Source organism: Thermobia domestica, chromosome 15, assembly GCF_964235325.1.
Source record: "Thermobia domestica chromosome 15, izTheDome1.hap1.1, whole genome shotgun sequence".
NCBI classification, from domain to species: Eukaryota; Metazoa; Arthropoda; class Insecta; order Zygentoma; family Lepismatidae; genus Thermobia; species Thermobia domestica.
Genome location: NC_137468.1, coordinates 155,248,486 through 155,320,574, shown reverse-complemented (window position 1 = coordinate 155,320,574; position 72,089 = coordinate 155,248,486). Strand labels below are relative to the sequence as shown.

Here is a 72,089-nt window from a genome sequence, read left to right as displayed (position 1 = left end):
ATGATGTACTCGACTTTATAATTAATTGATTTACCTCATATTTGACTGACAGGAAATTTGTTGTGAAATATGAAGAGCATATTATTTCTGGAGCGCTTTAGAGCTCCAATTTAGGTCTATGAGAGGGAATAACTGTTCAATATTTGTTGTATGCTGACGACATGCAAGATTTTTTTTCACTCTATTACTTCTAATTATGGTCATCAAACCTTGCAGAATAACATCAATAAAATTGTACATTGGTTTGAGACAACTTTTTACCTTTAAATGTTGGGAAAACAGGGAATAACATTTTCTAGGAAAACTAATCCTTCTTTATTCAACTATGAAATAGGTTCTGAAGAAATTAAATTTATTAATAATATAAATGATTTTGGAATTATTTTTGATAGTAAATTATTTATTTCAGAAACATTTTTAGGTTATATCAGCTAAAGCAAGGAAAAAATTAACATTAATGAAATGGATATACATAAATCTTAAAAATATCAACACCTTCAAAGCTTTATATATATAACGTTTGATCACAATTAAAATACGCCACTATCATTTGCAATTGTGTACCTAGATATCTTATTAATTGTACCGAATCAATTCAAAATAACTTTCTCGCCTAGCTCCGATGGAAATTCAAGAAATATAAGGACGTGAGTTTAGCAGATATATGCTGTGACTTGAATTTGTTACTCTTAAGTTATAGGCGTCAACTCTTTAATCTTAAGTTCTTCCACAAAGCCTTCATTGCGGTTTTTTACCTACATCGATTTATGTTTGTAAGACTATCATATAACCTGATAAGGAATTTCACTCCTTTTTCCTGTTCCATCATTTTTTCAAAATCATCTATTTATTATTGTGTCGCAATGGCAAATAAATTTAATTCTATTCTGGATTTTTCCAAATTAAATTTCATGTTGTTCGTCAACAATTTATCAATCATCTAAGTAGTCACCAATTTTTCTATTCCTCACCATATACTACATGTATTTCTTTTAATTCTTTGGTTACATATTTGTATACTTTGATATAATGGCGTGAGTCAAAGCTTGAACTTTTAACATATTTTATTGTCTGATTTTTATTGATAGGATATTTGATTTTTCGCAAGATCTCATTGTCTACTTTTTTAAAAAAAACAATTATTCTATATTCGTATATTCTACTCAGGGTTCCTACTGGTCAGAGAAGTCAGGGAAAACTCAGGGAGAATGGTGCAGGTCAGGGAAATTAAGGGAAAAAGACTGGAAATCAGGAAATGTCAGGCAAATTTTATAAAATATATTTTCTCTAACATTATTTGTACACCAATTTCAGCTTAGCCAACCATTAATAATCAAGTGTGGAACGTTGCTCAGATTTTTATGGGTGGCAAGTGGAATGTACGTATCAGCAATTGATTACTATATGCCTCTATAGAATAAATGTTCTCACATATATAAATATTCACCTTATTTATTCCCTATTTATATATCAACGTTACCTGACACCTGTCATGAAAGTCAGGGAATTTCCTGCGAAAGGTCAGGGAGAACTCAGGAAAATAGATTTCTCCAGATCAGTAGGAACTCTGTAACTGTACTTGGTTATGTCATCTGTATCATTTCATTAGTATTACTTTTACTATTAATATTGTTACTGTTGTAATAGCTTTTGTATATTGTTTGTACTCCCTTTGTCACACCTGTGGCCACTCACTGTGTGTCCAATAAATCAATAAATTAAAATTAAATTATTATTATTAATATTTTATTATTATTATTATTATTATTATTATTATTATTATTATTATTATTATTATTAACTTTCATTAATTTTATTATTTTCTTACCTTGATCCATAACTTCTGTCCTAGACAATATGAAATGACAGAGCATGTAGTGCGAAATTGTCCAGTTTCTTCCGAGGAGTGTTAACCCACTGAGTTATAGGAGCCACCTGAATTATTGTCACAGGTTTGTAGAGAATTCCAGGACACTGTTCAGCTAATCTCGCGAAGTTTTGCACTGTAATCGTCATCACTGAGAATATAGTTTGGTTACTGGAAATTGGAGACACAGATACTTGTGACTATTTTTCTCTGAGATGTTAATTTATTTACTTTCGAATAAATTAATAACTAAGTAATTTTTACACATTGCGAAGAAACGAACATTATTTTAGGGCTGTTGATCTGATAATTGTTTGGGAGCTAAGCTTTCAAAGCTTTTGTTAATAGCATTTCTTCTTGACTTACATCACATAAGGTTGCTCGGTCGAGTAATTATAATCATATAAACATATGGTAATTTTGTTCCATCTCTTTAAGAATACAACTTTTCAACTCTTAAAGGCATATGAAATAGAAACAACATAAATCCATTTCTCGGTATCTCTTTTTATTCCTCCTCTGTGGAGATAGAACACAGAAACCGGAAGTGGTTCAATCTATGAATTAGGGACGGAATTTGAACCTTATAGATGTCATTGATCTCTATAGCTCTCAAGCAGAAGAACAAGGATGTTCCTGGAGGTATTTCATAACATGTCAAATAATCAGGCGATGACTGGAATAAGTGTAGATATGAGCGAGGAAAAGAAAAAGATGTTGTTTGTACTTCTATGAACAGAAATTCGCTCTGGTTCTAAAAATAACATGAGAAAAATTTTTTTAACGTTTGTTCTTTTTGTTAATGTCACGTGATCAGGTCAAAAGTAACGTTGCGTGCTAAATGGAGTCTGGAGATTCCAAATCCAGATGTGAGATGTTTCAAGCACGTGGGTCGTCCTGGGTAATTCGAAGAAGATGCATATACTTTATCATTAATTATTTATTTTACTCAAACAACTTGAGTTTTTTTTTTTTTTTTGGACAATGTTCTATTCATATTTATCTTGCGTGCTATACATCGTTTTTAGGCTCTTGATTATGTCTTTGCAATAAGCTTTCAATTAGCCATCTCATTATAATTTTTGAGATATATGGACGAATTAATTTTTTCAATGATTTTCCATTGACTTTAATGTTCATGATTCCTGAGTTTTTTATTATGTTCCAACCATTTTAGGACAATATCTTTTTTGATCGTACATAGTCTATTGTATATTTAAGCTGAATTTCTGCCACCTCCCTGTTTTGGTTTTTGAGATAAATGGAGGAATTATTTGATTTTCTATTGACATTAATATTAATGTTTTGTGCTTTTTGAGTATGTTCCATCCATTTTAGAACAATTTGCTTTTGGAATATAGAATCTACCTAGTCTGTCCTACATTTGAACTGACATTCAGCCATCGCCTCCAAAAGCTGTTCACATTATTGCAATCGCATAGGCCCTTTCTTTATCACAGCAAACCCGTTGCACTTCCCAAATCACGTATCTGAGTATGTAAGCAAACAGAGGCAGATCTAAAGGGGACGCTATAAGGGCCACATTTTCTCCTTAAGCTTAAAAGGGTACATTGCATAAAACGACACTGATCTGTGCGAATGCGGACATAGGTATCTCCATCAATATAACATTTTGCGGATGTGCAGTATCTTTATTTTCTTTGGAGATGGAGGATAAGATTGTGGATGTTCTTTTTTGTGAATAATTTTTGTGGTCGTCTTCCGAAGCACAATTTATTAATGACTTCTTGTATTAAACGTGCTCATCAGCTTCCTTTTCCCCTCCCCCCCACACTTTTAAAACTTTTGTTCAAAATATTGTAAGAATCAAATAATAATGTACTAATTATTATGTATGTTTTCTAGCAAGTATCAATATAAAACACGACTCTGAAAACTAGTCAATATTTTGAGATGGTTTTCGTTCTTTCCCACTTCAACATCTAAGCTTATTATTGTTATTAAGTATTCTGCCTTTTGGGAGGTCCTGGGACTAACGAGAGTTTTTTTCCTTGTTATCGCCTAGATTTTTTCACGTTTCTAGATCTTCAGTTTCCTCTTTTAATTCCCAATATTTTCTTCTATTCTTCAAATCATCGATTAATTGTTTTCCTCTTCTTCCTATTCTTCGCTTTCCTTGCATCTTTCCTTCTATGGCGGATAATCTAAACTTATGACGTTCTAATTGATTGGAAGACATTCTTTGGAAATGAGGAGCGTATCAACAATAAAATAGTTTACTAGGTAAAATAGTTCACTATCGCAGAAAAAATATTATTATTATTATTATTATTATTATTATTATTATTATTATTATTATTATTATTATTATTATTATTATTATTATTATTATTATTATTATTATTCGCAATATTTTGAAAAATAAAGTAAATAGAAAGAGGTGGGACTGAAGAATGTTTCCGCTCAAACAAACGTCAGAACAAAATCCTGTTTCGTAGATTTTTTCTTTCTTTTAAAACCTTGCAATATATACGAAATTCTTCCGTGGTTTTATGCGAGTTTATTTAGGGTGACTTGTTCTCTCTCAGATTTTAAAAAAATATATATTTTACTTTTGTGTTCTGAACAGAGACGCTTGTGCCTCATGAGTAATGAGGTTAGTAAAATAAACAGCGATGTACTCTGAAATTATTTGACAGAATCACCAACTTGATAATTTTCTGATCAGAAATGTGATTTAAGTTAACTTTGCGCAAATACTATTTTATTTATTAATTTCGTAATTTATATTACGCGGACTTATTTTTAAAGCGTAGTTTACTTACACTCAGAAGAGTTTGAATTAAACTTTAAGCTTTTATTTGACTGATATATTATTATAGATTCACGAAACTACAAAAGAAATATTTGCTATTATTATGTTAGCAACTAGTTTTCAAATAATTGTTATAAAAGAAATATATTTTATATGTTTGTTATCTCATGTGCGGATGTTGCTAGAAATGTTGCGGAAGAAGCGATGTCATATTTGCGGATAAAAATGCTGCGTATGGATACTTTATATCTACACAGATTACTTGTTATGGCACAGGATCATCTTTTATAATAGACAAAATGATGCATGAAAGTGTATAATCGGCACTTGAGCAAATTTTTGATTTCCAAATAAAAAAAAAAAACTTCTATTTCAGCTGTATGGTATGTTTGAAACATGAAATGAAATCTTTAAAGTTTTACGTCTCATGGCTATGCCGGCTAGGCTAAATAAATGGTAATGATGAGAAATGAATAAAATGGTGGAATGAAGAAGATGGGAGGAAACGGGAGAACTCCGAGAAAACTCATGCACACGGTGTTTATCCACCACAAATCTCACTTGGCGCGAGATGAATCGAACCAAGGACCCGATGCACCCGGGGTGAACGCTCTACCACTGAGCTACCGCGGCCCATGGTGTGTTTGAGATAGTATAGCCGTAGTATTTGAGCAACATGTTGTATTGTATTGTATTTTCGTCCTTTTTAAACATATTTATTACTTACTTCATGTTTAATAATGATGTCATGCAAAATGTAATGCATAATTATTAACCTACTGTGTGTAATGTAAATTATTATTGTTTCTTTTACTTTCGTGTTTATATACAAATGATGTGTCCACTTCAGACTTTAACTTCAGTGTATGTAGAAATCCTTGCATATATATTTAATGCTAAAAACAAGTAATGACACTGATTTACTGTAGGTCATGTAAAATTTTAATTGTAGTTAGCAATTCACGTATTACTCTACCGAGTAAAAGCAATGTTGTAATAACTATTTCTGGAGTTGTTTCTTCGAATTGAGCAATAGAGTCCTGAGCCTTTATATCTTTGGGAAGTTTATTGTAAAAAAATAATACCCGCATATTTATACTTAAAAAAAGTCTAATACAGTTCTATGTTCTACAATAGAAAACTTTTGTTTACTTTTTGTATCATGATTATGCTGTTCTTCTACTCGCTTAAGGACACCTTCTAGGTGTCATTTTACAAATATCAGTAAATTTAAGATACAAACAGGGTACTGGAAGTATACAAAGTTTTTTTTTTTTTTTTTTTTTTTTTAAATATTGGTTTGTAGTGATCTTTTGGCTTAGCAGTTGCTATCATTCTTATTATTCATTTCTGTATTGTAAAAATTATTTTGGTTTTGTATGTATAAACTTATGTCCTTAAATTCAGGATAATAACAAGATCTGTAACTTAACTCTTAAATCGGGAAATAAGACGCTCTGTAGATAGTACAAGAATGACACTATATATAGTGGTGCCCACCCCTCTCATGTCCATGACGCACCCCCCCCCCCTCAATTGTCTATCCGTAGGTGTTCTTCCATGAAAAAAAATCTTTTCGATTAATTTTTACACCCTCTCAAGCATATTTATGTAGATTTTTACCCCCCCCAAATATTTCAATGACGCAGTTTGCGTCATAGCCCCCCTTTGTGGGCACCCCTGCTATATAGACAAGGAACTATGCAGAGCTGTAGTAGGTTGATTGGTTTGTAGTTTAACTTCAGTGCCGTACCTACACCGTTTCAGTACCATAGCTACACGATATGTCGAACTACATTTCAACATGAGAACTGTAACATATGAACTCGCACTGGGAATGGGACAAGCATCTCCCATTCGCAGGAGCGTTTGTTAATATATATATATCCAAGATGGAGTCTCAGAACTGAAGTAATGAATCACACTTGGATTCGCATAACCAAAGATATCTATACCACAACCGAATTTTTTCTTTAGGTTTATGTCAGTAAAGCTTTAATCTGGCTATCGCATACAGACTAGATCTTGGATGGAGTCCCGTCTCATATTCCTTTATGGCCAAGTAACTAACCTGTTTGTTTTCTATACATGTGCTTCCAAATTCGATCTTCAATGCTCTTTCCCTCCTCCAGTAGTGCTCCGGATCCCGCTTTAAATGGTAGCTTTATCTCCTGTAGCCTCGGCAGTGACGACGCCAGAGGGGGGGCAAGGGGGGCGAGCGCCCCCCTGGAGGCTACTCCTGCCCCCCTGCCTGCCATCCAGACTGCCCCCCCAGACTCTTACAATCATAAAACATTCTACATATAGTATTTTATATCAGTATCATAACCAATCTCATTGTCAAATTGTAGTCCACTCTCCATGCATTTACTATGTGGCAGATTAGTCCTCAAGTTTTCTTCTTGGAGCGTCTGGGTATGCACGCATATTTCTGTTTTCTAATTCAGCGCCTTTTCCGGTAAATTTTAGTTACAGTTCTTTCTTATGAATTTTAATTACTGTGCCTAGCGAACAATAGTAGATTTGGTCGACTTGTTTTGTTCTCATTGGATCAACTTCGATTAGAAACAAAAGAAAGGCAAAACCAATTACATAACTTGTTTGTACTTATCCAGTTTTGAAGTTTTCAGTTTCACATTTTGTTTTATTTAAAGGTCTTATATTTCTATTTCCTGAAACATTATTCTCGGCTTTCAATATTCGGAGGATGGGCTTATAACAGCTTAATTTGCGACTACCAGGGATTAATTTTTTGAAGGAAGAAAAGTTGTTTTCCCTTCCTGTAAATGATAATAATAATAAATGTATGGAATTAAATCGATTATTTATTTAGCTCCCAATAAAACTTATTGTCAGAGTGTTGATCTTTAGTTAGTAATTGGTATGCACTAGTGCTGTCTTAATTATTTTGTTTCAAAGTACTGACATGACGTCCACCATATTAACTAGAAATGTACATGGAACTGCTGAAAAATTCGTAGCCCAACCCAGGAATGCACTTTGGAATGGTGAAGTTTTACTTCTTCTATTCCCCCGAGAGTCAATATACTACCTTGTACAGTGCTCCAGTTTTGCAGAAGTTAAAAAAATCTGGAGACTTCCTTGCACCACTGTTTGAAACACTACCCTTATCAGATCTAAAGTTCAATCAGATCTAAGTTTGGGAAATAAATACAGGCAATAGTTAGACGGAGCTAAATCTGGGGAATAAGGATGATGATCTAGACATTGAAATTCTAGATTATGCAATGCTAATTGTGTTCGCAGGGGTTCGATGGACAGGTGTATTCTGTTAAAGGAACACAATTCCTTTCTTTTCATTTTCCGCGGTGTTGAACTTTGAATTTTTCTTTCAGTTTTGTGAATAATGTAGAGATTCTGAATTAAATATTTGACCGTTGCGGAGATAGTCTATGAGTACGACTAGAGATGCGCACGAGACGAGTCGAAACAGGATTTTCCTGACAAAATTCGAGTCGAGACATGGCTCTTCCAATAGAGAAATACACATTTTTCGAGTCGAGACATCACTTTTGCAGCACATTTTCGAGACGAGACCTCCATAAATCTTGTCTCGTGCGCATCCCTAAGTACGACTCCATACTTATCCCAGAAGAATATTGCAAACAGTTTTTCAACCTACTTCTGTGTCCTGAACTTCTTGGGGCGAGGGAGAAATGAGTGCTACTACTCCATTGACTGTTGTTTCTTTTCAGGATCATAGTGGTACAACCATATTTCGTTCATGGTTACTATTCGTGAGCGAAATGATCAGCATTACATTCAAATTGGAAGAAGACTTCTCTTAATGCCATCACTCTTTTATTCTCCTGACAGATTTTTTTGGGGATCCATTGTGTCAAGAACTTGCGCATATCCAAGCCATTCTGAATTATACTACTGACGCGTTCCAAAGCAATGCCCACAATCTCTGACAAGTTTTACTGAGACGGTAAAAACTGGGGAAGGGGGTTACAGCCAGACCTCAGACTATAATAAGTATATCGTGAGTTTACTATACACTTTAAAAAGTGTATAAATAATAGCTTAAATTCTTTTTGTCAATCAAAAACTGGGGTGGCGTAGGAACCCCGGCCCCAGGTTATATCTACCACTGGCTGAAATGCTGCAATTTTCAAGAATAATGTCACAAATTGCATCCATGATTTCGGGAACAGTCACTGGATGTAAAGCCATCCTGGATGTAAAGCATAATTTGTTGAGAAACCGCCACGTTTGAACTAAGCCATCACTTCTTCACCACTGTATATAATGGAGGAGAGTCCCGTAGTGTTTCACTGATTTTCTCATTAATTTACTTTGGTGACTATCCTTGGTGGAACAAAAATGTTATAATAGTTGTGATCTGGATGTTCGTGAAATTGGCTGTTTGGGCACACATAATCACTTCAAAGGCGTGAGAAAGCAATAAAAATTTCATTATTAATATGAAAATTTGTTGAAAACATGTTTTTTAAAACTACAGTTTCATCTTTCTACGTAGTACCTACACTCCTTCTGGGTTGGATTACGAGATTTTCAGCAGCCCCTCGTAAATTTATATATATATATATATATATATATATATATATATATATATATATACGTAGCATATAGTACTAGACGAATTTGTTACTTTAGCAAACGCGAAAGTAATTCAATTTAGGTTTCAAAAGTTGCATTGAAAAATATTTTATGTGCAGACGTTACTTATTTGTTAGTTACAAATTTTAACAAAAGAGACACTGACCAAAGCTTGAAACTTTATTTTAAATTATAATTTGTAACTGTTTCGGATATCTAGCATATCCTTCTTCAGACACGATCGAAATTAATGAAAATACAGACATATATATAAATGTTGTTATAACAGAGTTTAAATTCTTTAACCGTCGTATATATAGCCATTGTTATAAAAAAAATTTAAATTCTTTTAACAGTCATATATAGAGTCATTGTTGTACTTTTTTATTTTTATTTATTTATTTATTTATTTTTCTTATTTACCGAGTCCTTCAGCCAATCCTATAAGTCTTCGTGTTTACTTTCCAATTAATCACTTCCTTCATTTTTGGTTCTTATAAGGGCCTTTTATTTTTATTTTTATTTATTTTTTTATTTTTATTTATTTATTTATTTATTTATTTTCTCTATGTTATTCAAACTTCCTTGCCATGATTCATTAATTGGTAAGCCCCTGTCCAGTTCATCAGTTTATCTCTTCCTACCTTCTTTATCCAATCCGCTTCTTTCCACTTCCTTATTATCATTCTTTTCTCCATCTCCAATACTTCCGTCTTATCCCAATTAATTGCGTGATTCGTCTCCTTAACATGTTTGTATATGGCATTGGTATCTTTTTTCTTCCTAACATCATCTTCATGTTGTTTTATCCTTTCTTTCATTCTCTTTCCTGTCTCTCCTATATATCCTATAATCCTAAGCCATGAATAGTCTTACTATTACAAATTTTACTTGAAATAAGTTTATCATATAGGCCTAATATAAAAACAACAACAAAATACACAATGTAAAGTAAGTCAAACATAATAAATGTCATTTTTGGTGTGGAAAATAGCCGCCCCCCCGAAAATGTATCTGCCCCTGCTTTGCCCCCCTAGGAACTTACAGCTAGCGTCGTCACTGAGCCTCGGTATTGAAAACAGACATGAAATTCAAATCACTCAATCAATCTTGTCCCCTTCCTAGTCACAATTGTCTTTATTATAGTCACAGTTGTTATTCTCAGTTACTTAGCTTATATAGAAGTCTGGCTATGCGTAATCTGCTTTCTCTTTATGATAATGAGTTAGCTATGACTTTGGGATCAAAAACTCTCTCCCACAGGTAGCTCCTCGACGAACATATGTTAGTTCAAACAAACAAATAAACAATAAATAAATAAAATAAAATAAAAAGCTTTCAAATTACTTATTTCAAACCACATTTCGAAGTCACAGCACAAGTTTGATGAAAACAATTTAGAAGTTATTTCTAATTTTTAAACAGTTCTCAAGTAATATTTGTTTATAGCTAAAAGTTTTATTTGCCATAATTGTGTCTTATGTGCAAATGAGAAAATAAACTGAAATGAAATCTTTCAGTTTTTCAAACCCATGATTATGCCAGTTAGGCTGAAGGAGACGGTGACGATGGGAATGAATTAAATGGTGGAATAAAAAAATGACAGGAAACGGGAGAACCGAGAGAAAACTCACGTGCACGGTGTTTGTCCACCACAAAGTTTACTTGGTGCGAGCTGGGATCGAACCAGGGACCCCATGCACCAGAGATGAACGTTTTACCATTGAGCTACCACGCTTCCTAAAAAAAATTGAGATCAGAAATGAGTTATATTAATGAAATAAATACAGTATATAACACCAAGGTCCAGTTGGGTGCATGCTGGTTTAGTGGTAGAGTGCTTACCTCTGGGCCTCTATTTCACTCACGTTCATGTGAGTTTGTTGTGGACAACATAGTATCACTGGCTTTTCTCGGAGTTCTCCCGCTTCCTCCTACATTGGCATTCCGTCAACTATTTTGTAATGATTTTCTTTCCGTAATCGTTCATCTCCTTTTGCTTAAAGGGTATGACGTAGGACGTTAAATTTTTCTTTAATGCTTCAGTTGAGATTCGAACCTGTGCCAAGCGCTTCAGAACATGACTACTTACTATTCCAGTATAGTTTTTCTTTTCTATCCCTTGCTACGCTTTAGCACAATATGAAACTCTCACCTTTAAGGAACGAGTATTTCACTCAGCTGATTATATATTTGATTTCATGGAAATTTTCAGAAGAAAGACAATATTGCAAACTTACATTGGAATGGAAGAAAGAATACCCAGCAACAATGGTAAGACAATGTTGTAACTTGAACTTAATTTAGTCACTGATTAAGATATTTAACTGTATTATGTGTTTTCTGTAAGGATCGGTTTCATTCATAATTTTTATAAATACAGCAAACTTTCGATTGTTCATGCTAATCACTGGACAAAATGGCACGAATAATCCAAAATGTGTGTTGATTTGCTACAATAATCCGAAGTGTGTGTTGATTTAGCCTTAGGAAATCATAAGCATGTAATTTTTTTATACTACAGGTATGTTTCAATTTTTGCTGTTTATGATACACAGTTTGCTAGTTGTTTCAGCTCCAGTGGCGAGGCTTGAGGGAAGATAGGGTAGACAGCGTCTACCCTTTAGAATTTTATATATATTAAGCCATTAAGCCTAAATTACTAACTTCAAATTTTGTAATTTAAAGGTTATGAACTTAAAATTTCCTATCATTTATTCTGAGTTTTTTTTTTAATGATTCCATATAAAAGAGAAAGCAAAGCGTCTCGCGAAACCTTGAACATTATTCCTCTGCTGCATCCATTTAACTTGCATCAACCTGTAGAAGCGTAGGAGAAACAGCTACGTGAGAAGTTAAAGTCCAAAGACTCGCGCTGTGTAGTAGTACCTGTGAAAAGACAGTTGCTGTCCTGTCTACGTGTACAGGGCTACCTATCTTGTTTATTTGAAGCTCGATTTGTAAGTGACAGAAAGAGACCGCTGTTTCTTCTTATTAGTTTTTATTTTAAACTATCTTTCGAGCTCCCTCTATAAAATGTTAATTTGTTATAACGTACCCTTGAAGAACATTAGTATGTATATTTTGTCCCTGTGTCTCCAACATCAGAATAAAAAAATACCTCCTTAACGAAAAGTTGAGATGTATTGGCAATTCTATCACTTTATGTTTTCCACGAGAGTGATAAGTACTTTTACATGACCCGGTAAACACCCCCCCCCTCCCCTGAGACCTCCCGTGGTTCGAATTAAAAAAAAAAAAAGAAAAACGCTTCGTCTTGGTCTGGGGCCTAGACCAAGGTACCCGTGACCAAATTTTGGTGACTCGGCCCACTCGTCTGATCCCTAGGCCGCACAAAGACAGACAAACACACAAGCAAACTCTATTTTATTTATATTAGATTCTTCGCTCAATAATTGTGCAGATGAAAGATTTGAAAAATACAAATAGAAAATCATTTGAAAATTATTGTAGAACTAATAAATTATAGAAAATTTCGTATGCATCAACAAATTCTTCCATACGACAAACTGAATGACTTGTCCTAATACTTTTTGCTCAGATCAGCTTAAGAATGAACTTATCAAGTTATGTTCCGATAGTAACGAACACATTTCTCTTCCTGAATACTTGAAATAAATTCTTAGTAATGAATTTCAAAGCGTATATCAGGAAACAACAAAGCTGCTAAATGAGCATTGGTATTGAGCATTCCATCAGCTTCAGTTTTTTGAAAACATTCAATGAGTGCCATGAAAAGAGTGAAAACTTACTTAACGAATAGCATGACGAATTAGGGACACTTCCTGAATTACGGACACTCTTTTTGAATTACGGGCACTTACAATAGAGAACAAGATGTGGAGGCTTTGTAGGATACCTGAATCCAAAGAAAGAGCTATTAATATTTTCGCCGAAATGAAGAGCAGGGTATGGAGCTCATTTACAAGACTATAAGGTATTAGGTATTAAGTTAGGTGTTGTAAAGTATTCTATATATATATATATATATATATATATATATATATATATATTTACTTTACAACTCATTTCTAAGATATTTAGACATGAATATCCCTCAAGAGGGTATGGGGAAGTAATGCCTCTATTTCTAGCAAATGTGGTACTATTCAGAAATCTATACTTCGGAAAAAAAAAATACTATACACCAAATTTTATTAATTATAAAATTTTATACTTAAAGGAACAGAGTAAACATATATTGCAAAGTATATTGAAAACTCAAACATTAATAATATATTTATGAATTATCAAGGATCATCTTACTTGGAATAGTAATTAGTGTACATCAGCATCCTTTATACAGTACAAAATATCAGAACTAAAAATAGAAGTACAAAACAAATACTCAACATAAATATATATATCCCCAGTTTTTTACAGCACGCTTTGCCACTGTTCAGCTCAGTTAACATGTACTCGAAATTTCTTGTTTGAGTCTTTCGAACATCTTAACCGAAGTAAAAAAGAAAAAAATATCTACTATTACTATAAAAAATAAACACGTTCATTAAGTGAAATCCGTAACAATTGCATGGTTGTGGATAAACGACACTTTCACCTGGGACATAAGTAAAAATCTTTTAGTTTTACGTCCCACGGTTATGCCGGCTATTCTAAAGGAGACGATGATGATGAAAAATGAATGGAATGGTGGAATGAATGAAGTGGGAGGAAACGCGAGAACCCCGAGAAAACCCACGCACACGGTGTCTGTCTACCACAAAGTCCACTTGGCGCGAGCTGGGATTGAACCAGGGACCCACGCACCAGAAGTGCATGCTCTACCACTGAGCCATCGCGGACCCCCGGGGCGATGGCTTCTCCCCAGACATGTAATGTAGGGCAAGCATTAGAAAACTATCCTATTCAATATACAAAATATAATTTCTGTCTTCCTCCGCTTGCTTCCACAAGGTTTGAAAGTATACGAGTCTGAATAGAATAAGCGTCACTGAGATTAGTGAACCCCATGCATTTTGAAGATAGTGAGCCTGAACGCGAGTGAGCCCCAAATTGCGAAATAGCAATCTCTAATGACATGTTGTTCTACACTAATTACAAAAAAAGAAAAAGTTGTAAGTACGTATCAAGGAATCATTTTCTATGATCTTATATGAAATATACGTAGAGACAGATCTATGGCGTCATTCATTGAGGCAATTCACTACAGAGAAATATAATGTTCGAAATAAATGAATTTAAAAAAAAATCATAAGAAGAATGAAGGGAGTGAGAATAAATGTGTCTTATAAGTAGTTAATTGGTGATTCTTATATTCTAACACTCCTGTGTCTTTCGCTAATGCTATTATCAGATAGGATGGAAAAGACAGAAGAAAGGGGAAAATATGTAATATAGAAAAGTAACTGTCAAGTGTCCATTTGAACGCCATATTGGGCTGAATTCCTGTCTAATGACCACCTGAAGTCTACTTACTACTTTCCTGGCCTTTCAATTTTTCATCCTACCTGATGAAACATCTAGCGAAAGTGCTCATAGTGTTGTACAATGTTTTCACTATTTCCTGGTATTTCTTTCTTTATTTCTTTTTTTTTTCGTGTTCAGTTCGGCATTTCTTCGTTCTAGCTATACATTTTTATTATACTTCCAGTATTATCATTTTGTATTGTCGTTTTATAAATTCATTTATATTCATAGTTTCATATATATTTCGCAGTTATATTTATCTAGGTAAATAGCCTAACTTATTTTTTTAGTTACAATAGAAATGATAAATTGATAACATACAGACTTGATATTAAAAAAAATGTGATGCACGCACATCATAGAATACAGATCTTGAGTTATATTATATAATCAATCTATTATGTAGTGGATAGACACGTTTCGTTGCCAGGGTAAAATATATTTTATAATTGTCTTTTCCTCCCATCCAAGCTTACTTCGCAACTGATAAAAAAGACATTTTAAAAAGTTCAAATGAGATTTTCAAATTGCAAAATGTTGATAAGGGAATAAGAACGAATAGTGAGAAAATCTTTTATCTTCAAGCACAGCAATAAAATCAAGGTTACTAACATAGCAGAATATCTCCGTTTTTGTCTTAATTAAGCTAGTTATATCATAATAGTCTTCTCTAGAATTTTATTCTTTTAATTTTTAACGGTCCTGAGTTAGGTTTTTCTTAGATTTCCTCATTCATACTAGTCACATGCCGAGATGATACCTAACATAGATGTCCAGGTTGCTTCCTTCCTCTTCCATTCCTTTCTTTCTTCCCGTTCTCCGAGCAGTGTGATCACCGAGGGAAGTCTTTCCTCATATATGACGGGCTCAAAAAGGCCATATGTACCGAATGTTTGAGAACTACTATCATTCCTAATTCCTACACATTTTTAGTTCGTTTTTTCTACTGCAATAGGAGGATTATTGACGTATGCTTCTGTCTATACACTTCTGAAAACGTAACTAAGTGTTAGTTGAACAGCTTTTCGTCTTCTTGTTCTTGTTCTTTTCTTATTATTATTATTATTATTATTGTATACGAATGCAGTAAACACGTGATGTAGAAACAATTTTCCAAAAATTAATGGTAAGAAAAAATTTATGGCACACACCAGTAAAATTCAATATTATGCAGTAAATATGACGTCAACGGTGTATAAATAGAGGAAGTAAGCATTATTAAAGACCTAGGTATCACATTTGACGGTTAGTTAAAGTTTTCTTACCACATAAATTGTATTGTACAAGTCCCAGAAGGGTAATAGGTTTTATTTTTAAACAGTGGCCTGTATTTCAAAGAGATAAAACATATCTATATGTATATTTATATAAATTGCCTATAAGACCAAAACTAGAATTTGGTTCGATAATTTGAAACAGCATTTCTAAAACTTTGACAAACAAGATAGAATCTGTGCAAAATGTTTTATTCGACTGCTATGTTTTAGGACAAAAATGAACTACTATTCACATAGCTATGAATATTGAAATTATTATTGGGGTTTGGATAGTCTTACGAATAAAAGAAAAAAATTTCGACAGAGTATGCATGTAAAAAAATATTAGATAATGTTTATATCTGTGAACACTGCTTACGAAACATAGGTTTCAAACTATCCAATCACAGCATAAGAAATAGCATGACTTTTACTTCTTCTGAATTGGAAATGTGAAATTTTTAAAAAGATTGACAGACTTTTTAAGCATACTTTAGACTTACTGTATTAAGCAAGTGAAAATTTTATGAGATCTGACTGATAGTTTTTAAGCAATGATGTTTAGAAATATGAAGTTAAAATCTAATTTTAAGACTGCTGTTCTTAGCCTTTCATTGTTTTAGATAGACAGAGAACTTGACGAGTTTTACAACGTTGACAAGGAATTATTTCTGCTTAACTGACTTTTATCTACATTGTGTTTTATATTAGTACTCCTCTTTTTAGTGTTTTCTTATTTATTATTATTACTATTATTATCATTAGTATTATTATTTCATCATAATGTAGTGCTCTGATACCACGTGGTGTATTTTTGCCAAAAAGCTGTTCTCGACTCTGAAATAAAGATTATATTATTATTATTATTATTATTATTATTATTATTATTATTATTATTATTATTATTATTATTATTATTATTATTATTATTATTATTATTATTATTATTATTTTATTATTATTATTATTATTATTAAAAATGAATATGATAATTCGTCGATCTTCTTCGACAATTTAATATTTTCGTTTGTAATCAAGCATTATGTCGGCTTAAGAAACAATAAAAGTGAAAATGACAAGCAAAAGGTTCAAGTCAAAGTCTTGAAAGCCGTGACAAAGCTCTTTGCTCCATGATGTGTTTCACTATTTCTGTCATCTACGTTTTTTACTATATTCTCAGACAGACTTGTTACATGTAATTATATTCGGAAAAAGTTATAACAAAGTTTACTTAAGTGCGAGATTTAAAATAATAATAATAATAATAATAATAATAATAATAATAATAATAATAATAATAATAATAATAATAATAATAATAATAATAATAATAATAATAATTTTATACCTTCTTGGTCGAGAGTAGAAGAGCTTTAAGACACTCAGAAAAATATACTGGCCTAAGACATCTATATAGCAATTCAACGCCTATCTTTCGACATCGTGTTGTAACGAGATGTGTATACAGTATATATTAATTAAATACCAAATCCAGGATCAAATATGAGTGGTATCCTGGATATTTAGCGTTAAAACAATGTTTAAACCTAGCGAACAAGTGAAAAAAAAGTAGTGTTCAACCATTTGTAGTTTTCTTATATGGAATGTTTAAGTATGGATCACAAATACATATCTTACCCGCATTACCAGAATTTTAATTCAGTATCGGTATAAAAGAAATACAGAAATAGACCTTCCATCGAAGCAATACAGTAGGATATTCGAACCGGTTCCTCATAACAAGTTTGTTGAACTTACTGCCAGCAAATGTGCTGGGCAAGGATATGTACATAGTAAGATACAGGCTTCCATTAAACTGAAAAGAAATTTTGAATTCATGTAAGGTGGACAAACAACACAGATTTTAGACGTAATCACCAGTGAATAATTCGGTGGGATATCCGTACCGATTCTTCATATCAAGTGAAGTAATATTAACAAGGTAGCGTTGAATAAATGTATAATTTACAGGAATCTTTTACTGGAGAAACAAATTTAAAGGCTATAATTCAAGATCCACTAGCACTATTTCTGTGATGAAAGAAAATGATTAGAATATGTAATTCTCTGAAGCAGCAATGAATGCACACTAAGGATCTCGACAATTGGTTGTCATTATATCAGTATTTTAATGAATGTATTTTTTTCTTTTTATCTAATTGATATGCATCCTAAGTCATTAAGTACCTGTAAGTTTAAGCTTACTTTTTTTTAAAAAGACTTAAGTCTTGATAAAGTAAGAAAGATATCCTGCACATGTCCAGTGGAATTTTCTAACACTAAATTCATTTTGACGCGTATTGCAACGAGCAAACATTGATGCACTATTGTGTTGGGCTTTGGCTCCAGTTATTCCTTTTTCCTTCAATTCTGACATAGTAGCAACGGTTTATGCCACGAATTTTTCACATTGATAAGCTTTTGAGGTATTGAGAAGTGAGTTATGTTTATACGTTTGCCATACAAAATGAAATGAAATCTTTTAAGTTTTACGTCCTACGGTTATGCCGGCTAGGCTGAATGAGACGGTTATGATGAGAAATGAATGAAATGGTGGAATGAAGTAAATGGGAGGACACGGGAGAACCCCTAGAAAACCCACGCACACGGTGTTTGTCTACCACAAAATTCACTTGGTGCGAGCTGGGATCGGACCAAAGACCCCATGCGGAAGAGGTAAACGCTCTATCATTGTGCCACCAACCCTCGTTTACCATACAGTGTTCTATGAATACTACCACGAAACTACTATAGGCCACGAAACTTTCTATGAATATCATTTCTTTTTCCCACATAAGTCAACACTGTGGAAACCTGCCAGTTAGTAGTTATGTTTGTGGATTCCTCCATTATAATGGCAGTAAGTTCTGCTCTTTAATTTCTGCTTTCTTTTTGGACTGTAATAAATATGAAATACATTGAATCAAATCGTTCTGAATGTTACTGATAAAAGCAACCTCTTTAAAGTTCTGTAGTCACAAGTTTCCTTTCTTTAAATCCTTATGTTTATTTATTTTTTCAACATTTAATTTCGAACCCCGGTATCCTCAGAGTTTCATGTTGGTAGTATATTCGTTCAAATATTTAAATATTTATTTTTCTTTAATTATTAATAATACAATATTTTACTTCTGTAATCAGTAATATTAGATCATGAAACGTTAGACAAGCAAGTAAGTAAGGAAGTATTTTCAATACCTCAACCAGCCCATGTCATTCTCTAAATAATAACGAAATATTACATCAATCTGCATAATGGAATATATAAGCTTCAATAAACGCTTCACATAATTGTGATCATAATTTTTCAAGGGTTAATTATATAAAATTAATCAATATTTAGATTAAGGATGGTTATGGGAACGTAGTTCGAATTCTGATTGTGATTAGCGAGCCTACCCACTGATTTACGAACAATAAAGTGACATGAAAGGTGGAGGAAATACTGACTTTGTATTTGAAAGAATTTTGAAGTAAATGGAAATAACTAACAACAACCTATCTCTATCTAGAATTATTCTTTTCTATTTGGAATTAAAATTAATATAAGAGATACTGTGAACAGATAGCATTAAATTTGAAATACTGGCACAGAAAAGTCCTATTTTGTATTTATAACACTCATCTCTATGTTCCTTGAAGACAAATGTTGTGAATAATCACTCGCAATGTTTCAAAACCTAATCGGACTTCTTCTTCAGGCAATAAATGATTGCGAATTTTATTTTTTTTCCCATATCTTTTGTATTCGTTGAAAATTCTTAGAAATGTATATCTCCTATCAGACTTACAAAGTAAATAAATCTAAAAGGAAAATCAATATGAAAAATCAAGATAGACTTACAGTTTCAGTGTTCCCAGCTAGCTAGTTTATAAATACAAAGTATTATTTTTAGCACTTAAGGATAGCGTAAAGCCATAAAAGGTTTGTTTCTGTGATAAGAGATGGCGTTGCTATCGCCCTATCTTTTCAATGTAAATTAATGTGCACAAAAAATGACTAATAACTTCTACGAATACTTAATTATGTTCTTCGTAGTCAATCTGTTTGAAGATAAGGAATATACGCAGGAATTGTTCCGTGCAGATTTTCGAATTGTTGACTTGTTCATTGTTGACTTCAACTAATTGTTGCGGAGAAATTCAATGCCTATCCCGTTATCATTTGTTTTAGGACTCTGAAATTCTTTCATTTATGGGTTTCAAAGTGACAATTTTTCATTTTCTTCTTTTTATTTTTGCAAGCTTTTAATTGTTGCAGAGAAATCCAATTCCTCTCCGTTATCATTTGTTCTAGGACTTTGAAATTCTGGCATTTAGCAAAGAATGTAGTAATCTACGAATCTCAAGGCGAAAATTTTATTACATTTTTTGTTTACATTATTGTAATCTTTTAATTGTTGTGGAGAAATCTGATGCCTTTCCCGTTATCGTTTGCACAAGGACACTGAAGTTCTGTCATTTAGTACAGAACCAAGTAATCTATGAATCTTTAGATGAAAATGTTACTAAAATTTATTCGTTCCATTCTTGTAAGCTTGTAAACCAACCATTGTTGTAAACCAACTTAATTTATACAAAATCATCATATTCTGCTTTTAGAAGGACAAATCCAGCTTACCGGACCCACAATTCTCCCCCGCTTTCTTTCACATCTGTTTTCTTTCCAAGTCTTCATTTTCACCCCCTTCCCTGCAATTCGTTTCACTTTCCTTAAGGGGAGGGATAACATTCTTCTGAAGAATGGTAGGCACTGGACACGATCGTTCTTTCCTGTCAAAATAACTTCTGAGAGTTTCTCTCTGAACACCAAACACACACACACACACATACACACACATTGCTGTTGTACATCATGTGTGGAAACAAATACCAACAACTAAAAATTTTCTCGGAAACATTTACAAGCAATTTAGAATAATTATGTAACTGAACTGAGATATTAGAAAAGTTTGGTTGCAAATTTGATATATATACAATCAATACACGTTTTTCGAGGGAGCAAATGCAGCTACATACTACTATGGCGACAGTTCACCGCATGTTGTTGATGGGAAACATAATGTTGTCTCAATGTCTTATTATTGCATCCATAAAATTCATGAAAAATGGATTGGATTGGATAGACCGCTGACAACATAAACCTATGAGTTATTTTGTCTTTACATCGCTATACTGATCTTATGAAATTATATAAAAACTAAGCAAAAATCCCTTCAGAAATTTTAGTAGGTCATCTCAGTTCATTGTTTTCTAATTATAGAGGTCTCTCGTGGTTATATTATTAGCATATGTGCCTTAGACGAGATGAATAGGAGTTCAATGGTCAGAATTCATGTTATTTGGATTCCACATTAATGTGTACATCCATGTCTCATATAGCCTCAGTACTGAAAGAGTCAATAAACTATTACACCCAATCTTTTCTAATTATTCATTCACTTACGAAATTGATTACTGTGAACTTCCTCCGTTCAATTCTGCAGACTTCGAATATAAAGTAGTTACTCGATTAGGCACCTTCGTACTTAGTGTTTTACACTTTTTTTCTATTCGCTATCTAGTGTATCTTGTGTTAAGGCTTTTTGATATATGTGTACATTGTTTACACTGTAAGCAAAGATTAAGTCATTTTCTCTCATTACTAATTAACGTGAACCGAACGGTTCGGCACGTATCTCAAGGGTTTCGCGTACCCGAGGTTGAGAACCGCTGTTCTATACTTAAAGTTATATGCATCTTCTCTTCATGGTTTCAAAACAATAATATAAATAATAACTGAGGTTGAACAACGGATGGTTATTTATTATTGATTCTATTCGAAAGTGAGAAGTTACAAATTTTTCGAAGACTAGCGTTTGAAGATATCTTGGGAAAACGGCAGTAATTAATTTTCATTTCCTTTTTTCTTTCCAATAAAGTCCAAATATGCCTAGATAAAAATTAGTTGTGTAGGTTGGAAACCTTCATTCCGAGCATCAGCAGCCATTAATTCCATTGGTTTCTCCACAGTGATCTTCTTATCATCACTCAATTTCCCAAAGCATTTTTTTTTTCAAACTAAAATTGCTTTCCTTATTGCGGATGAATTGTCACATGTGTTTACAATTATTTTAAACAATTTGTTTACAATTATATTTCAAACATACATTACACACAAGTAATATTTCAAAGACAAACAATAGAAGCAACAATGCTTCGCTTCTTTACAATATATTAGGACACTAGTACAATATTACGGAATACAATGTTGTTCCACATGTGATAACTCAAATTCACAAGGAAAGCTTTTTTTTTCTTTTTTCTTTTTTCTTTTTTTTTCAAACAAGCGTTAATCGAGGAAGATTTAAAATTTCATTGGAGAAAGCCGAAGATCCGTCTTCACACTTGACAACTTGTCTATCTCTATTATATTGTTTCTCGTTCATTATTTCGTAGTTTTTAATGTAGTTAGAATTGTGTAAAATTAAATTCAGTTATTTTTCTATCAAAATTATCTTCAGTATATGAGCCAAGGCACTGCATCTACAATTAAAATTTTCTTCCTTTCTTGTTTACTAAATGAGTAGATAGTGGCATATATAGGTATTTTCGATTCAGGGGCTTCAAGTTTAATGTGTCAGCTGGATGTCAGTTGCTGAAGTCTTCCCCTGTTAACTGACCTCTGTAGATGAAATAGAGACTCCAAATATATAAAACCACACTAATTCTTGATTAGAAACAGCCATTGAAGCAGTAGAAAATATAGCTCCACCATGACTTCTTAGTTTCCGACGTGTCTGAATCTGTGTCGAAGATTATTCCGTCTAGTTCTGATTCTGAAATATCATCCAGAAAGCTACCTTCAGTTGTTACAGTTCTGCTATCATCTGAGTCAAGGGTTGTGAGAAAGTTAGAAGTGTGGAGAAAGTATAAGAACGTGTTGTTCGACGGTAATTCATCAATTTCTTCAACTTCTTCACCTGTTTCATCTGTAATTAATGAGTTCGAAGATTCATCGCAGTGTAAAGCGAAACAGTCGTCACTGGCATCCAGTCTATGTATTTGAACAAAAGATCTCAAGTCAGATCGAATACTAACATAGGGAAGTATTCCACTCACAGACATTTCTTGTGGAGAAATCCAGAAGACGGCGTACGCTCGCAGAGTAAATATGAAATATTTTGTGACTATTTCTTCGTCGAACTTGAAGCTCCATATAGTATTACCATTATTGTCCCTACTCTGGTATTCGGTGCACCTTCTATCGCAACTGATGATATCGATAATATCGTCTATGTAAGGAAAATGTGCTTCGTACTTCGCAATGTAAGAACTTTCAAACCAATTCTCCATATTTATTTAAGAGCTATTTTTATATACGTCCTTTCGATAATACCTAAGTCGCACCACTGAATTTTCCTGCTCTTAGCAACGACAACACTAAGCACAAGAATAGAAACTCAATTTTATCAACAATGATTTAGAATATTCTGTAGTAGGCATAAAATTAGAGAATAAAAAATATACATTAAAAAACGAACATTTTTATAGTTTAACGACCCTCGATTGTGCACTGAGGCTAAGGCGATGATAAGATAGATGATTATAGTGGAATGACGAAAGTGAGAGGAAACAGGAGAACCACAATGCTCATTTAACGGAAGCTGAGATCGAACCAGGTACCCCACCAGTGGGGTAAGAGAGTATGGATTTAAATGCAAGTTTGAGGGGTTAATATGAAAAATAATATTTAGGTATATTTAAGAGATACTCTATTTTAAATTCATTTTAATTTTTTCATCAAAATGCGAGTTAAAGAATTGCAGAAAATAACATGTAAGGACGAATACATATCATTTCAGTGAAATTTTACACCCGTGGAACTCCTCAATGACATCATACATAAAATGTAGCAAATGGACTCAAGCCCCGGTCGTGGTTTGGACTTCATAGTTGGCTTCATCCTTTGTAACTTACAAGTTGCATTATTGCATAAGGACGAAAAACACAAAACTTCAAACCCAAACCAATTTTTAAAATTAAATCAGGTCATGGTGCAGTTATTACTAGAATATTACGAAATGTGAACAAAATCATAATAGACGTTTTCGGAAAATTACGCCAGAAAAAAACTCACCCCAAAGCAGCGGCAGCGATTGGACGTTAAAAGCGGGGGGCAGCCATGATCTGAATATTTGTATATCAATGTTAGTTTTCTTGATTGGTTCTAACATTTCGTTTGACGAAAGGTTGTATAACTAATAGGATACTATCTTTTACATTTAAAATGCCGTATATCGTATTTGTACTATATGGATTGTATTTCCATATATATCGTATTTCTACTGTCTATAAAACTATATGGAATGGAAATCAACATCGAAAAGTCGAAAGTCATGAAAATATCCCGAGGAAACGCGCCCTTACGGGTCAGAGTAGAACAAAAGGAACTTGAAGAGGTCAAGAATTTCAAGTATCTGGGAAGTATTTTGACAAGAGACGCTTACTGTACCAAAGAGATCAGGTGAAGAATTGCCATAGGCAAAGGAGCATTCAACAAGAAAAGATCACTCTTAACTAGCAGGCTCAATATTGGACTTAGGAAGAAGTTCGTCAAGTACTATATCTGAAACATTGAACTGTATGGTTCAGAGACTTGGATATTACGGAAGTTACAGAAGAAATATTTAGAGAGCTTCGAAATGCGGTGTTGGAGGAAGATGGAGAAGATAAAACGGACAGAGAGAGCTACAAACAAGATGTTTTAAAACGGATAGGGCAGAAGAGAACACTTCTAACAAGCATCCTTTGTAGGAAGGCCAATTGGATTGGATACATCGTGCGAAGAAATTGTCTTCTTCATACCGCCATAGAAGGAAAGATGGAAGAAAAGCGAGGAATAGGAAGAAGAAGAACACAACTGATCGATGATTTGAGAAACAGAAGAAAATATTGAGAGTTAAAAGAGGAAACTGAAGATCGAAAAATGTGGAAGAAACATTTCCAGGCCTAAATCTAAAATAATAATAATAATAATAATAATAATAATAATAATAATAATAATAATAATAATAATAATAATAATAATAATAATAATAATAATAATAATAATAATAATAATAATAAAAGATCTTTAGCCCTAGGACCTGCAGCAAGGCAGAATACTTAATAATAATATCGTATTTCATATTTTATTAAGTAAATTGACAAGAACAACGCAAGTGGCTACTAGCCCTTTGTACCCTTAAACAACGAAATTGTAACAAGAGATGTGATTTCTTGCTCATGAACATCTTAAAATTCTGTCTGGAAAATTGTGTGATCGTATTATTTAATAACAAATTTGGAAAACAAATAAATAGAAAGCATAATATTAATCATTGTAATGAATAATGAGGCTGTCTACTTGCTAGTAAGACAGTAAATACTACATGCATATGATACGACATTTAAAGAAATGCGCAATTGCATCATTAATTGCTTTGAATTGCAATTAAAACATAGTTAATGTAGCTTAACTCCACGGGAAGACAAATAACTAATTCGTAGTACTCACGCAACGTAAATATTATATGGTACCATTTTTTTTCTATGAACCAGTAATAAATACTAAAACTTTACATTTCCAAATGGAACTATATACATTGAGGGGTTACTTCAAAAAAGTGGGGGGGGGGCAACTGCCCTCTCTTGCCCCGGCTGCCCCAAAGTGTATATTGCTCCTGTCCATGAGAAATAATTTATGAAATACTGTTGGGAATCTAACGTAAAATATTTATTTATGAAGTGATTTGCTATAATTTATACATTGATATTTTGCTATTTTTGCAAATAAGATAGCACTCTGCAATAGACTAACAACTTACTCACTTCTTTCATTAATTTTAAGTATTTGATAATAACTATTGTATCGTCGTAAATACAACACTATTCTCTCTCTCGCTCGCTAATCCTGCTGTTAAAACTATTTTCTTTTCATTCTCTTTCTTCATTATATTTATATTTTCATCATCGTTCTTACTTGTATTTTCATCTTCGCTAAACAGCATTGTGACTCCAGTAAATGAAGTTTTAAAGGAGCAACAAGTTTCGAAAGCCCTATATTAGATAAACAATTGAAAATTTTGTGCACGTACTTTAACCTTTACTATATTGTATGGATCAATGACATACGATATGAAATTGGATGCTTGAACTCCTCTTTATGACATTCTGTATACTCCACTGAAAGTTCTTGTACTCATTTGAGTTGCCGTTTATGACATCTTAGATTAAATCTATGCTGTGCAAATGTGTATTTAATTGAAATCCCAGAATCACATAAAAAAAAAGCAATATACTGCAAATACCGAAAAAAAGTGCTCTCAGTAGGTCTAATCGGCATTTTCACTAATTCAGCATTCTTTACAAGAATAGCAGGATTAGCTTCAAACTTTTCCTTCCGCAAAAGCTGTAGATTACTGGACAATGGTAAGTGGTGTCGGGTTACTTAGAGGGACGGAGATATCGAAAAAGAAAATTCTTTTTTACCAAGGTCGCAGACGAACGACATCCTACACCGTCTGCCCATCCTTCGCGAGGAAAGAAAATAAAGGAGGGAAAATATATTTCTAACTCAAAGATTTTGTCCTATCTTTCAAGCTGCGTACAAGAACACTGCCATCTGTTTTTGTAAGTTTCGTAAAAACTGAAAACTATGCCCTCTATGAGTGAAAAAGTGTATCTCCTTCTGACGCCGCTTTTCCATGGATTTAGATTAACCTTAATTAAAAATTAACTTTCCACACAGCTATGAAATTTATCTTAATTGTTCAGACAATCTGTAACTCGGTAATTAATAGTGAAAAGTTATTTATGCATTTAAAAAAAATAAATTTAGACAAGGGATGGTTGAGTGACGAATGAGATGCGTTAATTAGAAAATTTTCAGAGCAGGGGCATGACAATAAAATAATAACATGACTTGGCAACCTTCCAACAAGGAACAAAAAAGGAGCACAAATTGACTCTGAGATATTTTAGTTTGCATCATCTTCATCCGTTGATCGCTGATGTAGTTGAGAACGTGTTTCCTTATAACACAGTTCTTCCCTTTGTACATCCGTTTCATTTTTATTCCTTGATGTTTCTATTCCTTTTTCTTTCTGTTCCTAACCTTCGTAACCATGACTACATGAGAGTCAAAAGCTTTGAAGCTTAAAGGAAATTCAGGAATTACAGAAATCTGTAAGTGGAATGATAGAATTTCTGAGCATGGTTTTGCATTGTCTAATATTAAGATAACTTGTGATAATTAGAACATTAAGGTCATTATGTATTTAATATGTCATTATGTCATGGGTTATTTTAATATTAACTGAGAAATGTCTTATCTTTAAATATTCATTATAATTTACCTACAACGCCTCACTTCTTAAGACTAAGTAAGAGAAATGAAGCATCTATAGCTTTCCATCAGGCTGCGATAGAACATTCATTCAGATCATCCTATCATTCAAGTTAAATCTTCTTTCGAATATTCCTTTCGTATGGTGAACGTTAACGAAATGGACTAGGATCCATTTCATTCCAAAGTGATTATTAGACAATAGAATAGTGTGGTTACTATTGGCTAAATTTAAACTGTGCTTAAGTGATTAGTGAGAAAAAAATTAATCAAGATTTCAGAAAACAATATTAAGTGTTGCGGTTAGAACTTAGTTAATATATTAAAGACACAAAGGCATCTTACTTTAACATCCTTATATACTGTCTGGGCATTTTTGCAGTTTAGAATTGTTCAGGTCAAATTAAGTATTTATTTTAGCAATAGCAATATTACCAAAGGAAGAAAATACCGTCCAGGAGCAGAAAGAATAACTCATTTCATATCAACTTTATCTGAAAAAAAGTTGATTTACATCGAATCTAATTTCTTCCATTGGCATTGCAGTAACATGGGTTTAACAAAAATATTTTATTAAGTTAATTCAGCTATAGAATAACGTTTCTCAGGCTATCCTCGTACATATCATTTTAAGATGTACAGAAACTGGTACATTCAATTAACTTCAGAAGTCGTACAATTAAAATTATTTTTATTAACATAAAACACTGTTTAAGGAACAGGAGAATATTGGATTTATGAGGTTTTAAAATTTAATATAGACACTTGCATTTTACACATCGTTTCGTAATCTATTAAGCAGAACAACTACTGTCTGCAGCATTCTGTATGTGTAATTATAATACTTCGGTAACATTACTAGTTACTTCTGTATTTCTGATTCTTGAAGAACATGTTTTATAATCTTTTTTTTTTTTTTTTTTCCTACTGAGTGCGTGCAGACCAGTTGTAAGATCCATTCAGGAAAATGCTGGTGATATCATTGTTTGACATCCAGAACATAATGCAGAGGCGTTACATTCCACATAAAATGTAAGGTAGACTTAATATTCCATTATGGAGTCACGGACTGGTTAGCAGATCAATATTTTTCTGCATTAATAGTGATGAAAGAGATCCAGCCATTCTTATGCCTATCGGGTAAATGTAACATACCACTGAGATTTTCAGTATTTCATGTCAGTTATTTGCTGTCTAGTTTTGCAGGCCAAGTGTCTGCAGGTCTGCAAGTCAAGTGTCTGTCTCATGAATACCATTTTCTCCTCTTCAGCACCGCGTGCTACTATATACATCTTATTTAGGAGTAAATTTTACTTTTTGTCTTACACTCAAAACTAGAAACATCTAAAGTTCTTTATCTCAAACTGAAAGTTGGAACGAAATAGAAAACGAAACTTCGCTAATCTTTTGATTGATTTTCGTTTTTTTAAAACAATAGATTAAAGCACAAGTTTGAGCTAGACTTAGGCGGTGTAAAATGTTCGCGCGTCCCATGTCCGAATATAATCTGAGAATACTTTTCTTAATATTTTGAATCGTATGCACACCCCAAACCCAGTCGGGTTTAGGTAAAATGGAAATATTTGCTGTTTCTTTCTCTTTAACTTGAATGATTGATATTCACAGTTAGCTAACAAGGAAGCCATGTTGATCCAGAAAACCTCACCATCTGCTACTCCACAAAATACATTTTAGGATGCGTTTTCTAGATAAAATATGAGAATCTGTAAAATATCAGAATGTTCTGACAAACCAAAGCATCCTGTTGGCAAAGCTTGTCAAAAGGTGGACCGCTTGGATACCAAGTGCCCTAATTACAAAGTTTAAATTTTCCAGGAGTGAAATTTGAAGTTAAAATTCTGATGAACAATTCATATTTCTGTTACCTTGACAACCAAAACAATAACTATGTAGTTTGTATTTTTATAATTTATTGTTTACAAAATCTTTTTAAAATTAAATCTTTCAGTTTAACGTCCCACGATTATACACTTTAGGCTAATGAAGACAAATGATTAAGGCAAATGAAGGCTAAAAAAACTTAAATTAAATAAAAACAGAACATATATTGATGAATAAATAATATGTAACAAGAATTTTGGGAAAACCAAACAAGGATCAAAAGATTGCGATCATTCGGGCCAATTGGATCAGGGATCACAAAATTTTTGAATTGCCCCTAAATCGAGTTTTCGTATTTACTACGGAATAAGCACATCATACTGAGTTGGTATCGAGATCTCGTTGCGTGTATATGAAGTATGGAATTAGGAGGAGAGAAAAGGAAAACGAAACCCTCGACATGTAGTCCTACAGAAGAGATTGGAATCTTGGATTGATGAATATTACATCAAATGAAAGAGTGTTGGAAATGTTAAGTGCAAAAAATGTATACTGAACACTATCTCGAACAGAAAAGGCAGGATGACTGGACACATTTTGAAATGAAAATTAAATGTTTAAGTTTTACGCCCCATGGGTATGTCGGCTAGGCTAAAGGAGACAGTGATGGTGAGAAATGAATGGAATGATGGAATGAAGAAAGTGGGAGGAAACGGGGGAACCCCGAGAAAACCCACGCACACCGTACTTGTCCACCATAAAGCTCACCTGGCGCGAGCTGGTATCGAACCAAGGACCCATGCACCAGAGGTGAACGTTCTATCACTGAGCCACCGAGGTCCCTGGACATACTCAAACTTTTGGTTATGGAGAGAATGACAAAAAATACTCAGAGGAAGGCCACTATTGGTATATACCAACCTTTTCCACACTGCGGCCCCTCTTTGGAGTCGAGAATACATGTGAAGGACCCCTTGCAATATATACGGTTAGTGTTTATATTTCCCCCATGTTAGTATCTATCTATCTATCTATCTATCTATCTATCTATCTATCTATCTATCTATCTATCTATCTATCTATCTATCTATCTATCTATCTATCTATCTATCTATCTATCTCTCTCTCTCTGTGTGTGTGTGTGTGTGTGTGTGTGTGTGTGTGTGTGTGTGTGTGTGTGTGTGTGTGTGTGTGTGTGTGTGTGTGTGTGTTTGTGTAGTGTTTTTGCTTTTCTTTGCAGTAGTATAATCATGTTACAGTAGTATAATGCCTACTCCATAATCGGGTGTTCCTGGGTTTCAAACCTGAGGCCGGACATACTGACTAAAATGTTGCAAATACAGTGAAACCTGCCTTTAGCGGAATCGAGCGGGACTGGCAAAAATTTCTGTTTAAGTCAGGTTTCCGCTTAATGGAGGTAGACATTTCTTTCTTTCTTTTTTTTTTTTTTAAAAAAAAAAGTAGATGCTTATAATGGACATACTGAGAAAATGTTCTACGTGCCTTTTTCAATTACAACATTTCTTTCTTCTACGAATTAATACACAGAAAGTTTAAAATTAATACAAAATATGCTATGCACATGCTTTCTTTATTTTTTCCAGTAGTCAAACAGAGTTTTCTGTATACATTGCTGCTTGGCTGCTCTACTTTCCGCACACACTTTAGCCTGAGAAATTGCAGTAAGTAAATCAGAGTCATTTTTTCGTAAGGCAAATTGTTGTAGTTCCTTTAAACTTCTCAGAGCATCTTGATACGTCTCTATTCTACACTTTTCTTCGAACTCGGTACCGTATTCCTCTTCTTCTTTCACCTCGTCTTCTCCTTTCCGACTTTCCGTATGATTCTTGATTAAGGTGAGGGGATTAAAGAAACATTGTGGGGGTGAATATTAGTAGTGGTTGGGGAAGGTCAACAATGCCCAAAAAGATTTAACAAAAGAACGAAGAATTTATCGCAGACATACAATGTATACATATTTACCCTCTCATAGAATGTCTAAACATTTTCTAAACGCTGTAGTCCGGAACTCAGAATTTTCCGTTAAAGGTTTCTTTTGCTTTCCGTTGTCCGCATAATAAAGTTTCCGCTTAATGAAGGGACTTTTACACGTTTTGTACTCCAAAATTCATGGGACCGTGAAATATTTCCGTTTAAGACAGTTTTCCGTTTAATAAAGGGTCCGTTGAAGGCAGGTTTTACTGTATATAAATAAATCCAGTACGTAAGTAAAATTAAACCACAATTGCCTACCCATCAGGTATAGAAAGAAGTATTTTTCTGGAAAAAACTAAAATGTAACTTCAACAAGTTAACATGATAATAAGTGTATGACTTACCGAGGTACACAGCTTCATTCAATGTGATGGTTGGTATTGTCTTTCATTCGCTAACTTAGATATGTCAGAATCAAACGAAGAAGCTTTTAAGCGAAGATCTGCCTCAGCATCAAGTCTAATCCTGTACTTATTCTTCAGATAAGAAAGAGCAGAAAACGTTGATTCATAAAAGTATGTCCTAGCAAACGGCATTATACATCGTAGTGCTCTTTTCGAGATTTCGGGATACACTGATCGCAAATGCAACCAGAAATCAATCGGTATGGAGGATGAATACTTCATTTTCATAACGGAGTCACACGAAAATTCTAACAACTGATCTTCTTCGTTGTTTGGCAACTTATTTTCCGTCTCTAGGAAAGGATTTTTTGCCCACTCCAGTTTTTCTTTGTTTAATGGGAAATATTCCCTGAATTTTAAGGCCATGGTTTCTAAATGTTGTTTCATGTTCATAGCAGCATCAGAAGGAAGATCTTCAGTTGTTGAAAAAAATCGCTAAGGGAAGAGAAAGAATCTTTTTTTTTTTTTTTTTTTTGCCTAGGCGGCGGGACCAAACATTTAGTTTCTTGATTGTTGCTTCAATCTTGTCTTGAACCATAAATATGGTAACATTTTTGCCTTGAAGGCTTTTATTTAGGAAGTCTGACATGTCTGTCATGTATGCTAGAATTGAGAGCCAAGTGAAATCATTCAGACGGCAACTCAATTCAAATTTGGAGTTTAAAAGAAATAACTTCACTTCATCACGGAGGTCGAAAAGACGGGTCAAGACTCTCCCACGGGATAACCATCGAATTTCGGAATGTAGTAAGAGATGTTGTTGGCCACTCCCCATTCCATTGCACAATGCATTGAATAATCGAGAGTTAAGAGGACGAGACTTGATATAATTCACAATTTTCACTGCATCGTTCAGAACACTTTTCATTTTGTATGGCATATCACGTGAAGCTAATGCTTATCTATGAATACTACAGTGGGTCCATTTCGCTAACGGAGCAACCGATTGGATGCCTACTATCAGTCCTTTATGTTTGCCAGTCATTGATCGACCACCGTCTCTGTTGATGCCAACACAACGTGACAATTCGTTGTGATTCTCCACCATAAAAGAATTAAGAATTTTGAACATAGCTTCTGCTGTTGTGTGAAGCGGAAGCTGTTTACAGAATAAAAGGTGTTCGTGTATGATACTGTCGTGTTCATATCTGACAAAAACTAATAGATTTGGTTTATTAGAAACGTCCGTAGTCAAACGTTTATTAGAAACGTCCGTAGTCAAACGTTTATTAGAAACGTCAGTTGCAAAGTGAAGTATTCACTGTCCATTACTCGTGCTATTAACACGTTCTGTACATTTCCAGCCACTTCTTCGATTCTCCTTTTGATGGTATTGTTAGATAATGAAATTGAAGATAACTAGTTTGATAATTTTTCCCCAAACATCAGGCGTGTCATCACTTTGGCAGCTGGAAGAACTAACCTTCACCAATTGTGCGTACTATTACCAACGAGATTTATTTAGGTCTGTCTCGCCTCGAAAGTATATAAGTTTCTAGTAGAAGAGCTCTATCGTCTCAGCTCATGGAAAACTGACGGACATGTTAGACACTACTTAATTATCTCAGTTGCAAGTTACAAAACAATATTATCATTGACATTATGTCCTCATATGGTTGCTCAAAACAGACAAAGGACTACGAACATCCCATATTTCTACTTAACATTTAATAACGTTCAAGACACTGACTCTATATTTTATATAGCACCCTGCAATCACTGTTAAAATACTTCTCTGACAACTATATTTACAGCACGTTAAAAAAAAAGCACTTTCGGTGTAATGTATTGCTATATTTTTGTAATGTTTGAGATAAGCAAACGGTTCTTTTTTCGCAATTAATAAAACTATTTCATAAGAAGCCAACACTGCCTTTTCGTTATTTTGCCCAGAGGAAATGTCCTTAAGTAAGAAGCACTAAGTTCTGTTAGCTTGTTCCTAAAATACTCAACCGGTTTCTTAACCAGCTCAGAATGTTTACTTTCGACATGTCTTTGCAGTTTCAATGGTTTCATACACTCATTCGATAACACTTCGCCACAAACAACACACTGCGGTTTTTGAACACTGTTTGCCTCAACTACAGGAATTCCCATCTTTAAATATTTACCACAAAATTTGCATAATTTCTTTTGAACTCGCCCAGTTTCCTTGTTCTCTCCTTCTACAGTGTCACTAGTTTCGCTTCTTCCGCGTTTTAGCGAACCTGATTTTAGCCACCGATTCACACACACACACACAAAAACACACACACACACACACACACACACACACATATATATATATATATATATATATATATAAACTCCCGATAAACACGATGCCCTAGTTTCAAAAGTACACTACTGTCCAGTAACACAACTATCAAGTATAACTGTGTTCTGGAATATGATTCAGAGTATTTCTTTCCAACCCCTTCAAGACTTGCATTCGGAACTACATAAAGAAAAGTCAGGTGCAAGCTTCTCCGCCCCGATGCTCAAGAACCACAGCATAAGTTCAATGCACCCAGTTTGTTAACAATATGGGCGGGCTTGTATCAGTCCCATCTCACTTGCCAGATTTTCTCTTACCACCTACCTTATGTGGCAATCCAGTAAAATCTTTTGTAAATAAATAATCTGGAGGAAACAGCACTTTTCGCACTTGTAACAACAAACCCTATGAAAAGGGTGCAGGAGGGAGGGAGGAAGAATGTATGTATCACAGAAAATAACGGGTCAAGGGGTTTTGACAAATGAAAGAATTTCTCATTCCCTCTTTCCTTTTTGAGTCATCTATTGTGTCAAAGAAGATTTTCGTTTGAAGATATTTTACAGCACGTACTGTACATCACTCTCTACACGCTTTTTGGCTCTGTCAGAATAATAATAATAATAATAAAAAAAAAAAAAAAAACGGAGTATAGAGGCAACTTCTTCTAGGTCGAATATCACTTCTCACGCAAATTGACTTATTATTATTAATTCGATAATTTAACTTAAAATGGTGTATTTCTCATCACTGTGTGTAACTTTCTCAGACTGTCTTGCGGAAACTCTGATATAGGCTTGCGGAACTCTAGGGGTCCGCGGACCCGAGGTTGGGAAAGGCTGATATATACGAACCAAAATATTGGGAAGAAAAACTACAAGGAGATGGGTCTGATTCAGGATAGGGAAGGGCAATGCTGTGTTAAACCAACTGAGAGATTGCTGACTAAAGAAAAACTTCTAAATAGTGTGGGACCAATGAGAATTGATAAACACATTTTGCTTCTATAAAAAATGTGTTTCACGTGTCTGCTGCCATTCTGAATTAATTCTCTCGAATATTGCACTATGTTTCTTTAAATTCTCTTCAACATGTGAATCCATAGCAATAATTTTCGCTCTTGCAGTGAATTTCAGATTTTAACAGCGTACATTTTGCACCTTAAAATCTTCCTTGTAAATAAAACTCTGAGATTGAAGTAAGATTTCTGTAGTAGTTTTTTCATAGCTCTTTTTTTTCTTTTTCTTTTTTTCTAAGCAGCGTCAAGAAAACAGAACATTTAATGAGTGACTTAATCATTGCTGCAGGAAATAGCGTTATTGATTCCAGATTTCATGGGCACCATGTATGGTTGGATTTTAAACGAGTAAAGAAAAAAAATACACTGTCATGTCTTTGAGATATATTATTACAAGTCGAAACATTAACACATTCCACCTGTGACTTTAATATAAATCTTTTTAAAAAAAGGAGGGAACCAGCAAAGTCAACAGGAGAAAAGCAAGGTCTTTTTTAAAGTAGTTCTTTTGTGCAGCTATAACAGTTCGTGATACTTTTACTATTTTGAAAGACTTTGTAGAAGACATGTTGATAAAGCGTATGGAACACCCCCTTACGATTTATGATGTATCATCTTCATGTTTTTGAAACTACAATTCCTTAGACTGCGCTTCATGCTTACTAAGAGAGAGCTAAGTCCCAAATATGAGCAAGGGTAACCATACTGTTGTGGTCGAAAAATCAATATGTTTTGAACACTCGGAGAGAGGATGAATTGTCATAATGAAGCATTCAAATATCCACGCAAAGCAGTTAGGATCTTTTGAGCTCAATGTCCTTCCTCAGACACTTCAGACCAGCAAAACTTTGTGCACAAGAAAATTCTTCGATGTGCTTCTGAATTACTTTACCTTCGTTGGTTTTGAAGATATTGATTTTCTAAAAATTAAAATCTTGTTTGGACTGAAGAGTGAAAAACAAAAGGACCTAGAAACCTTTATTATATCTATTTTATTAATTTTTCCAGTGCATCACTGAAACAATAATGCCTAGTAGAATTATATGTAAGGTCTGACAGTAAAATCCAGGATTAATGCTTATTCTACGTAATTGCTAATGACAGGAACTTGTTTGTCATGTGAAATACATGACACAAGTTTTATGTTTTGGACGACAGGTAAATATCTGGTAAAAATACCCCCCTAAATATCGGTCATCGAACATATTCTGTTCCCCATTCTCATGGATTTCTAGAGCATCTGCGTCCTAGTCAACGTGATCCAGCATTGAAGATACATCTCCACTTACTTAACCAACTCTGTGTAGAAAAAGGAATTGAATTTTTCCTGGCGACGTGATTTTAGTAAGTCTTCTCGGGCCATTAGCCAGATGAAAATATTGATATCTGACGTTTAGAATACAGTCATTGATTTACCTTCAAGGATGATGACGACGAATGTAATGTCTGTATTCGAAACGTCGGATGTCAATATCTTCTGGCTAATAGCCCGAGAAGACTTAAAAAAAAAAAAAAAAAAAAAAAAAGAGTACTCGATTCTCTAAGTTTTTTGCTGTTTAGTCAAAGAATGAAGCACAAACCCAGCACACATCTTGGTTTCTTCCAAATTTTCTTTCAGAATCTGTGGTTTCGTTTTACTGTTGATGTGCAGCACATCTTCCATCATGTGGATCATCATGCGATGCTGTGACTAAAGCAGGTCACGAACACATTTCACATTATTCCCTGAAGGACTGGTTGACAAATGTCCATTTCTGAGACCATCAGATACGTCTTCACGTCCATCACGAAATCGGAAGTACCATTTAAACACACTACCACGAGACAGGGCATTCTCGCCGTAAACAGTTCTGATTATCTGGTAAGTCTGCTGCTGATTTCCTTAATTTCAGCAAAACTTACATGTTTGCCCTTTGTTCCATGTACGAAATCCATGGCAATGGAAACTATGGTGCCTTCGATGACCGATGTTTAAAAGGGCACATATGCTTTCTTTACCAAATCTTTAAATGTCCTGCGAAGGAAGAATATTATAGCATTAATCTCATATAATAATAATAATAATAATAATAATAATAATAATAATAATAATAATAATAATAATAATAATAATAATAATAATAATAATAATAATAATATAAAATTGTGTCAGCAATTACAGAGTACCTTTCGCTCAGTCCTGAAATATTGTCAAATCTTCTATAACTTCAGAATGTTATTTCTAAGGATTTCTTGTGTTAATGGTGATATCCCTCAAACGCTGGGAGAAGAGTGCTACTACTGCAATGGATGAAGATTGAAATGAAATGAAAATTGAAATGAAATCTTTGTTTTGCGTCCCACGGTTATGCCGGCTAGGCTAAAGGAGAGGATGATGATGAGAAATGAGTGAAATGGTGGAATGAAGAAATTGGGAAAAAACGGGAGAACCCCGAGGGAACCCACGCACACGGTGTTTGTCCACCACATGGATGAAGATTGAATACAGATAGTTGAGTTAAGTTGATTTTGAGTTTGACGGCCCGTTCAGCAGCGAGGCTATATGAGACATGGGTCTACTGATTAGCGCGGAATCACATGAGCTCCCGCCGGGAATCAAACTCAGATCTCTCACGCCAAAGTCGCGTGTGCTCACCGCTTAGCCACAAAGGAGCTCTTTGAATACAGATAGGTTGAATAGATATATTTGTTCCTTATTTATTGTCAATATTTCTTTCGTGGATTTATTTATTTTCTTTTTCAAATTCGTATTGTAATCACTGAAAAGATGTGACATGAAACACTTTTCTAAATATAATTTCTAAAGGTGAATGTGAGCAATAGAAAGCTTACAACACACATACTTCGAACAATTGAATAGCAATACTCTGTGCATGGTAAAATGTACAAAGCCTGGAGGGCAATAGCATTATTAGTGGTGTAGTTTTGCTGCTCATCATGTGATATGGCACTTCCATGATAACAGTAACTGAAGGAAGAGATAAGGTCACTGTTACCTAGCTGCAATGTGAAGCGGTGGTTGAAAAATACTTTGTTGGCAGATGTGACAGTCATACTAACAGGTTTACGCATTTCGTAGCGGAAGATTTTGACATATCGCTCATGCAGAATATCTTTCCGCGAAATTGGAGTCCCTGTTGAATACAATACAGTTTCAGTGATGTGAATATGAAACTAGTGGTTCAAGGGAGGAGGAACACGCCAACATGAAAGATCCCAACAGTTTTCCCACCGCCGATCGAGGAGACTAGATGTTCTTTGCATGTAGCTATTGCAGAGCATACAAGGAACCATGAACATCGCGCAGTAATTTGGGATTGTTGAACAGACGAATGTCTACGTACGATTCGATGTTGTTTCGTGTGTAGGAGAACTTTCGGGGTCTATTGATCTGCTTCCTTTGACTGCACACTATAGTTTCAGCGGCTGAAACGGTTTCAAGAACGTTGTAGTTGATGATAAATTAAGATGACACCCTCTTCCCCAATTAATATTTATGTTTGTACCCTTATGTGGTGGATTTGAGAAACAGTGGACCACGTATGCATGTATTTAGGATTTAAGCAATTAACATGTAAAATTCCCTTAGTAGAGAAGAAAAGTAGTCAGCTACATCAAAAGACTAAGAATCGAAATAAGACGGCATATACACATTTAGTTCAAAACTTTCATAAATATTACTAATAACTTTCTTACAAGAATGTTTTTATTGTTTATATTTTAAATCGCATGCACTGCTTAAAGCGCTTATATAAACGCATCGCCTCTTCTGTTATGTCATTTCACAGATGATACTATCCCAATTTTTATCTGTATCTCTAAATCCAGATTTAAGGTAGGATCTTCGGTCTTAATATACTGATTTTTTTTCGGTTGATTGATTGAGTAAAGGTTTAATGAGGGAGTCAGCATCGAGGCTATTTGTTCCTGTCCCGATATACAGTGGTGGATCTAGGATATGATCAAGGGAGGGGCTAAACCATAGTTTGCAGCTTTATCTAGTGTAAAGCAGGATTGAAGCCCAATTTATCCAATGTATACCGTCAAGGGGGGAAGGGGGGGCTATAGCCCCTATAGCCCCCTTGGATCCGCCCATATGTATATATAATATGTAAATTACCTTTCGTGACAGAATAAATTATCTTGTGCATTATGCTTCTCAAACTGAAGTATGCAAATCACGTTTTAATAGCTTTTATATATATACAAAATTTCCAGAAGTCAAATACATGAAAATCAACTGCTTGTTTGTTATCTCCCAATGTCTGTACTGCATAGGTGTCCAAACTCGCGAGCCCGACGCTCGTGAGCTCGGCACTCACGCTCAACCGGGCTCGGGCTCAATAATTGAGCGCGAGTCCGAGTGAGCCCGAGCCCCAATGTAATAAGTGAGCGCGAGCCCAGTTGGGAGAAGTGATCGCGAGCGCGAGTGAGTGCGAGCCCAGTCGAGAGACATGAGCGCGAGCCCGAGTGAGTGCGAGCCCAGTCGAGAGAGATGAGCGCGAGCCCGAGTGAGTGCGAGCCCAGATAAGATTAGTGAGTGCGAGCGCGAGTGAGCGCGAGCCCAGTTGGGAGAAGTGATCGCGAGCGCTAGTGATCGCGAGTCCAGTTGAGACTGGTGAGCGCGAGCGCGAGTGAGTGCGAGCTCAGTTGAGTGCGAGCCCGCGCTCACTTCACACTCACGTGGACTAATTTGCTTTATACAACTTATATACAACAGGTTGAATCTGTGAAATGATTGGGGTTGGAGTGATCGTAAATGTTTTCATAGTTATGAGCCTGGATATGCAAACCCGCTTAACGTGGGGATTTACTTCTGTGAAATTTGGTACCGCTGCACACAATTTCAAACCATTTTCTAACTTCAATAACTATACTATATTGGTAATGGTTCGCCTCGTGAGTCTAACCTAGAAGAATTGTGAGGACTGAAACGAACTTTGCAGGATACATAACTTTACGGCCTACTTAAAAAAAATGAACAAATAATATTTTCTGTTTACACATATAGAGAGGCTGATACTATTCGGACAATTTTTGAGGGGCATGAGCGCCAATTATGGGGCCCCTGTCCCTTGAAGTCTCCTTGGGAAGACGTATTTGTATTAAAATTTTCATTGATGTCTTGTTAGATTATATCTGACAAACCTGAACGGTTCCCTCAAAGTAATATGGAAACCAGCGTCAGTTAGCCTCCTCCCACTTTGTATGTGTAGATAGAAAATGTTATTTTTTCAAGTTTTAATTGAAGGCCAAAGAGTTATGGATCCTGCAGGTTTCGTTCCAATCGTCCCAGTCCTAGGCTAGACCTAAGAGCCAAATCTCAACCTACCTACAGAATATATATTACACAAACTCTTAGAATGAAAATTTGTGCATTAATACGAAGGAAAATTCTGTAAGAAATTCTGTTTCTTCAAAGATACCTTCTATTGCCTCGGTAGCGCAGTAGGTAACGCGTGAGTCTCATAATTTCAAGGTCGTGAGTTCGATCCTCACCTGGAGCATTGACTTTTATAAGCTTTAGAACAGTTGCTCATGAAATGTAGAAATGTATAGCTAAGACACAGGCATCTGTTGGGAATTAAAAGTGTGATTGGTCCATCCCAAATAGGGTTGCTCCAAATATGTTATATTAAAATTTTAGTTGATAATTTCTGATGCTACGATGATATTAACTGCAAAATTAAGATTAATTTAGATATTAACTGCAAATTATCTAAATGTAATAAGACTGTTTTAGTACACATACATCATAGCCAAAATATCGTAATCTCAATCTTGTTTATTTTAACAAAATACCAGAAGGCAAACCAACCGCAACCATTTTTGGTCCATACTATTCTTTATTCTTGCAGTATAATAGTATCTTTGTCATACAATAATGTATTAAGTACGGAATACTTCAGCTTTCCTTGTTAAGCTTTTAAAAGCTTAACTTAATATCATTAATTTGAAAACTTCCTGTTCATTAACACACACACACATTATATATATATATATATATATATAATTGTAACCATTAAGTTACCCCTGCATGTTTACAATTACATGATATAAAAGTTTTTTCGCCCGAACAGGGACTCGAACCCTGGACCGTTAGGTTAAAAGCCTAACGCTCTACCGACTGAGCTATCCGGGCGCCACCTTTGGTTATCTCTTGCTTCCAGCGTCAAATGCTCTTAGTCAGCGTTTCTCAACCTTCTTAAACCTGAGGACCTCTAAAATGTCTGAAATATTTATACGTCCCAGTAATTTTACATAACCCAATCTTTTATGCATGCGTATATTCTTAATATTTGAGACATATATTTCCGCAATATATCTAAAACAACACTTAGAATTCCTCCGGGAAAACACTTATTGCAGGGATGCAAATAAACAACAAAATTTTACTACCCCAAGAAAAAAGACACTTGAGTAGCCCACATCCCACAGTAGAAATCATTTATTATCTTCAGTATATTAAATACTCGCCTGCACCGACGAACCACTCGCCCTGGGAGAGTGGGCGAGTAGTTATTTACATCCCTGAGTTATTGGATCGGAAGTAACTATTAAAAGTCCAATTATATTTTGAACAGTTATCTGATATCTAACAAATCAATGATATAATTAAGTTATTCCAGTACTAACGTTGAACGAGATAACTAAGTTTGTCATCTCTTGCAGAGTTTCTGGATATCGGGCTCAACATTAGTAACATTTAGTCTAAAATCGTCTCAAACGTTAAGTTACTTTATTTATTTATTTATTTATTTTAGCTGCGATGAAAATCCTTTTTCACAAAGACAAAGGCATAACGATTTTCAATGTTTCTTCAGATAACTGTGGAAATGCATCTCTTATTGAAGAAGAGATCCAGAATCGAGACAAATCAAGATCATGGAATTGGATTTTAAGCCCACTTCGCTTGAAATCTTCGATAATGGGAGATCATTCTCGTGACTGTAAACCTGAAATGGATCCCTTTCTCTTGCCTGTATATAACTATCGAGAGAGATAAATCTTTCTTCTCCAGTTGTTCAGATTGGTAAAGAAATGCAAAATAGAATATCGTTGTTTATGTCATCATCATGGCATACCTAACGTACCCCATCAATTGCGCACAATTTGTGACATCAGTAATTTCGTCTGTTTGTAACGCATAATGACTCCGTAACTCTTTCGATTAACTGAAATTTACGTTACCCGTTAGTCATTAATTCTACGACCGATTATGTCATTTGTAACAGGAAACAAATCTACAAATATCTTTTTTACCAACTAGTGTTTACCTCAACTTTTATAGGTGTAGGCCAAGTAATGGTGACTGCATTGAAAGAAATGGGGAGGATGAGAATTCAATCTGTCATTTTTGTAGTTTGGTGTGGAGAAAAAACAAACTTGTGAACCAGCGGTTTAAGAACAACTCAAGTTATTAATGTAAACTTTGCCGACTTCATAAAAGAAATACGAAAGACATTTTGAATCGAAGAAATAAAACATACAAGTTTGCAAGCAGAGACAAAGAAACCTAACGTAACCAGACTAAAAACGAATCGTTTACCGCGTAGCGATCGCGGTTCAGTGGTCAAGGTGCTTGTGCGAATGCACGTTGTAATTTTTTTTTTAAATAGGATTTTTGATGGCGATTGATCGACGATAACATACGTTTTATTATATTTAGATATTTGAATACTCGGATGTTTCAATACTTGAACTATCAAATCTTCAGGAATAATAATAGTAATAATAATAAACTAATAATAATTATTATTATCTCGTAGAAGATTAAAAGCTAGGAGCTAATTATCGCTCAGGTCATACCATTACAAGCAGAAACGTGACATTTGGAAAGAATATTTCTGTTTGGTTTAATGTTGCTCACGAGAAGAGAAGTTTCTAATCTCGTTTCTAAAACAAATAAAATAACACGAGAATTAACATTTTACATTCGAGACGGGTCAAGGCTAACTCAAAATTTTCGTCTCTCTTTGGAGATCAGAATCGATACGAGACGAAAAATATCGTATACATTTCCCGTCTTGTCTCGATTCTCGAAATAGTGTATGTCCATTCTTTAAGTAACAATTGCTCTGTAGACTGAATCTCATACGATATTTCGTTACATTGTGCTTCAGAGCTCATTGAATTATGCTCTGTGTAGGTATTTTTGTAGCAAAGCTTTTATATTTACCTCTGCATATCCTAAAAATTAGTTTATTATATGCCTTACTGTTGCCTGATATTCAGTTATATTTATTACAGTTATTTTCCTTAAAACATACAGTAGAATACTTTTTACATGAAACTTCAATAGAACGTTCTAGTTTAAAATGTTTGTAGTTGCAGAGGTGTCTTGAAGGTACGGAACCCTTTCCGCGAAATCTCTACTTTTATGTAAGTTTTGCCAAATTTCAGGGCAAGTTTAAAACTTTTATTATTATTATTATTATTATTATTATTATTATTATTATTATTATTATTATTATTATTATTATTATTATATCAACACCATGTATAATCTTTAAAATGTATACGGTTTGTGTCTGAATAGTAAAATCTAATTGACTGTCGATCTCGGTCGTCGAGAAGTCTTCAGGAGGGAAGGACATCGGTCACGTTCTGGGTTTGAGTTCCGAAGGGGCAAGTATTCGGGCTCAAACCAAAAATTGTTAAAAGTTATAGGCTTTAGCCAAACATGTTCAAAACAGCTGGGACCGGGTTTAGGCTTATCAACGGCTCGAGCGGCTCGGCTTACAGGTCATTCACTATCGAACCGAACCGAGAAGTGAGCCGAGCCAACAGCTCACCCAACCGAGCCGATTTGAGCCATCGACTTAGTTGAGCTGAGTCGAAACGTGCCGATGGACTAGTTTCAACTTAGCTGGCTCGAACCGGTTCACATGAGCCGAGTAGATGACTCATCCTAACCGAGAAAGCTCGAGCCATCGGCTGAATTGAAATGAGTCGATGGCTCGTTCCAACTGAGCCGGCTCGGGTCATCGGCTCATCCCAACCGAGTCGACTCGAGCTGTTCGTTCAGTTGATACGAGCCGAGCCGGTTGATATCACTACTTGAGTTGGTCTTCTGCTTGGGCTCAAGAATTCGACCGTGCAGGTCTCAGCCTTCATTTTAAGAACTACAGTATATACTTATATTGGTGATTACGAAATTTGAGGCTGTCTCATAATAAAAAAACTCTTGTATTCTCGTTATCTAGATGAGACGAGATACACTAAAATTGCCGGACGAGATGCACTAACATTACGAGACGGGACTCACCCCTGTCGTGAGCAACACTAAAAGTATTCCTCATTACTGCTTACATTTCTCATGGCTTTCGCTATCCAGTCTAATCAGGCCATTATTTCAAAACGAGTTAAAACGAGCTGAACGAGCTAGCGAGCCATTATCAAACTCAACTCAACTCGAAACTCGACCTCGAAAACTGCGACTTGGCTCGGAACTCAATTTAAGAAAATTACCTTTGACTCGACTCAAATTGAACTCGAGTCGAGTCGAATTTTGGCTCGACTCGTGCTCATCCCTATTCGTATTTATATGTTATGTTTCCACTTCAACAATTTCTCCTCCTTTTTCTCCGTTTACCTGCTGTTTCTGGATTTCTCTTTCGGTGTCGTCCTTTATTTACACCATGCGCTATTCTTATTCCCAGCTTGTGACCCGCTTCAATGTCTTATTCAGTTTAGGCTTTTCTCCTTACCTTGACTACACATGTGATTGATTTAATTCTCACTTTCCGCGCAGGACCGATGAAAAATTATTATTATTATTATTATTAATATTATTATTATTATTATTATTATTATTATTATTATTATTATTATTATTATTATTATTATTATTATTATTATTATACTATTGAACTTGCACGGCGAAATTACTGCATAATAGGATATCATTTCTGTAATTTTACTCAATTGTATGTTATTTAGTTTATTAATGGGCACTAAATTGTCTTCAGATCAACGAATAAATTAACTACGGCATGCACTTTGGTGGAAATATCATTACAGGAACATTATTGGTTCGTTCCAAACATGTAGTCCATCGGCACGTTTCGACTCAGCTCAACTAAGCCGATGGCTCAAATCGGCTCGGTTGGGTGAATTGTTGGCTCGGCTCACTTCTCGGTTTGGTTCAATAGTGAATGAGCTGTAAGCCGAGCCACTCGAGCCTAAACCCGGTCCCAGCTGTTTTGAACATGTTTGGCTGAAGCCTATAACTTTTAACAATTTTTGGCTCGAGCCCGAATACTTGCCCCTTCGGAACTCAAACCCAGAACGTGATCGATGTCCTTCCCTCCTGAAGACTTCTCGACGACCGAGATCGATAGTCAATTAGATTTTACTATTCAGATACAAACCGTATATATTTTAAAGATTATACACGGTGTTGATATAATAATAATAATAATAATAATAATAATAATAATAATAATAATAATAATAATAATAATAATAATAATAATAATAATAATAATAATAAAAGTTTTAAACTTGCCCTGAAATTTGGCAAAACTTACATAAAAGTAGAGATTTCGGGGAAAGTGTTCCGTACCTTCAAGACACACCTCTGCAACTACCAACATTTTAAACGAGCGTTCCATTGAAGTTTCATGTAGGAAGTATTCTACTGTATGTTTTAAGGAAAATAACTGTAATAAATATAACTGAATATCAGGCAACAGTAAGGCATATAATAAACTAATTTTTAGGATATGCAGAGGTAAATATAAAAGCTTTGCTACAAAAATACCTACACAGAGCATAATTCAATGGGCTCTGAAACACAATGTAACAAAATAGCATATGAGATTCACTCTACAGAGCAATTGTTCCTTATAGAATGGACATACACTATTTTGAGAATCGAGACAAGACGGGAAATGTATACGATATTTTCCGTCTCGTCTCGATTCTTATCTCCAAAGAAAGACGAAAATTTTGAGTTAGCCTTGACCTGTCTCGAATGTAAAATGTTAATTCTCATGTTATTTTGTTTGTTTTAGAAACAAGATGAGAAATACCTCTTCTCGTGAGCAACATTAAACCAAACAGAAATATTCTTTCCAAATGTCACGTTTCTGCTTGTAATGGTATGACCTGAGCGATAATTAGCTCCTAGCTTTTAATCTTCTACGAGATAATGATAATTATTATTAGTCTATTATTATTACTATTATTATTCCTGGAGATTTGATAGTTCAAGTATTGAAACATCCGAGTATTCAAATATCTAAATATAATAAAACGTATGTTATCGTCGATCAATCGCCATCAAAAATCCTAAAGTAAAAATAATAATAATAATTATTATTATTCAACGTGCATTCGCACAAGCACATTGACCACTGATCCGCGATCGCTACGCGGTAAACGATTCGTCTTTAGTCTGGTTACGTTAGGTTTCTTTGTTTCCGCTTGCAAACTTGTATGTTTTATTTCTTCGATTCAAAATGTCTTTCGTATTTCTTTATGATGTCGGCAAAGTTTACATTAACAACTTGAGTTTTTCTTAAACCGCTGGTTCACAAGTTTTTTTTTTCTCCACACCAAACTACAAATATAACAGATTGAATTCCCTCACTCTCTATTCCTTTCAAAGCAGCCGCCATTACCTGGGCAAAGACTTATTTCCGCCACGATTCATATTAACCAAAATAAATTCATTTTTCGGAAGCGGAACTTTCACTTTCCGGATTTCGGAAAATTATGGAACTCAGTTAAACTCCCTAATTCAGAAGAATTCCGGAATTCGGAATTTAGAAAGATTCCGGGTTTCGAAAAAAATTGGATTTTTCCGAATTCCAAAATTTTAACGAAATGAGAAATTTCTAAATTCCGGATTTTTCCGAATTCCGGATTTTTTCCAAAATCGGAATTTTCCGAATTCCGAAATTTGTCCGGTTTTACTTTCGGGAGTCCGGAAAGTAATAATTCCGGAATTGGCTATCCCTAGTTTATACACAACCTTTCAGAACCTAAGCTAGTAGCTGTCTACAAACAAACAAGTAATGCAAAGCATTTTGTATCCTGCAATACGTCATGTATTAAAATCCGACAGCAGTTTCAGTATCTAACCAGAAATTGCATGTATCTAGCTACTGGAAGCTGAGGAATTGTATTGTGTCTTATCTTTTTGTGTCTTATACAACCCTGCAAACCACTGAATATCTAAACGGGTTTCGTTAAATCCAAGTTGTAGTACTCACAGTTACATCCATTTGTGTCTATATGATCGTGTTACTAAAGCTTACTACTGTATATGATAGCATTAGTAAGTCTTTCTCTGCTCTCCCGTAAAGTTGTGATACGATCTACTACAGAATAAAGAACCAATTATCAATTTAACCAAGTTGTTATATTACTACACATCTGCTTCCGCCTCTGTCAACTCTGGTCGATCTCGTTGACGCGACGTATTTGCTTTTTTATACCCCTTTCTTCGTTTACTGAACAGTAACTATTCTGAAATATATTACTGCGCATGCGTCGTAGATAAATATTTCTGATGCCAATAGTTTCCGTTTTGTCCAAGGAATGTTCTTTTTCTTATTACCAGCATGAGCCTTTTATTACATTGTATGAAGAGCATGTAGGTCTAAATACCTCATGTATTACATAGAATGTAGGTTTAACTCTTCCAGCAAAGAAGAAACATGTGATCATAGTTTACAACCCACATAAGTGATAGCTGGCAATACAGTGGTCGTAATTCCTAACGACACAGGTAGTGAGCGGTGTCCTCCCCGCTGGTCTAATGGCTAGCACGTTTGCCTTTGGTGTATGGTGTCCCAGGTTCGATTCCCGGCGGGAGAGCATCTATGATTTTTAACTGTCCTCGATGTTTCTGAGTTCGTGTCCCTGTCGTTTTAAGTTATTAGAAAAAACAAGTTAAACGAGTGAAGCAAGTAAAATTAGCAATAAGTAAGTTACTGAAACACGTTCGGCGAGTCAGTTAAAAAAAAAGTGGACAATGAACTGGCTTTTCGCGCCGTCCATGCGAGTTCGAATCTATCTCGGCTTGATTTTTTATCCATTTGACAGAAAGTATTGTTTATTTTTGCTACAGGTAGTCACTCTTTTCGTATTTTTCGCCGTCGTTCACAGTTAAAGTAAGTTTAGTTGATTTTAGTTTAGCGTCCCTTTCAGTAGCGAGGCTATATGAGACGTGGATCTACTGATTAACGTGGAATCCAAACTACATGAGCTCTCGCCGGGAATCGAACCGGGTCTCCCACGCCAAAGGCGTGTACGCTAACCGCTTAGCCACCGAGGAGCTCCCACAGTTAATGTAACTGGCTATTCTTATTCTTTCTACGAATGATGGATCTTCTCTTTGGTTTCATGTCAAACATGCTCACGTAATGAAAAGACGCTGTCGAAAATAATAATAATAATAATAATAATAATAATAATAATAATAATAATAATAATAATAATAATAATAATAATAATAATAATAATAATAATAATAATAATAATAGTAACAATAATATGAAATATTAGTAGCTAACTCGTGTGTGTATTTCGACAATAGAATTTTATATTATTATGTGGAAATAAGTAAGGCTGGCTGGCGCCCGCCCCCCTAATTTTTTCGATGCGCCTTATGGGTCCACGGTGTCCAACGTTGGTCCCATCCCACTATCACCACCTGTTCTCTCGATATAAGTTATCGACATTTTGCCTAAAGAGGGCTCTGCTGTGGCTCCATGACTACCCATGACAATGACTCTTCGTTCATTTTGCATTGAAATCGCTTATTTTTCTGAGTACTATGAGTGCATAGTGTCCAACGTTGCTCCCATCACTCAACAGTTTCCCGTTCTCTCGATATAAATTGCTAATATTTTGTTTGTAAGGGAGATATGGCGTTACAATCATTACGTTTGAAGAAGAATTGAGGAAGATATTGCCTTGCCACAAACAACACCTATTGTTATTATTATTATTATTATTTATTATTGTTTTACTTACCACTAATGTTGCCTACCTTTATTCTTTCAAATAACACGTTTCAAAAGTTACTTCACTTTCAATGTGTAATTTCATATCATCACTAACAATCATCTTGTTCCGATACGAAAATAACCCCCTCCTGCAAAAAAAAAAAAAAAAAAAAAAAGCCTGACTAGCGAAAGAGCGTGAACCTTTTTAGGCGATTAATCGGGTCCAATATTTGAATAATTCCCTGCACACAAATATTTCAGTAAAAGAGAAAAAGTTATTCAAACTTTCTGAATACCTATTTATGGGCGAAATTTGGTTCCCTTGGAAGTTTTTAAGAGTCTGAAGGGCTGCCACTTTGAACATTTTCATCTGATTATTCTGGTAAACGAACTCATCAAGATATTTCAACAATTAATGTTTGTGCCAAGTTTGGTCTCACTCCGCTGAAAATTAGGGTGGTTATGGCATTCACAAATAGCGTTATATATATATACAGATGGATAGATAAATAGACATACAGAGGGAGAGAGAAAAAGTGTATTGCTCCCTGTGGTGCGTCAGAGCTAAACCGGGCACCTTTGCAAAACGTATTGACCAGCCTAACTCGAACACAAGCCTCTTACTTGCTAACGTAGAAACGTGGTCGGGAGGTGTAAGGCATGTAGAAATTGTATTTTTATAACCACGAGTATGGTCCACTTCCATGTTTTTGTTTTTACTTTTTGCAGCTACATCGGAACGTTCAATTTTTATTCTTCACTAATTGCAAATGGCGTTTACATTCAAAATATGAGGAATTTTGGTGGCATTTGTTCGGATATTCTTCTCTTTTGAAATGAAGAAAATAATAAAAGCAATACACAAAGACAAAAAGTATTATCAGTATTAAACATTACCAATAATAATTGCTACGAAAAACTAAATACGACCTCTTTTACCATCTCTCATGAGCTGTATGTATTAACAAAAAGTTTTAAAAGTGCCTTTGCCGAGGATTCGAACTGGCGACCTTTGTATTTGTAAGTCTGCATCTTAACCACTACACCAAGATCATGGCATGGTGAACGTTTAGTTGTCGGCGTAGTTGTTGTATTTGTGTTTTATGTTCCCACTTCGACAATTTTTACTCTTTTTTCTAAGTTTAACAGCTGTTTCTGGCTTTCTCTTTCGGTGTTGTCCTTTATTTACACTATGCACCATTCGTATTCATAGCTTGTGCCCCTCTGCAGTGTCTTATTCAGATTAAACTTTTCTTTTTGCCCCTCAGTAAACACTTGATTGATTTAATTCTCATACTCTCCACGGATGGAGCGCAGGAATGCCAGACTCGAAAAATAGGTGTACATTTACTTTTCTGACAGATAATACATCCAAAACTACTCCTGTGATTTTGTCCCTTGGATTTTGTCGTCGTCAGAATTTTCCTTGCATTTTGACCGCTTAAATTTAGTTCCCGCCCTCGATACTACTGCCATTTTATACATGAGTTCCGATCTGCATACAAACACGCTAGAAGTCAAGCTTTTCGGTGCTGCATTCCCCAAAAATTTCCTCCTCGCATAGAATTCCGTCTCCAAAGATTAGGCAGAACGGGAGACAAGATCATTTTACAATATTTTCAATAAAGTCCTGGAGGGCTTTAGGCAGAAGGAGAATTAATCTTTTATAATTGTATTAGAAATTAAGGTTGATAAAAGAGTTATATATTTTAAATATTTTTATACAGGTTGAAAAACCAGAAATTGATTTTTTAAAATCTTTATTGAGTTAGAAGAGACCAGAAGTTTCCACCTAACAGTAAAATTTTAAATATGTGACTTTTGTAGGTGAGTGGGTTACAACAAAAATAGGTTAAGAGGAATTTAACCACAGTTATACGATTGATATAAAAGATTGCCGTAAATTTGCTTTGGGGTTTAGTTGGTACAGTGGAGAGATAAGGCAATTGTTTTAAAAAAGTTTCCATTATTTAAAATATAAAAATGGATTTTTTTTTGCCCATTAAAGGTTGGATCTTCTGGTCTCTTCTGTCAAATAGTATTGTAAGTAACTATTTGTTTTACTTATTCCATAATATGAATAAATGTTAAATTGTAATTTTTCAATAAAAAATATTCAAAATTCTTACCGTGTAATACAAAATGCCTCCCATCTAATTCTCACTTTCGTAATATTCAATTAATTAACTTTCACTTTTGTTACCACCATTAATTAGTTATTAATTTTGTAACTTCATTTAATTTGTCTTATCATATTATAATAAATCATTGTAAATATACTAGCAACCCTTTTTACATCATTTAAATATTCACGTTTCCATAATTTAACTAAAGGTGTATCTTATTTAGCAGTGACAGACATTTTGATTAGCCAATGCTCTTGCCAGAATAATTTGTTTACATTTGCTAATAACGTTATGGCTAACAAAATTAAATATTACACCCCCCAAAAAGTACACCACAATAAATTGCACCCCCTGGTTGAGGGAGTGTAAGGAATTTATTTCCGCGGGTTGTCCGAAAATTTTAGGGGGGTGCTGGGAGTGTTAGGGGCTGTAGATAAATCACTGCTATGATTTGTGTATGCGTCAAAAGAGAAGAGAAGGCAGATTAAAAAAACAAAACTCGACTAAAGGACAAAAGTGTAAATATAGCCATTGTATAGACAAGAAGTCATCATGGATAAGAAATTACAACTTAAACATTCCTCCGTAAGTACGCGTAATATATTTACATTATATATATATTATGTACACCTATTCTAAATTTGCACTATTCTGGAATAGACTATGAAGGAAATAAAGAAATTTGAGGTGAAGGAATTTCTAAGAAATTCAGACATACAAACATATAAATATCGGTAACTCGCAACATTCTATTCATAATATCACTTGAAAAAACACCATTACTATTGCAAACAGAAAGCCACGCCATCATCTGTTGATTTAATATTAGATTTCAGGCTAGAAAGCATCAGCCTCGGTAGCGCAGTAGGTAGCGCGTGAGTCTCATAATCTCAAGGTCGTGAGTTCGATCCTCACCCAGGGCACATCTTTTGTTTAAAATTGAATCAAAGAAAAACCAAGTGACTTATAAATACAACGTGACTCCGATTATTATCTGAGGTAATCAATTTTGAACGCATGATGGGGCAATCAACGTTAACTTGCGAATTTTCTAAATTTGCTTTTGTTTAATCAGAAGGTGGGTTTAATATTCACCAGTAGGCTATCTGAAGTCCCCAGTTACAATTTTTAAAATACAAATAAATTATTCTAGTTTTCTTAGAATATGAGAATGAAGAAACACTGTATCTTCGCACTTACTGACGTATATATACGTTATTACCACACGCTAGCTTAATGCATTCGCTATAACCGGAGGAATGAATGACACTGAGTATGTAGTATCATGTAAATTCAACATGGCTGACGTACATGTAAAGTCTCGTATAGAACGTTAACAGATATTAAAACTTGTTTGACGAAGTGGTGATACGCTTGTCATAATCTTAGAAGGAATACTGAGTGTATGACATCATATAACATTTAGTATAGCTAAAGCAAAACAATATGTTGTTAAATTTTTAAAAAATCCGGGTTTGATTCCGGGCAGGAGCTCATGTGGTTCACATTTCACGATAATCAGTAATTCCCGTCTGATATAGCCTCGCTGCGGAAAGGGACGTTAAACTCAAAATCAACTCAACTCAAAGTTTAAAAAAGGATGTCTATGAATTGTTCGTGATCTTCGTTAAACTGAAGATCTCACCGGAAATATTCCAAATAATTTTACATGGTTTTAATGTAGTAGTTTCTTTTAAAACCATATACCAGTTTCTCTTATCCAATCCTCTATTTTCCGTAGTCCCTATTCTACAAGTGTCTACATTCTGCTATTTCGATTAGAATGAATTTTAATATTCATCCATATTACTTCTTAAAGTCGTATTTAAGAAGTATTTACTTCTTAAAGTCGTTTTATTAAAATTTAAATGTAATTTCCACCAATGTAACAGGTTGCAAAACTATACGCCCGGACAGGGACTCGAACCCTGGACCGTTAGGTTAAAAGCCTAACGCTCTACCGACTGAGCTATCCGGGCTCTGATTGTTGGCTAATGGGACGTCCTCTTCCGGGAAGTGAACGGATCAAATGTATCATTTTCTGACAATACCGACTGAGATTTTCGATTGTATTTAATCATTATGCTAGTTAACACTTTGAGTTATCTCCCGAACTCTATAGTCCATTCTTTAAAAATTCTCTCTGGCCCTTGAGGGGACTCATTTCGCTAAAAATCGGCATTTTATCGCTACAGGCTAAGGAATAAGTATATTTTTTATCGCTACAACTTGTGTATAAGAACTGCACTTCAAGTTTCCTTCCCTTATCTTGTAACGATAGAATGTAGCGGTGAAAACGATAGAATTTTGAGAAAATAACAAAGACACAATGCTGTGCTGTGAAAATTATCCATTATTTCAATATTTTTCTTGTGTTACTCGAATATCCGTTTGTAATATTAAAATAATTATTCGAGTAACGAATTTTATTCGAATAACAAATATCAACGGATCAATTATTCAAATTTTAACAGCAGTATTGTACACCACAAACTCAGTTGGAATGGTACTCCTCGCTCCAGAACTGAGCACTCTTCTACTTTTCTCTTTTTCCCTTTTTTAATTCGTCCCAATCGGAATATTTGTCTTCTACTTATTTTGTTTTGCACTTAATCCCATACATAGACACAAACACAGGACTCGAAACCCCAATATTTCAAACCGCTTGACAAACCACTGTGTCACCTTGTCTGCGGCTATAAAATCGTAAATTTCTTCCTTGCTAAGAACAAAATAATTTTAGAACTCTTATCGGATAATTTAAAAATGATCTATTTAGTTCAGTAAAAACAACTCAGAGAACAGTAACTGGCACAATTTCAAAGATGAAAACGACTATGTAGTCTTTCTCGACCCATTTCATATTACGAACGATTTTTTATCATCGTTGTGCCAGCGACCCCCAAAACCAATTTCAATTTTAATATTTATATATAGAAATATAGTTTGATAGAGCTATATACATATGTATAATCTTTATTTCAATATTCAGTTTTCCATATATATGTTTATATTTACGTCTTATACGTTTTCACCTCCGTTCGGAAGTCTTAGATTGAGAAACCTTGGATTAAATAAACGTTCCAGATTATATCAAATGTAAAGATATAACGGAGAGAAAACGTCATCGACGAGGAGCACAGTGGTCAATTCAGCACGACATCAACATATTTGAACATAGATTTGACATTATCGACCACTCTCTCTACAGCCCGGACCTCGCTCCAAGCAGCTTTCACCTGTTCCCACTCCACTCTGTGAAGATCTGGAACCCGATATATGTATAGAGCGTTACACTGCTTGACGATACAAGACTGAATATACAGGTTAAAACATATGCACTATTGAGTTGAGTTGATTTTGATTTTAACGTCCCGTTCAACAGCCAGGCTATATGAGACGTGGACTTACTGATTAACGTGGAATCCGAACCACATGAGCTCCCGCCGGGAATCGAACCCGGATCTCCCGCGCTAAAGGTGCGTACGCTAACCGCTTAGCCACGAAGGAGCTCATATGCACTATTATACCACAATAAATTCAGCTTGCTACTGACGTGTGTAGCTGACATAAAATCTTATTAAATTCACCATAATTACAGGAATGAGTGACACTAGCTGTGTAACATCATCTAAATTGAACATGGCTGACATCGAATGCCACGTCGTTGTCCTGCTAATTCTCACGTAGAAGGTTAACAGACAAAGGCGCCGATCCCGGGGGAGCCGGGGGGCCCGGGCCCCTCAAAGCTCATGTGGACCCCCTATTGTATTTGTGAATATACAATATTTGGCATAATTTGAGTGCAATTTGTCTTAAAATCTTCATATATATATATATGCCTTCTGCACCTGAATGGGTCGCCCCCAAATTTACAAAGAAATCGGCGCCCTTGTTAACTGATAATAAAATTTTATTGGTTGAGTGGCGGTAGGATTGTTATTATAATCTTAGAAGTAACACTGAGTATATGACGTCATGTAAAATTTAGAACAATTAAAGCGGGTTTGGTTCACCTGAATGGGGTACATTTTATCATACATTTCAATCTTCAATAAGAGAGTAAAAAGTCTTCCCTGTGCTCATCCAACCGAGAAATGTCTTTGGAAGAAATCAGATAAGGAATTTTGCAGGTGTCCACTCAGCCGTGGACCCAACACCTCTCGTTATCTTTCGATCAGAGTTTTCCTAAGTGATTCCTTGTCACGCATTAAAAATAACAGGAAATCACTAACTAGTTCGTTTACCGTTCAAGTTAGACTTTTATGTTCTGTTTCTTAGTCCGATTGAAAGTTTAACTTCTCTTTTCAGCACTGACGGTATATGTGAGACGGGACCTTAGTGGGATCCGAACCACTACTCAGGTTTGCATTTTCCTGGTTAACAATTTTAGACATCCAAACTAAATGCCTAAATATCGGAAGTCGTATAGAAAGGTTATGTCCGTCCGTCTGTCTTTTCAACGTTGATCGGCATTGGAACAAAAACGATAATATATATCAGTGGTCGAAACGATAATACGTATATACTAGTAGCTCCCGGGGACATTTTCAGTAGATCGCGTTAACACTCTGGTTGGCTAACCTTGATTTTATTTATTTATTTATTTATTTATTTTTCCTGTTTTCACTTACAATATGGAGAGTATCTCCTATAAGTTCTACATTTGTCATATGTATATAAATGCAAATTGTAATTACAACTTATTACACCATCTGAAGTACTAAATTATAAGAAACATCACATTTTAAATTTGTTACATCATTACATCATATTCATACATCGTTATCATTTGCAAATTCCTGAACTGAATAATATGCTTCCTTCACTGAGCTGACGCAACAAAGGTAATAGGCTTTTTTTTTTGTTCAAAAAAGTCGGTAGTTCTTTTGGTTATAGCTCACAGTAGGATTTAAAAACGGTAGGTCAGAAGCTTCATATCCTTGGCGACCACTGATAGGCCTATATAGCGACAAGCTTTTTTTTTTTTTTTTTTTTTTTTTTTTTTTTTTTAATTTAAAGAATTGATTTAGGTTTTCAAGAAAATATGTCATTTTCGCTTTTAAAATTCCGCTAAAACCAATGGTTTCAATATTGATTTTCATAGAGCAACGACGGTAAGAGATATCAAGAATCGTTTTCCTTAATCGATTAAGCGTACCAGAAATATGTTCCATCTACTCCGTTAACTCTATTCAAATCTGAAGTGGTTAAAATCAACAATGTCTGATTTCGACGTTGATAGCCATAGAATAAAAACCGTAATACATAGGATGTGCGTTTTCGGAAATCGATTCAGTGTTTCAAGGAATCGTACGATTTGTACTTGTAGCAATCTTAAAAACCGGAAGTGGTTATTTTTCCTAGTTCTTCCGGTTTTAATTCCATCACCATAGATTAGAAGCGGTAAAATATCATGAGTAATGCCTCTCTAATACAGGGTCCTGATTTGAAGAGGGCAGAGGAGCAATTGTTTTCCGTTAAGTTTGAGAAACACTTTTTTTTTTTTTTTTGTTTTAGAAAAATAAATTGTATACTAATATATTAACAAAGAAAGCCCAACTTTTGGTGGACATTCTTGCCTTCTTGACAAAATCTGAAATGACTCTATTGTTCTCACATGGCTTCAATGTTCCGAGAATAAGTTTTATCTGTATTGAAACCAGAAGTGGATGAAATCTACTTTTCTGATTTCAGCGCTGATCATCATACTGAAAATCATGGATAGCAAGAAACAGGTTTTCATATATATATGAATTGAGTGCCACCAGAATAGTTTTTATCTTCGACTTTACTTCTACTCGTATATTGCAGGGGGCGCGGTGACTCAGTGGTACAGCGTTCACCTCCGGTGCTTGGGGTTCCTGGTTCGATCCAAGCTCGCGCTGTGCGAACTTTGTGGTGGACAAATACCGTGCTCGTGGGTTTTTCGGGGTTCTCCCGTTTCCTCTCACTTTCTTCATTTCACTCATCTCTCATCATCACCGTCTCCTTTAGCCTAACCGGCATATTCGTGGGTCGTAAAACTTAAAGATTTCATTTCATTTTTTTTTTCGTATATTGCGATCTGATATGTTAGAAATATACTATTGCTTCATGTTGTAATATTGATTGCGATAGAGCGAAAACGTTAATAGAAGGTGACTTACTATTTTTATCTGGATTCAGTATCCTAAGAATAGATTTTATGTCAAATTTATTATTCTACTTAAACCCGAATTAGTAAAAAGTAATAGAATTTTCGGCTTTCAATATTGATTTGTATACGGTAATAATTGTAAGACATAGTAAGAAACTGTTTTATACCTATATTGAGCGTCACATGAACAAGTTTCATATCTCACTATGCCTAAATTGCGGCCGGAAGTTGCACATCTCTTTCAATATTGCATTCTTATAGTTTGGAAGTTTAGTATAGCTTCACAACTATGAAATGAAACTCCTTTATCCAGAATTGTATCCGGTTGAATTGGTAGGTACACTCATGTCCAAAATGATTGTCGCAAATGTATAACTGTCTTCTTGTAAGAATATATTTTGATAATGATTTTGCAGGGTACTTTTAATACTGACACTATGTGTATAATCGGGAAATGTATATTTGTGGTAAATTTCATAGGAAAAGAATTATAAATACGAAAATTAGAATGAGTAAAACAAAATATTGCTAAATGGAGAAGAAAGTTTTATTTTCATATTATTGTTCCTATTTATTGCTCTTTGACATGAAATTTGCCACATACATGTCTTTGCCGTTTATACACATACTAACATTATAAGAAATACCGGGCGAATTCGTTATCAAATTATATTCCTACGAAAACATATCTATAGACATGCGACATCATTTCGGACATGAGTGTACATAGTTCATCATACAATGGGAAATTTCTCGTGACAGGGAACAAGTGCTTCAATTATGATGTGCCCATTAACTCCATCACTAAATTAAAGAATAAATCAAGAATCATATTATAAGTGACAGACCTTTACTCAATACTGTATCTGCGTGCAGGACAAAATCCAAGCAATATGCTTATGAAGTGGACAAAATCGAAGAGACAGAATCCAAGTGGGTTCTATTGATGGAGAATTAAAGTAGAAATAAAACAGAGAATTTAAAAAGGAATGCATTTATCTCTCTCTTCTCAAAACTTTTATGTTAGTTATATTTGTCAATAAGGCAAGGTGGTATAGATCCTATAATAAGCCAAAAGTACTTCAAGTCAAAAATTAATCCACGTCAATTGCATCTCAGGTGCATTTTTACCCTTGGTTTATTGTCAATTAGACTAGTGCATAACGTCTATAACGTCTGAGTTCTTGTTTCAAATCGAGGAATTATTATTATTATATATATATATATATATATATATTTTTACTTTTGTCTGGTCTGTAGCTACGAAACCTTGGTCCTTCTTGATACCTTGGATTGCAATTCAATATGCTTATGTCCAATATGCTGAAAGTCTCTGTTTTGCACTTCACAGAATTTATTCTTATTCGTCGGTAACCTTCGATTCCTCAATTAGTTGCTGAGTTCGACGAAAGATCTTCTCAAATAAGCCAAAATAATCTAGCAAATCTGCAGTTTCCTATTCTCCATTGCATATATATATATATATATATATATATATATATATATATATATATATATATATATATATATATATATATATATATCAGGCCATTTTAAACCTTGTGCATTGCTAGAAATGCTAAACACAAATCACTCCACTACGTGTACCCATTGGTTCATCTTCCCTGTATAAAGTTTCAAAACATAATGCTTGAAATTTTCTCTACACTGACTGCGACAAATTGTAGAAATGTACTACCATGAGCAAAATAAATGACGCGTCTCTTTATTCTGAAGTTTTTTGAAAATATCTCCATTTTCTTTATATGTTCGAAATTTCGGAAGATTTCCCCAGCAGGACAGGTTAATAACAAACCCGTTTTTAATATTTGTGTTAGATATTAGCTTAAAAAAAATAAATTAGAAGCAAAAAACATTAAATCGACAGAAATCTCGAGAATTACCAACTCTGCTAAAGTGGGAAATTTTCAAGAACGCGAGGGAACTCTGCAGTTCAACACGAAGCAGCGACATCTGTCATTAAGAGAGACGTGGATTAGATCTACAAACGAAACTTTTAACGAAACATTTCTAATGTGTCTTATTACATGCATTATCAGCGAACTCCAAATATATGAATTTATGCTAAGTATTAACGTATAGATAGAGCAAATAGTGGAAATTACCTATGGAAAAAGACGAATTCTTAGCACAATCGTAATGAAAAATCGTCTTTACCGTAGAACAGGTTCAGTTCACGTAAGAAAACAAGTAGCTCAGTTAGTTAAAGTAACTAGTCTGTATGCCGAAGGTATTGGGTTCGAACCCCATGGAAGTGCCGTTGTAATTTTTATTACTGTGGTTATTTTATTTATTTTTTATGTGGGAAAAAATCAAATTGTAACATATGTGTAAAACTCATGACGATACCAAAAAAAAAAAAAAAAAAATGCCGTTCTCGCACTTGCATTAGTGTCTCTAATTTTTGTTTGCAAACAGTTTCGTAATAATTTCCCCTGTGCTCACTACTCACTACATGCTCACTGGTGCATAACGAATGTTTTCCAGTAAATGTTAATTCTAATTTGGAGAATTTTATAAAGTTTCACAATGTTTCTCGCTTGATAGTCTTCTATCTACTTTTTTGGACACTTTGATAACAGATTTCCCTATTAAATGTTTAATTTCCCCTATATATATTTAATTACAGAAAAGTTTTACATGTATTTGTCTTAAATTGAAATTGTTTTGAATTTACCACATGAGGTAAGTAGCCCGAAGGAGGAAGAGAACTGAAGTAACTGATATTCTACGTAAACGCAACCTATTGTAGAATTATTATGCTTCTTAACTTCAGCACATAATCTTTACGTTGGTCAGACAGAGAAAAACCCTGTTTTTTCCTCTCCTATGACCACTCATCTTAAAGCCCTACATGTAATGATTCGTGTCACATAATTTCGGCTCTCCAAAGACATTTATTATTATTATTATTATTATTATTATTATTATTATTATTATTATTATTATTATTATTATTATTACTATTATTATTATTATTATTATTCCTGAATATGCCACCCTTACATAATGTAACTTTAGATATCTTGGTTTAAAGTGCTTTCTTTAGTAATAATTTGAGCAACCATGTAACAAAATTTAAAATATATGAGGGGGCACGAAGTTTTATTTACCCCCTCTCTTTTCAGCACCGTCCCAACAGAAAATATATAATTTCTGACAAGCAGAGTAGACAAAATGAATAAGAAATATATTTAAAGTAATCTTTCCTCCTTCATGAATGGAATATCACGTAACATTTTCTATTCTACTAAAGACGACCCTAGGCCGTTATGGTTAGGTAACAAAAGTTGCTGTGACCAACTGAGTTTCGATTTCTTACGCGAAAGAAGCCTGTTATATTACGAGGCATGCTTTTCATTAGCAAAACTGTTCGAAGAAATACAAACATGGCTCAAGAACAGAGACGGAACTGAATTACCACTCGATTGACCTTGAGGACAAATCACCAAAGAGTAGCTATAAACGTAAGTTCAGCATGCATTTCTGTGGAGTTCTGTTCAGTATTCCTATCTGCCAATCACGCTTGTTTGTAAGGGTAATATTTTACAAACCTAACCTTTCGATAGAGCACAATAGCAAAAGAATAAAAAGGGAAGGAATTCTTGCCCTTGTGAACGTTGGATACCACCATGTGCAATAAAACTGTCGCGTCTCCTGGAAGTGATATTTTATCGAAAATAACTCTTTTCCCTTTATATATCCGAAGTTTTTGAGGGTTTCAAAATGAGGAAACGTTACTGACAAACAAGGACGCATTTAGGGGTGGGTACAGGGGGTCCGGACCCCCTCTGAAATCCCAACTTTTCTGTAAATTTAGCCTAATTTTTGGGATTATCTTTTAAAATTTTATTATAATTTATCCTAATATTGAAGTCGGACCCCTTCCGAAATAAATTACTGTATACGTGCCTGCTGACAATTTTCAATATATTCGTTAAATAATAAAGTAAAATAATTAAATTAGGAGGGAAAAGCTTCAACACGGGCTAACTTTTGTTTACTGCCAATATTGTTAAAAGGGATATTAATAGCAAAAACTGCTAGTCAATGCTGAACCTTGAAACTTCACCCCGAACAGCAAGCCTATTATTGAGAACTACATATGAAACATTTTATCAAAACTTATCTAGCTTTTATCTGGCATGAAATTATTATATACACTAAAATGCACTATCATAAAATGTGTATCTAAACATTGCTCTACGTATCTACGAAGCAATGAAATTTTTTTATCGAAATATTTGGGCAAGAAACTCTAACAGCCAGCCATTTAATTTAAATCGTAATAAACCCTGTAACCGTGCGTTAACGTGAAGACAAAGCTTAGTCCATTGGTAATGTGTTGGAAGAATGAAAACTCAATGTTCGTAGGTTCGAATTTATCCACTCACCAGAACATTTTATTCTTATGTGTAAATATGAAATAAGAAAGAAAAAATGTATAACCGTTAAGACAAAACTTCAACCAAGTCTGAAGAGAACAATACTAAAATAGTAACACAATGACGTCAACCAAGAATTATTTCATGTAGCGTTTGGACGAAATTACAACTATCAACAATTGCAGAAGTAAAAACAGGCTGATAGGCGTAATGTAGTCTAGACTTCTGAATGCATTTACTTCCTCAAAACTTCCGTCTCGTCATTGGTATGCCGTTAGTCATGGTAAAACCTTTCAATTGGAAGTGAAATGACAAGCTAAAATAGTTTTAAATCAATAAATGTCTATGTGTAAAAGTAGGTGTCTCTTATCTGTAGTTCTGAGTTCCTTTTACTTTGAAGTGAGAAATGAGAGAAGAAAGTATGGTGATAGAAAAAAAAATCAAATTTGGGATTTCAACGAATTTACACGTATTACCGAAAAAGTTATTTTTTGATACATGTCCATCTGTTCGTCCGTCCGTCCGTACACTTTTCTGTGCACTCGCCTAGAGGCCAACCGTTCAACTTATCTGCACCAAATTTTAGTTTAAGATTTTCATAGTATTTCTTATAGTTTCTTTTATTTCTCTCCTACTCCAAAAACCAGGGTAGTTTCCTGTACGATGAAAATAGAAAAATATATTTTCTAATAACTGGCTCTAACGATCTTTTCTTTCTTTTTTTATAAATCAATATTTAATTAGCAACCTTATTTTGTGGTATAAGGCATTTATCTGAGAAAAATCTACAAGGGGTAATTTATACTTAGGGGTGAGTTTTTTCTCAGTGATTTTCTCAAAATGGACTCAAGTGTTTTCGTTCATATTTCATAAATAAATATTTCATTAATAACTTAACAATATGGCATAAATAACTCGTTTGTCCTAAAAAAAATGCGAGGGGTAGTTTATTCTTGGTGGAGTGTGTTGTCTGGGTGATTTTCTCAAAAATGACTCAAAAGAGTTTATTCGTATTTCAAAAATACATATTTCGTTAATAAGCGAACAATATGGCAAAACTCGTTTGTCCTGAAAAAATATACGAGGGGTAGTTTACTCTTGGGGGTGTTTTTCCTCCACGGTTTTCTCTAAAATGAATCAAGCAATTTTGTTCGTACTCAGAAATAAATATTTCATTAAAAACCTAACAATATGGAATAACTTGCTTGCCCTGAAAGAATCCTCAAGAGATAGTTTATTCGGGGAGTTATTTTCCCTCACGATTTTCTCAAAACTTACGTGGACAATTTTATTGATAATTCATAAATAAATATTTCATTAATAACCCTATATTTTAGTATAAGTCATTTCTATGAAAAACAATTACGACGGATAGATTATTTTGGGGGTCAAGGTTTTTCCCAACAATTTTCTCGAACGACAGGTGATTTTGTTCAAATTTCGCAAATAAATATTTCATTAATAAGCAAAAGTATATCTTAACTCATTGTTCGAAACAATTCACAAGAGGTAGGTTAGTTCTGACGTGTTCTTTTTGAACGACTTTCTCGAAAATGACTCATTTGATTTTTTCATATTTCATAAACAATTATTGCATTAATTGCTCTATTATATGTCTAATGAAAATGTGCTCAAAGTGTGAGTTAGTTTTGTAGTGTGGATTTTCTTCAATCGAAGTTTTTTATTCGATAATCTGACATACGATGCATTTGAATAATATGATTTTTTCCCGTATTATCCAAATACACACTTCAGTAACAACTGCGGCCTAACACAGTTAAGAAATTGAATTGAAAAAGTTTAGTGCGGTGGCCCTGAAATTGAATATTTTTTGGTAAACACCCTAGCTTTTTGTGGTAAACTCAGCCTTTTCTTTTTCGAGCGACAAAAGAGAGAAGAAAATAGGGTGATTGTGAAAATAGTATATCAAATTCAGATTTCAACGGATTTACATACTTCATGGCGTCTACATACCGGAAATGTGATTTTTCGATACCCGTCCTTCCGGTCCGTCCATTCGGTACACTTTTCTGTGTACTCGCCTGGAGGCCATACCGTTCAACGTATCTACACCAAATTTTAAACTTAGGGTTTACATAGTATTCCTACAGGAGATTTTCCCATTTTTTTCCTACCGCCTAAAATAAGTGTGGTTTACTAACAGCCGAAAATCGAAAAAAGCTATTTTCTCCAAAATGGTTTTAACAATTTTGTTTATTTTTCATTAATCAATATTTAATTAACAACCTTATATATTTCTCTTAGAAAAATTTACGAGGGGTAGTTTATTCTTGGAGGTGACTTTTTCTCGACGATGTTCTCAGAAAGGACACTGGCAAATTTTGTACATACTTCATAAACAAATATTTAACCTTGCAGCATGGTATAAGTCAATTGATTTGCAGTAGCTTATTCTTGGAGTTGAATTTATTTCCAGTGAGTTTCTCAAACACGACCAGTTGGCAACCCTGTATCTCGACAACGAAGCTGAACTCGAAATCTGCAAGAGGGCTATTTGTCTCCTTTTGATGTCACGAATCATCTCCCGAAGTTTGTGGACATCTTTCAGGTTCACCCTTAATGAAGCTTCTTTTCGAAAAGTTAACTATTAACTTTAGACATTGCTTATTTTTTTAAAATATCACAAATGTCGTTATTAATTTTAAGGCAGAGAGCTACTTTTGAGAGAATAGATCTTTAAAAATAATTTTAAAACTTAGACTTTTGTTTTCGAGACATTCCAGACAAGACGAGACATTTTAAAAGCTAGCTCGTGTCCAAAACATTTGTTAGGTCTTCTTTTGGATGTCACAAAGCGCGTCTCGTCTCTTTCTCGAGACATGTCTTATCTCGTGCGCATTCGTTAACACTTGGGAAGGATTATCTTTCTACTGAAAGCATTGTTTTTATAATGGTTGCATATTTATGATAATTGCCAGTTCTTTCAGTTGAATTAATTGTTTATTATTATTATTGAAATTAAAATTAAATGGAATATCTAGTTTAACGTTGCACGATTATGCACCTACGCTAAGGGAGAATGATGATGAATGAAATGATGAAATGAAGAAAGTGGGAGGAAAATGGAAAATTCCAAGAAAACCCATACCCATGCACACGGTATTTGTCTACCTCAAATTTCACTTGGAGCAAAGTAGAGTCGAGCCACGGACCCCATGAATGCTCTATAATAATAATAATAATAATAATAATAATAATAATAATAATAATAATAATAATAATAATAATAATAATAATTATTATTATTATTATTATTATTATTATTGAAGTGAGCTTAACGAGTTTCAACCGTCCGACTCAACCAATGTTTGGGTGCCTGTTCGTTCGTCTACTCCATGACAACTTTTCATAAAAGACATTTCCTTTTAATGAAACTCGTAAGTGCCTTTTAGCTTTGAGAAGTAACTATGCTTGGAATTTGAGATCTGCAAAATATAAGAGGTAAAATTAACCAAATGGTGCAAGTTGACACTAATGTATACAAAACAATTTTGCAATATCAATTACGTGAATCTTGTCGCATAAAGAAGCCGAAACCCCTACACCAAAGAGCCCTCCGAGATTTGATAATTGTCCACAAGAACTGAAATTGTCATTTGAAGCCAAGACTTTAATATGAAGCCAATAATTTCTTTAAAATAGACGAAAAATTCGAAAGTTATAAGCATTTTCATATTTTTGCCTTTTCCCATAATGGAGCCGTAGCACACTATACTGATGAGCCCCCTCGACTCCAGGATTTGATCATTCTCCATCGGACTGAAATTGCCATTTGGAACCAACACTTTAATACGAAGCCCAACAATTCTTTAAAATAGACGAAAAATTCGAACGTTAAAAACATTTTAATATTTTTGCCTTTTCTCATAAGGGGCCCGTATTAGCCTACACTGAAGAGCCCCACGAGATTTGATCGTTGACCACTGGGACTGAAATTTTCATTTGAAACCAAAACTTTAATATGAAGCCAAAAATTAAACTTTTACATCAATTTAAACTGACTGGGTTCCAGTTCACCCCACTATTATGTTTAGTTTAGTTAAGTGGTAATTTGTGACAGCTTCACATCATCAAAAGAATCTTTCACTACCCCCCTCCCAGAAGTTTGTGCTGGATCCGCCACTGGATTGAATAGACATTTTTCCTATTTTTATCACCTTGTTGGGGCTCCCTCGTACAAATAAAGAAGCGATAATATTACAATCAAGGGGCGCTATATATTAGGTATTTCTTTAGTTACCTACCCCTAACCGCACAGGGCCATCTTTGGTAGAATAAAAAATGCTACGTGATATTCCAATCATGAAAGGGGAGAGGATGCTGTAAATATATTTCTTATTCATTTTGTCTACCCTGCTTACGAGAAATTACCTTCTGTTGGAAGGGTACTGAAATGAGAGGGGCAAAATAAAACGCCGTACCCCTCCTACATGGTTGTTCAAATAATTACTAAAAAAAGCACTTTAGACTAAGATATCTAAGATTTAAACTAAGAAACTAAGATATCCTTACATTATGTAAGGATGGCATATTCAGGATTATTATTATTATTATTATTATTATTATTATTATTATTATTATTATTATTATTATTATTATTATTATTATTATTATTATATGAATGTTTTTGGAGCACCGAAATTTTGTGAGACGAACAATGGAATGTAGAGGTTTAAGATGGGTGGTCATAGGGAGGAAAAACCAGAATTTTTTTCTGTCTGACTCTCTAACGTGAAGATTATGTGCTGATGGCAAGAAGTATCATCATTCTACAATAGGTAGCTTTTACGTAGAATATCAATTACTTGAGTTTTCCTCCTTCGAGCTACTTATCCCATGTGGTAAATTCAAAACAATTTCAATCTAATACAAATACATTGTAAAACTTTTCCGTAATTAAACATCTAGGGAAAATTAAACATTTAATAGGGAAATCTGTTATCAAAATATCCAAACAAGTAGATAGAAGACTATCTAGTGAGAAATATTGTGAAACTTTATAAAATTCTCCAAATTAGGATTAACATTTACTGGGAAACAACGCGCCAGCGAGCATTACGTATAGTGAGCAGTGAGCACAGGGGAAATAATTACTAAACTTTTTGCAAACAAAATTAGGGATGCTAATGCAAGTGCCACAACGACATTTTTTCTTTTTTTGGTATCGTCATGAATTTTACACATATGTTACAATTTGATTCTTTCCCACATAAAAAAATAAATAAAATAACCATAATAATAAAAATTATAACGTCACTTCCACCTGGATTCGAATCCGCTACCTTCGGCATACAGACTAGTTGTTTTAACTAACTGAGCTACTTGTTTCCTTACGTAAACTGACCCTGTTGTACGGTAAAGACGATGTTTCATTACGGTCGCGCTACCAATTCGTCCTTTTCCATAGACAATTTCCACTTTTTGCTCTATCTTTACGTTAATACTTGGCAGATATTCATATATTTGGAGTTTGCAGATAATGCACGAATTAAGACATATTAGAAATATTTCGTTAAAAGTTTCGTTTGTAGATTTTATCCACATTTTTCTCAGTGACATAGATGTCGCTGCTTCGTGTTGAACTGCAGAATTCCCTCGCGTTCTTGAAAATTTCCCACTTTAGCAGAGTTCGTAATTCTCGAGATTTCTGTCGATTTAATGTTTTTTGCTTTTAATTTATTTATTTTAAGCTAATATCTAACACAAATATTAAAAACGGGTTTGTTATTAACCTGTCCTGCTGGGGAAACCTTCCGAAATTTCGAACATTTAAAGAAAACAGAGATATTTTCAAAAAATTTGAAAATAAAGAGACGCGTCATTTATTTTGCTCATGGTAGTACCTTCACATTTGCACTCAGTCAGAAAATATTTTTTGACAGTGTTCATCATCTCCATCTCGAAGTCCATTACAATAGTCAGAGGACCAAGTGTTATATTTATAAAAACAAACTTTTGATACTGTGTATCACTTACCTCTCTTAATAGTACGAACTTCATTGATATCAGGTATTACTTTTGTTTAAACACCCTATAAATTATATGTAATAACTTCTTGCTATGTCTAGACCCTGTCCGTTCGTAGCGTTCATTTCATTTTCAGTTGTAACTTAAAGACTGTAACTGTTTCTTGTTACTGGAATGATCATGCTCTACAAATTGCTTGAATCTTGATTCTATATTCATCCAAAAATAAAAAATATATCATCCAAAAATTATATAATATCATATGATGAAATACATTTTATCCTCTTCAATTTCTTCTATCTCCCAAGAATTTTGCTAGGTTTTTATCTGTTTAGATTCTGATACTTGCATTTTGCCTCTGTGTCACGGCACCTCGTCTTTTGGAAGTGATTTAGGTGAGCGGTTATGGAGTTTTCGTTTGGAATATATAATTAAAATTTTGTTATTCAAATGGAACTCTACTTAGAACAGATTGAAATACGATATCTATAAAAGTATAGACTCCAAGGATAAGGAAATAACTGCATTATCATATGGAAATAGAAGAGATTCAATAAAAAACTTCACGATTTATAGAATAGGTGCTAGATTATTATCGCAAGGTTTCGATGTGGATCAGGTATCAGAAGTAGACTAAAAAGATACAAACGGATATATCCAACCATCATCTTACAAATGAATCAGTAAATTATATGTTAAAAGCTTTTTTTTTTTTTTTTTTAAAAAAAGATGTAGTTGTACACTCGAGATCGACAGTAATCGCAAATATATTCAGTGATTTATTGAAGGTATTTAGGAAGGGTACAGGAGTTGGAACCTAGGCTCACAGTTTCCTTACCTTTCCTCTATTCTTTCTGCTATATATTATCGTGTTTGTTCCAATACCGATCAACGTTGAAAGGACAGACGGATGGACATAACCTTTCTATACGACTTCCGATATTTAGGCATTTATAGTGCGACACAAATGACGTTATGTCTGAACACCAGTTTCTGCGTGGCGCTAGGGTCAGTTAAGCACTCTGTATACTCCTCACTTTCTCTCTGACAAGGCGGTGTTGCCATGTTCTCACCCTACCCTCCCACTCCAACATTTGCTCTTCCTTTTACCCAAACGCCAAAAATTAGAAGGGCGAAAGATTCTGTTCACTCAGGATCATTTGATATTGTGTTTGTAGTGGATACGAAATTTAATTTCAGTTTGTTTTGTAAAACTGTTTGCAAATTACATGTGTCTGTTAGTATTTAGGATCTGTATGAGTTTTTTGCACGTTAAGTGCACCGGCACATTTAGGTATACATTCTGCTATTCTTTTATTATAATAATGAATTTTAATTCTCGTGCACTTTGATTCCTTAACACAATAATCACTGAAGATAAAATACTACGATAGACTTACTAACGATACAATATACTGGGCTTACTCATCTCATTTTATATCACGACTCCTTTTATCACATCCTCTTGCCTGTAATCCCCATAATTAATTTCCAGTTTTCAATAAGTTTTTCATTATTGCTGCCACTCGCTTACAGTTGTAAGTTGTATTTTTTTGCTTCTGGTGTTTCAATTTGCAGTTTCTCACCAGTTTCTCCTTCTTTTATTCCAAATGTTTTTTTTTAACTAATCTTTATTTGTTTAATGTTCTTTGCTGTATTTGGTAACAAAGTATAGAAATAAAAATATGTCTATCGAAATAAGTTTAAAATATATATTTTTTAAAATACATATTTTTCTGCTACTAGGTCCTAATTACAAGTATCGTTTTCATTTCCCTTCGCGATTCCAAGTTGAGAAACCCCCCAAGGGACAAAGTGGACAATTTATTGCGAACAAAAGGATGAGTTTTTTAGTTTAACGTCCCACACCTATGCCCTTTAGGCTAAAAGAAACAGATGATTGATTAAAATAAATATTTGGCAAATTATTTTTTTGCTGTCCCACCGGAAATGGAACCAGGGGCTACGCGCACCAAAACCATACGCGCTAACCACTAGACCAGCGAGAAAGGCTAATTTATGATATAAAGAAAAATGAATTATGTTTGCAAAATAACTTTCAAAAGGCATAGCCCTATTTGTTTAGTTTATGTAGTGGTGATAAAGAATCGACCTGAGAAAAGAATGGAGAAATTGTTACGTTAGGACAACACAATATGGATGTCGATTTGCTTCATATAATATAATATCATCGCACGCCTTGATTTTTATTAATATTAACGTGTTACAAGAAAAATGCAGTCGACCAATGTTTTTGTAAAAAAAAAAAAAGTTTTGCTTTCAAAAAAGTAGTAGTAGTAGTTACATACGGAAAACAAATGTTATAATATTACTCCCCCACAAAAACAACAAATATTACGAAAACACTTCTAACTCTCCTCTCTAATTTGAAAATGCACTCGTCTCGTGCGCAACACAGGCCCCCAACCAGCCTCAGAGGTTTGGGGGGGGCATGAATATGTCAGGGAGACCAAGTCATTAAAAAATCTCTTACACATAGCTAAATTGTGTTTATTTATTAATAATAGCATTTGATGTTAAGGTCTAGGGGGGCCACGAAAAGTTTGGGGAAGGTTCTTTAGCCCCCCTCTAGTTGTGGGCCTGGCGCAACACTATTTACAGTCCTACTTAAAACTGCCATATCGATGCAATTGATATGATACGGTTACATTTAAAGAGTTATGTAACACGAAAGAACACTAATTTTGCACTAAAGAATGTCGAAAAACTTTGTTATGATGTAATAGACAAAGTTGACAATTTATTCTGGAATAATGTAATGAAACATTAATGGGACTAAATACAAAAGGCTTGGACAACGCAAGGAATTTTTAAAAATCGTCAACAAACATGTCACACTGTTAGGAAACAGTGACAGCAGCAATGATTGATTGATTGATTTTGAGTTTAACGTCCCGTTCAGCAGCGAGGCTATATGAGACGGGCAGCAATGATGATGATGATGATTATATCAATATTAGTTCTCCATGATGGAAAAGACGATGATGATTAATATGTACTGTACAGCAAGTGAGTTTGTCGCCACGGCATTTTATTTTTCATTTCTCAATAATAAAAAAAAATGTTTGTTAAAATTACATAAGACTATGTTCAAATGATGATAGTGAAAAGTTTAAATTAATATTCTTGGCGAAAGCGTGTTTATGATTACGGAGTACTCTTCTCCGACTCTCTGCCCATTTTTTTCTCTCTCTCTTTTCTTTTCATCTGTTGAGAAGAACGCGAGGTAACCCTGCCTTCAGCGCGCGCGAATCTTAAGAAATGAAGCAGAGTGGGATCGGCGGCAGATTTGTAAGTATGGCAACTCAGCTCTGGTGACAGTCGCTCTGGGGGTGTGTAATGTGTTTACAACCCCTATTGGTTGAAACTTTCTTGTCGTCTTGAAGAAGAGCGTTGCAATAACTGAGAACATTTCACTACTCTGATAGTTTACGATGAATTTCATAGTACATTTAAACACTGACCGGTATTTTAACAAAACTTCTTATTTACACATATAATCTTTATGAAATCGAAAAAGGATTATTATTTTCAATATAGACCTATTTTAATTTCAAACAACTTTTGTACTTATAATGTGTTTCGGGTATTAAGGGCAAACAACATTGGGTCTGCTGTTTTATTTACTCAAAATGAAATGAAATAAAATCTTTGAGTGTAACGCCCCTTGATTATGCCTGTTAGGCTAAGGGAGACTATGATTAAAGGAAATGAATAATGGGAGAATTGGTTGAATGAGAAAGTAGGAGGAAACGGGAGTACCCCGAGAAACCCCAAGAGCACGATGTTGTTCACCACAAGCTTACTTGCCCAAGCATCGAACCAGGGACCTCACACACTAAAGGTAAGCGCTCTACCACTGAGCCACCGTGCCCTTCTTATTTACTCAAAGAATTAATAAAAACAGAACTTAAACAATACTATTAGCTATTTGGCGCGGTAGATCAGGATCGATTCCCGTGGAAGGCCATGTAATATTGATCCTATGCTAAATTGTAGGTTCACGTTTCACTTAACTTTGGTGCTGAAAAGGACGCTAAACTCAAATCACCACCAATAATAATCACTAATTGATAGATGAACATTTTGTTGAATATGCTCTTATGAAGACATTTTAAAATGCGCTTTCACCAAAGTAAATTTTTGTTGAGTTGACCATAACACCTCATATCTTTTTGCTTACATTGAGCTTATATCGAACACTAATGTTTATTTATATTACTTAATCAAGTTCCTGATACATTCTGAGACGGTCATTTATACTGGAAAAAAGCAACAATCAACAGCATAAAACGACGTGGAAGAAATTTGGTCACTACTTACTGAAACGTTTCATTCGTCTAATGAAGCTTGATGAAAACATCTTGAAAAACCTCAGACACGATAAACGGACTTGAACATGGGATCATTAGATAAAGAACCAAGAATGCTAATATATATATATATATATATATATATATATATATATATATATATATAGAGAGAGAGAGAGAGAGAGAGAGAGAGAGGAGAGAGAGAGAGAGAGACGAAACGGTGATTTAGGCAAATGAATAACGATAGAAGAATTGGTGGAATGAGAATCTGGGAGGAAACGGAAGTACTCTGACAAAACCACGGACAAGATATTGTCCAC

The 72,089-nt window shown here is 34.4% G+C and overlaps 1 protein-coding gene and 4 non-coding genes across 5 annotated transcripts; 2 read left to right on the top strand and 3 right to left on the bottom strand.

Annotated features, from left to right (window-relative positions):
• Positions 1-31,501: 31,501 nt before the first annotated feature.
• Positions 31,502-31,909, bottom strand: LOC145671671 (zinc finger BED domain-containing protein 5-like). The gene has a single exon (XM_081740868.1). The coding sequence runs from the start codon at positions 31,907-31,909 to the stop codon at positions 31,502-31,504; it is 408 nt and encodes a 135-aa protein (XP_081596994.1).
• An 8,340-nt stretch (positions 31,910-40,249) lies between these two features.
• On the top strand, positions 40,250-40,322 carry TRNAM-CAU (transfer RNA methionine (anticodon CAU)). The gene has a single exon. It is a non-coding gene; the product is annotated as a tRNA-Met (tRNA).
• A 562-nt stretch (positions 40,323-40,884) lies between these two features.
• On the bottom strand, positions 40,885-40,957 carry TRNAK-UUU (transfer RNA lysine (anticodon UUU)). The gene has a single exon. It is a non-coding gene; the product is annotated as a tRNA-Lys (tRNA).
• A 10,795-nt stretch (positions 40,958-51,752) lies between these two features.
• TRNAM-CAU (transfer RNA methionine (anticodon CAU)) lies at positions 51,753-51,825 on the top strand. The gene has a single exon. It is a non-coding gene; the product is annotated as a tRNA-Met (tRNA).
• Positions 51,826-52,808: 983 nt separating this feature from the next.
• TRNAK-UUU (transfer RNA lysine (anticodon UUU)) lies at positions 52,809-52,881 on the bottom strand. Its single transcript has one exon. It is a non-coding gene; the product is annotated as a tRNA-Lys (tRNA).
• Between the last annotated feature and the right edge of the window lie 19,208 nt (positions 52,882-72,089).

Excerpts from the sequence above, each read along its gene's own strand:
- LOC145671671 (XM_081740868.1), bottom strand. The coding sequence starts at position 31,909 with ATGGCCTTAAAATTCAGGGAATATTTCCCATTAAACAAAGAAAAACTG.